Source organism: Neomonachus schauinslandi, chromosome 8, assembly GCF_002201575.2.
Source record: "Neomonachus schauinslandi chromosome 8, ASM220157v2, whole genome shotgun sequence".
Lineage (NCBI taxonomy): Eukaryota > Metazoa > Chordata > Mammalia > Carnivora > Phocidae > Neomonachus > Neomonachus schauinslandi.
In genome coordinates, this window is record NC_058410.1 from 98,091,823 (window position 1) to 98,150,415 (window position 58,593).

At 44.7% G+C, this 58,593-nt stretch overlaps 2 protein-coding genes and 1 pseudogene across 3 annotated transcripts in view; all 3 read left to right on the forward strand.

Annotated features, from left to right (window-relative positions):
- Nucleotides 1-253: 253 nt before the first annotated feature.
- Nucleotides 254-33,654, forward strand: CILK1 (ciliogenesis associated kinase 1). 2 transcript variants are annotated; one of them, XM_021692020.2, is made up of 13 exons: nucleotides 254-526; nucleotides 4,048-4,102; nucleotides 8,432-8,553; nucleotides 9,576-9,655; nucleotides 18,562-18,694; nucleotides 19,315-19,486; nucleotides 21,580-21,747; nucleotides 24,285-24,605; nucleotides 26,272-26,462; nucleotides 26,580-26,728; nucleotides 28,625-28,753; nucleotides 31,411-31,533; nucleotides 32,682-33,654. In XM_021692020.2, exons 1-13 carry the CDS (start codon nucleotides 426-428, stop codon nucleotides 32,834-32,836), a joined length of 1,899 nt encoding a protein of 632 aa, XP_021547695.1. In that variant the 5' UTR covers nucleotides 254-425; the 3' UTR covers nucleotides 32,837-33,654. The 2 variants fall into 2 exon arrangements, with proteins under 2 accessions (XP_021547695.1, XP_044773345.1); XM_044917410.1 differs by having other exon boundaries at nucleotides 304-526; nucleotides 24,285-24,626.
- An 869-nt stretch (nucleotides 33,655-34,523) lies between these two features.
- On the forward strand, nucleotides 34,524-38,790 carry LOC110582012 (annotated as a pseudogene).
- Nucleotides 38,791-47,543: 8,753 nt separating this feature from the next.
- The window catches only part of GSTA4 (glutathione S-transferase alpha 4), a 17,786-nt gene continuing 6,736 nt past the window's right edge, over nucleotides 47,544-58,593 (forward strand). The window contains exons 1-5 of the mRNA XM_021692142.1: nucleotides 47,544-47,598; nucleotides 48,558-48,662; nucleotides 55,659-55,710; nucleotides 57,323-57,455; nucleotides 58,293-58,434. Of these exons, the coding sequence (XP_021547817.1) occupies nucleotides 48,576-48,662; nucleotides 55,659-55,710; nucleotides 57,323-57,455; nucleotides 58,293-58,434 (414 nt within the window). The 5' untranslated portion in view covers nucleotides 47,544-47,598; nucleotides 48,558-48,575. The remainder of the gene's footprint in view (nucleotides 47,599-48,557; nucleotides 48,663-55,658; nucleotides 55,711-57,322; nucleotides 57,456-58,292; nucleotides 58,435-58,593) is intronic.

A 58,593-nucleotide genomic window follows, 5' to 3' on the forward strand; every position in this document is an offset into this window, starting at 1 on the left:
ATATTTTAGATTTTATAAGCCATATAGTCTGTCACAACTACTGAATTCTGCTCTTGTGTGTGAAAACATCTGTAGACAATATGCAAATGAGTGGCCATGACCGTGTTCCAATAAAACTTTATTTATAACAACAGGTGGCGGGTGGGAGGGGGGAGGTTGGTTTTCGTTTGCTGACCCCTGATTTAGACAATAAAAATACACAAACTTAAAATGCACATTAGCAGTTACCCTTGTCTGTCATTTTTCTCTACAGGCAGAAGACTGATCTTTGAAAATATGTATTTGGGAGATAGTCACGTTCTATTGAATACCTTGTGCTGGTGCTGCCATCGAAAAATCTGGTTACACTCCGGGGAGGCCTGCCGCCTCTGCAGGACTGCACCGCCTCGGCCCTGAGATGAGTGTCCGGCCTGAGCGGGCACACCATGAATAGATACACAACGATCAAGCAACTCGGGGATGGAACCTATGGTTCCGTCCTACTGGGACGAAGCATTGAATCTGGGGAACTGATTGCCATTAAAAAGTAAGGTTTATTCTTCACTCACATCAGTTCATCCTCAACAACACATTGTCAACATTGCTTTAACTCTACCCTCTGCATGTCTTGTCATTGAAAAATTTCTAAAGGGGGGTGGGTGGGAGGCATGGAGGAAAGACTTAGACAATGATTTCTGTGGGCTAGGTGACTGTTGGCTCTGGAATGTTCATGGCAGAGGTCTTAAACACATTTCTACTTTAGATTTGTTTATTGCACTAGTACCTTTTCAAGGTGTCTTATCCTATTGTGACATAGTAACGAGTAGGTTTAGAAACATTTTATTGGAAAGGAAACTGAAACTCTGAGAAGTTAAGTGACTTAATTTGGATCATTTACACATGTGGTGGTCTGGGGACCGCTATCTTCATCGCCCCACTCCACTTGCCCTTTGCAATCTGAGTCCACTATGTTAGTTATCTGTTGCTGCGTAACCATTTACCCCAAGAATTCGTGGTTTAAAACTACACACATTTATTATCTCTTATTATCTCTGTGAGTCAGGAGTCTGGGCATGGTTTAGGTGAATTCTTTACTTTAGGGTCTCTCATGAGGCTGCAGTCAAGGTGTTGGCCAGTGCTGGGGTCTTCACTCGAGGCTGGACTGGGAAAGGATCCACTTCCAGGCTTACTCACGTGATTGCGGGCAGCATTCCATACCTCCCTTGTGGTTGCACTGAGGGCCTCAGGTCCCTCCTGGCTGTTGGCTAGAAGCTGTCCTCAGTCCTTTGCCATGTGGGCCTCTCCAAAGAGCAGCTCACAACATGGCACCTTGCTTCAAGGTGTGGGGACCATGAAGGCCATGAGAGAGGCTTCTACCAAGGTGGAAGTCACATCTTTTTGCTTTTGTAAACTACTCCCAGAAGTGACCTCCTCTCACACTGCTGTATTCCATTGCTTAGAAGCAAGTCATTGAAGGAGAGGTATTATCCCAGGCTCTGAATACCAGGAGGTGGGAGTCTTCAGGGACCATTTTAGGGCCTGCCTGCTATACCCATCTATATCCAGTCACTTTCTCAACATCTCCATTTGGATGCCCTGTAGACACTTCAGACTCATTATATCCCAAACTGAGCTTTTATCCAACATTTTCCCTCTCTTGCCCCAAACCTGTTCTTCCTTCAGTGTTCCCTATCTTATGAATGACACTACCATCCCTTCAAAACCTGCACATCCTCCTGACCTCCCTCTGTATGCCCAGCATTGGCCACCTAGACCCATAGATTCCAACTACTGTATATTTATCTGATCCACCTACTTCTCTGGATTCTCCCTGCTAACCTCCCATTCAACCCATTATCATTTACCACCTCTACCACTAGAATAATCTCCTCTGTAGGGTTCCTGGCTTCCATTCTACCCCTCTCCATTCCAGTATGAAGGGATTACTTTAAACACATGAATCTAATTGTCTAAAATCATTTGCACCAAACACTGTGTCCCTGCTGCCCTATCTCATCACCTTGTCCCACCTGACTTCAGTGTGCTGTGGTGTATAGTTCTATGCCCACTATCAGCACCCCCCCCCAAAAAAAAGCACATGGGAGACTCTCAACCAGGGCACTCTCCACATGGGCCAATAGAAGGCCCCCAGCAGGACTGAGCCCCAGTTGCACACCTGGGTATCAGCTCAGTAACATACACTTTAATGGGTTTCCCATGTCTCTCTTCCCATTTTCCCTGCTCCTTGCCCTGGCTTCCTGGAATCACCTCCCAAATAAACTGCCTGCACCCGGGTCCTTGCCTCAGGCTCTGCTTTCAGAGGAACCCAAACTATAGCATTTTGTAATATCGTCCTATCAGTTTTAGGATCAAGCCTCCAATTATTAATGTGACCTACAACTTGCTGCATCACTTGGCCGCGCCCTGTTTTCTTCAGTCTGATCTCCTGCCACTACCCCCCTGCCGACGTCATTCCCGCCACTCTGGCCTTTCAGCTTCTTGAACTCACTAAATCCCTTTCTGCCCCTAGTCTTCACATTGATATTCCCTGCCTCCTACCTCCACGGGCTAAATTCTACTGATCCTTCAGGTCTTAATTGAACTATCACCTCATTCCAGAAGTGCTTCCTGATACCCCAGACTAAATTAGGTCACTTTGGGGTCTGCTCTCACCGTGTCCTGTGCCTTTCCTTCCCAGCACTCAGCACAGAAAGTGATGATGAATTGCCTGCCTTCCTGCTGCGATGTCAGGTCCACGAGGGATGCCCCTCTCACTGTTGTATCCCTAGTGCCTGACAAAGCCCCTGCCACACACAGGAGGGGCTAAAGAATATTTGGGGCATGAACTCCACCAGCAGACAGTGTGACATTGGCAACAGAGTGTGAGAGTGAGGTGGAGAGATGGAAGCTGGCCTTTTATTAGCCAGCAGGGAGACCTTGGGGGAAATCACATGACTTCTCTGTGTCTTCATTTCCTCCCTTGTCCCATCTATTAACCCGGGGCCACTGGAAGAGCCCAATGAGACCATGTGATTGCAGTGTGATGTAAGATAGAATCTTGAAACTTGGTCTCTGGTTAGCCCATAGGGTTGTCTTTCTCTCCCCTCAGGCTGTAGGCCAGTGTTGGCAAACTTCTTCTGTACAGAGCCACACAGTAAATATTTCAGGCTGTGCAGGCCACATGGTCCTGCCCCAACGCAGTTCTGCGACTGTGTAAAGGCAGCTATAGGCCATGTATAAATGAATGAGTGTGGTTGTATTCCAATAAAACTCTTTACAGGAACTGAAATTTGAGTTTCATAAAATTATTACACGTCATGAGATCTCACGCTTCTTTTGATGTGTTTTCCCCAACTATTTAAAAATACAAACGTCGTTCTTAGCTTATGGGCTGCGCAGAAAGAGATGGTGGGGTAGAGTTGGCCCGTGGGCCATAGTTTGCCAACCCCTGCACCAGAGGGTCTAGAACTGTGTTGTCCAACAGGGTGGCAAGTAACCGTAGGGCATTTAAATGTGAATTTTCTTAAAAATTGAGTTCCTATGTTATGCTAGCCATATTCCAAGTATTCACTACCCAGATTTGTGTAGTCTCATGGCTACCATACTGGACAGCACGGAGCGTTCCCATCAATACAGAAAATTCTGTTGGAGAGCTCTAGTCTAGATCAAATAAGCCTGAGGGATTAGCCTGCAGGACAAGGTTAGCCAATTAGAGATGGAGCAAGACAGCTGGAGAAGTCTCCTTGCACTGCCTTGCACCGTCTCTGTTGGGAAATTTTGTGATGTAGGATTGATCGCACTGCCAGATTTTAAAATGAATGTTTTGGATAGTATAATATTTGGTAGAAATTGAAACCAGCTTTCAGCACTGTTCATTAGATTCAGAATGAAACATATTTTTTTGTTTGTTTTGGGTTTGGGGTTTTTGGGTTTTTTAGTGTTTTGGGTTTTTTGTTTTTCCACCTCCCCCCCCCCCGCAACCCGCCCAGAATGAGAACGTTTTTAAACAAGAAAGTTTAGCCTGTTACTGGGACTAAGCATGCTATTTGTTTCTTTGTTCTCTTTTAGAATGAAAAGAAAGTTTTATTCCTGGGAGGAATGCATGAACCTTCGGGAGGTTAAGGTATTTATTAATACACCAGGGAAAAATTTATGTATGGTTGATTAAAATAGCTTTATACTTGCTTAGATTTATGGTTGATAGAGTTAGTCATTCTGTTTGAATTGTTCCACTGATGCTAACAAAAGGGGGCAAATGACAACATTATACAGCTAAGAGCTCAAAGTAGAAGATTGCTATTATATTAGTAAATAATACTTTTTTAAACTTTGGTATAGTACTATTAACTAAACCACAGATTTATTCCGATCTCACACATTTCCCACTAATGTCCTTTCCCTTCCCAAGTGTGATGAAATAGACATACATGAAATTTATCATATTACGAATTTGTAAGAGCACCGTTCAGTGGTATTAAGTGGTATTGTTGTATGGTCAGAACCTCATCCACCTCCAGAACTCTTCATCTTGCACACTTGAAACTCTGAACCCGTTAAACAACAACGCCCGTGACCCCTCTGCCCCCAGCCCTTGGCAAACACCCTTTTAATTTCTGTCTCTGTGAATTTGACTACTCCAGGTGCCTCAGATAAGTGGAATCATGCAGTATTTCTTTTTTGTGCCTGGCTTATTTCACTTGGCATCGTGTCTTCAAGGTTCATATCATAGCCTGCGTCAGAGTTTCCTTCTTTTTAAGGCGAAATCCTATTCGGTTTTAGGTAGATGCCACATTTTGTTGATCCATTCACCCGTTGACGGACACTTGGGCTGCTCCCACCTTTTGGCTTTTGTGAACCTTCCCATTTCTTTAAGCTCTTCCTTTCCACTGGCTCCTTCTCTTCCGTCTCTAAATAAATATATGTACCCTCCATCCTCCCTGATCAGCTGAGCAGGGAGCCTGACGTGGGGCTCGATCCCAGGACCCTGGGATCATGACCTGAGCCAAAGGCAGACGCTTAACCGATTGAGTCACCCAGGCGCCCCTCCAGTTCGTTTTCTCAGGCATTTTCTTGCCTGCGGTGTTGGGTACTGTCCTCTCCCAGGGCTGTGTGACTCTGCTTTGGCCTCGCTGTCCTACCTCTTTCTTGCCTTTCTTCAAGTGCTCTGTAGTTCACCCCTTAAATAGCGATAATTTCTCACATTCCATCCTTAGCAATTTTCTCCTTTGCTCTGAACCTCCTCCCGAGTAATTTCATTTACTTCCCTCACTTCAGTGGTCTCATCAAATCTTTTATCCTTTGTAAGCACTAGACCAGGGGTTGATGAATGGCCATGTCCTGTTTAAATGCAATTTTGTTGGAACACTCGCCCACTTGATTACATATTTTCTATTGGCAGATTTCACATTTTGATGGCAAAGTTGAGTAGTTGGGGCAGGGACCGTATGACCTAGAAAGCCTAAAATATTTATCCTCTGTCCCTTTAAGAAAAGTTTGCTGATGTCTGCTTCAGGCCCACATATCCAACTGCTTCGTGGATATCAGCACCTGAATTTTCTAGAATGTCTGCCTCCCCCAGTGCTCCTATTTTCTCCCTCCTCTGCTAATGATCATTTACCCATTCACCCAGAAACTGCAGCTCACTGCAGGTGGTCTGTGTGACCTCTCTTCCTCCACATCTCATGCACCCCATGTGCTGTCCCCAGAACGATCTCGGGGACATTCAGCCGATCACACACTACCTACCATTTCCTGATACACTATTATAAGCCAGACAGCATCTGCGTTGTCTTGCTTCATCCTCACAACTACCTCGTGAGGAAAGTGCTAGTGCCTTGGGTTTGCTGCTGAGAACAGGGTTCTCAGAGACTCAGTCACTTGCTCGAGGTAAATGCAAGTCTAAGCCACAAAGCTTGGTTTCAGACCCATGTTTGTCAGGCTTCGATAGCATATGCATCTGGCATCCAACCAGTGTATTCCCTTGCCCACTTCCCCTGTCAGAGTCTTCTGGATGAGCTTCCTTCAGAACCAGACTGGGGCGGTTCTCACCCCTCAGGCATAGACCACACCATTCCACTCCCACACCCATACCTAAGAAGGGCTTCTCTCCTGACACACCCTTTCCCTCCCACTGACTTGTCTAGGTGCTATTCTTCCTTCAAGTCACACTGTGGATGGTACACTCATTGACCATTGGGGTTTGCTGATTACTCCTTCTTGAAACATTTCTGACGTTCCTTGTCTCTGTCATTCTCTTGACCCTAATAAAATCTCCCTCATTCTGTTCTGTGGATTTTGTATTCGTGCCCTCTCTTCGTAATTAGGCCATTTGCCTCTTACAGGCAAGGACTGTGTCTCATGCCCCTGGGTACCCTTGAGGAGCAGTATGTTGTAGTTTTGTTAAATTGTTAAGAACCTTCATCCAAATGGGGATAAACAGTCTCCATTTGGACCGCTGACCTGGTTTTAATTTGCTATTTGTGCTTCTCGGCTCTAAGTGTCCTGCCTCTTCCTCTCCTTGTAAACCTTTCCTGAGCCTCAATAAGATGCCTTCTCTCTGTAAAATGAGTCACATGAAATCTCCCACACAAAATTCACCCCTTTTATATTAAACTAATATAGATTTTACTTGTCCATGAGGCTCACTCAGGAACAAGAACTGTGAGCCCTTAGACTTGAACCAGTAATTCATGCACAAAACAAATGTCAGGCCAAGTGTGGAAGGTACTCTGTTCCTTGCCTAAGATGTTCCTCTTGAAAAGCTTAAAAAACCTACTTCATTTTTCTTCTGACTGAATTTGCCGCGTTCATCCTGCAGCTCATCCACTGGACATGTCAGCCATTGCTGTGATGCATTTTAAGCGAATAGAAAAGAAGGCTGCAGAGGTGAAAACTTACGAGTTAAGCAATGTTTGTGTTTGTTACTCATGGAGAACCTGGAAACCAACCTAACTAAAACAACTGATCAGCCTGGTTGGGTCATTCTAGAAGGATCCGGCCTTAGGTTGAGGATTTCCTGCCAGAGAGGCTCCTTGGCAGGAGTTTTTCTTTCAGGAAAGAGGCTCCAGAAGAGTTTTATTTTGTTCTCATTCACTGGCCATATTTCCTCCCTCTTCCCAGCCACTTGAAGTAACTCGATCATATTACAGCATTCCCAAGCTCTGATTCCGTGGAGGCATTCTTACTGGGTGTCCTAGATTTGGATATTCGTGTTCACCTTTTTGTCTTCTGCCACCGTGTTTAGTTTATAAAAGGAGTGTTCTTTTTAAGGAAATTCAAAGATAAGGAGGGCTTGACAGTGTATTATTATCAGAGTCACTTCTCTGTGAGGAAAAGGCTTTTGGAATTAAAGGGCTCATCCCACTGGCCGGTGGCCCTTTGAGGCTCCCTTGCAGGAGACTGTTAATATAATTCTGACCATCTGCTGAGCATAGCCACAGTTTCTCTGGCTGTCGTATATGAACAGCATCGCTGCTTACAAATACAAAAGTGTACTCGCTCACTGTGAACAGAACTAATGATGCAAACAGAAAAAAGTTGACACGTGCCTCTGCTCACGGGGTTGTGGCAGGAACAGGAAAACTGCACGTGCGCAAGGATGAGGAATCAGGTCACGCCCCATTTTCTGAGCCACTCTGTTGTTTCTCATCACCCGCCTGACTTTTTTTGCCTTTGCTGTTCTTGGAAGCAGAGCTCTTTCTCCCATCTCACCTTGGGTCGGGGGTGGGGTGGGGGGGCCAGGAGGGCTTTGCAGTGAGATTTCTCCTCTTCATCCTTTCTCCTTTAAAACTCACATCAGTGGGGGGTCTTGGGGGGGGATGGGGATTAAAGAGGGCACTTGTTGGGCGGAGCACTGGGTGTTGTATGTGAGTGATGAATCACTAAATACCTAACTAACTTGAATTAAATATTAAAAAAAAAATAAAACTCCCATCGTAAGGACTGGTGTGGGCCTCGTGGATGCACATGAGTCCGACGGAAATTGAGAGCCTCGGGCTATCAGCCTCTGTCTATGTGAACAACTTCCTGTTCACATGGTCTACAGACTGTTAGCTGGTCATCTCGGCCCAGAGCAGCTACCTTTTCCAATACTAGAACAATCAAAGCTTCAGCTCCCCATCGGTTCCCTTCTGGCCGTTTTCATGGATTGAATCCCATCATCTGGAAGGAGTGCACCTAAAATAGCCCTGGCCCATTGGCTGGTGCAGCCCGCAGCCAGAAATACCATAATGGTCAAGTACTTACTTGCTAGTCAGCTAATTAAAATGGTTTTACTACGTTAAAGTGATTATTGACTTCAGCGAAATACCATGTATTGTCAATAAAATAGGGATTGTGGCACTTCTGTGGTTCTAGAATTAGATGTTTCTTCCGAAGTATATGTGCAGTTGCTTTTCTTTTCCAACAACAGGTTTTCTCTCATTTTTTTCTGTTTCTTCCCCTCGCCTTTCAGTCTTTAAAGAAGCTCAACCATGCCAATGTGGTAAAATTAAAAGAAGTTATCAGGGAAAATGATCATCTTTATTTTATCTTCGAGTACATGAAGGAAAATCTTTACCAGCTCATTAAAGAAAGGTACAGTTTGATCATCGTGACCTTAGAAGTAAATATCGCAAAGAGGATGTGTTTTCTTTTTTTGCTTTTGTCTTTCACAGTTAACGCTGCTTAGGCTGCCCTGTTGAAAGCTGCCCAGTAGATGAGGGGCCCAGGCCACATTCCTACTCTGGAGGCCTCACGAGGCCTTCATAGAAGCCACGTTCAGTGTAGCTGTTTTCCGGTTTTAATGGGTTATTCCCCCAGAGAAGCTCAGAGATTGAACAGATACTCCGCAGCTCTCCGTTCCCACAAGGACATATGGGCAGAGCGATTACAGGTCAAGGTGTAATGGCTTCGTTCTTTCTGAGACCTCCATGGAGAACTTGGAGGTTTCTTGCCCTCGCTTTCTTGTACAGTGCTCAGGGGCTTGTGTGCTGGGAAGAGGAAACTAATAACAAACTTACCTGCTATGGGAATTTTGAACTTTGAAAGTGAACCACGTGGAAGTTCTAGGGCATATTTTCTCAGTGGCAAGTGAGCGCTTCATTCCCAGCTTCTCTCTGAGTGAATTCAGTCAACAAATAGGGTCTTCGTTGTCACTGACAAAAGAGAAGGTGTATGGTTTGCCCTCCCGGGGGGAATACAGCACTATCCCCTACTATCCACTACATTTCATGAGGACTTCATCTGGAAGACCTCGGATTTTCCCCATTACAATTTTTTTAAGTTTTATATTCTGGAGAGAGAAGATCTTTATAGGATAGATCGGAGGGTTTGCAGGGGGGTGGTTACTATAAAATGTTTAATCTTTTCTTCTTTGTAACATAACTCAACATACCAATTGCCAATATACCAATACACCAGTGTTTACAAGGTAGCTGTCTTGTACGGACAAATGGTTGTTTTTCTTTGGTCTTTATTATCAAAGGATCTGGTCACATAAGTGTGTGAGCAAATGTTTTCTTACATTCTTACTGTATAACCAAAAGAACAGGAACAGAGTATTTGTTTTCATGTGTAAATCTAGATTTATAACCTTTGTCCTCCTCTGTCCCATCCAGAAATAAGTTGTTTCCTGAATCTGCTATAAGGAATATAATGTACCAGATATTACAAGGACTTGCATTTATTCACAAACACGGTAGGTGGTTTGGAGTCTTGCGCTTTTAACAGCAGTGAAATGTTGTCATCAGGTAGAAGGTACAGGAAGCATCAGGGTCTTTGGTGACTGCCTCCCAGAAGAGGTTGACAGGCTGGGAGGCTGACAGTGGGGTTTGGGATATGTTCTCTTTTGTCACTTGATTTCTGAATTTTTCTCATTATTTATCATGTCCGCGTGTTCTAATTCTTTAGGCTTTAACATTAAGCTCGTTGGTTATAGGTCTAAAAGTTATTCCTGCCCATTACCTGGTGTATTAATAAGATGCCTAAGATTAGAATTCAGAGACATTTCACGTATTATGTTTAATCTACTACTACTGCTTCACTGTGGCTTCTCATTTTCCTGATGTATTATATTTCAGTCCAAAAGCGTTCAAAAATGGCCTAACAAAATTTATTCAACACAGGAAAATAAAATCAGTTAAAAATTAACAAAGAAAGAGAAAGAAAGACAAAACAAGATATGGATATAGCTAGAGGGGGAAGTTAATCTGCAAAAGGCATGTCCGCAAGTTCTACTTAAGTAAAAAGGCTACAGATTTTTTTCTGAACTTCCTTTTTTTTTTTTTTAAGATTTTATTTATTTATTTGACAGAGAGAGACACAGCGAGAGAGGGAACACAAGCAGGGGAAGTGGGAGAGGGAGAAGCAGGCTTCCCGCCGAGCAGGGAGCCCGATGTGGGGCTCGATCCCAGAACCCTGGGATCATGACCTGAGCCGAAGGCAGACGCTTAACGACTGAGCCACCCAGGCGCCCCCTGAACTTGCTTTCTGACAATGCAAAATGTGAAACATGACCAACTGCATCCAACATGGTTCCCCCACCCCAATAAAAACAGTCCAGTTGCCCAAGAGAAGCAGAACTATTCTTGGAACTAAGACCAAAGAGGTTTCTCTTATGGATCCTTCTAGAGGGGACAGTATGTAACGTGACTTCACGGTAAACAGTAACAGATTGCACAGGGCAGTTTCATGTCATGTCCCTCATTTTAGGCCAATTATATCACTTGATCAGAGAAAACAGTCTTACTGGGGCCCAGTATGATTCACTGTAGGGATGGTCTCAGTAGTCCAAGGAGAGATTTAGAGTATCTAGAGGAATGGATGGCCACATACCCTTCGGGAAATCCTCCAATACTGTTGTCCTTAGCTGAGTTTTGAAAGGTGTTGAGTAGCAATGACCGAGGCTGTATTTTCCAGCAAACACCTGGGACGTTACGAAGTCTCTGCTACTAACTAGACGCAGACCCACCTTCTTGTGAACCTAGAGCCATGGGATGGACGTGTCCACCAGTGGAGCCAAGAGTCCCGTAGGGGGTCATTTGAAGTCACTTTAACTTTAAAGACAGATGGACGAAGCAGTTGATCTTGCACAGGCAGAAAGCCATTCACCCCCCAGCCTAAAGATGTTGTTGCCCTGCAAATATTGCACCAACAGATGAGTTTCATTACCCAATAAGGAACCTGGGCAGAAGCCCCTTGATAATACGGTCGGTGCAGATTTGACACAAATCGGCAGTGAGTAGAAAAGACACTGCGCCTCAGCCAGTGGCACGGTTCATCCTGGGATCTTTCCAGTCTGCTCTTTAATCTCTGGGTAGCCCTTCGGTTAGAGGCTAAATGAAGCACAGATAGACAGAGGCTATCTGTGCAAATCCATGTCGGCCTCAGGCACATGCTGAATAATCAGTGGGTAATGTGCAAGACTGAGTCCACTTGTGAACCAATTCCAGTAAAAAGTTTTCAGTAAAAAGTCAGCCCAATTCTGTTGGCATCGATAGAGCCTTCAGTCACCAGGATTCACAAGGGATGGAATTTGCAAAACATGAAAAACTGGTATGGTGTCTTAGGGACAAATAGGGGGAGAAGGGTAACTTACTAGATTTAAGAGCATAGCAAAAGGAAGTGATGAGAAATCAAAGAGATTCTCAAAAGAGAAAGATTGACCAGAATGTTTTCACACAGGGACAGTCACATAATGTCTCAGTTACTCGGGCTATTTGCTCAGTCCTGGAAACTGAGTAGTGGACCTAAAAGAAAGTGAATATTCATTGGCTTTCTCTTCTTTTCCTTTGGTTGCATTTCATGAGACTCAGGTATCTGTTGCCAGAAAGGACTTGTAGTCTTTTTACCTGGGTCTCTACCTAATCCCATCAAATGAACACACACACTCACCCATGTGCCTCATGCATGTGCATATGCATCTACACATACACAAGCCCACATACCTGCATGTACACTGCTCCCCCAACACCTGCACACACCCACACCCACAAATGCACGTGTATGCGCACACACACAGTGCATATTTGTATCCAGTAATGTAGCATCCAGATACTGTTGTGACACCACAGCTCTTGGAAACTCTGCACTGTCAGTTTCCCTCACACCCCTTGGATGCTCAGATCCAAGGGAAGACGGTGCAAGCAAGGGAAGGCTCAGGTCATGGGGGAAGTCAGACCGCCTCTGTTTTTACAACCCCAGGGCCATTGCTATTACCAAAGATTCCTGTGGACGCTTTTCCCCAGCTGTTAAGGTGCCCAGTTCTAGTTTGAGCTTCATAACATTTCATCTGTCGCCCGACTTATTTCCTTGCCACTTTCTCGGTGAGCAAGGACAGATGGTATCTGTTCCTTCCAAAGAAGAAGAAACTGACGTTCAGAGAGGTTGAAAGACCTGCCAGAGCCCCCACTGCAGCAAAGTAGGGTGGAGATTAGCTCGGGGCTCTGTGCCTATTTGCCATGCTTTACTAGAAAAACCTGTGTTTTTTCAAAGAGAACCAGAGAATCAGAGGTGAACCAAATAGTGGTAATAATTGTAGGGGGGAGGGATATTAATTTTACAGGCCCCATCTCATTGTCATTGCTAAGTGATTTTCGGAAACTATGACGGTTGGTTTTTATATGGTGATTGACTTGCCTTTGTTGAAGTGCACATGTAACTCCATACTATCCCTTTCCTCCGGTAATAGAAAAAAAAAAATCATCTCAAGCACTTCACAGAGTTGTCTTGTTAGCTTGTTCTCACTGTGAGAAGGTGCATTCTGTCCCCGGGGAGTAGACTCCTTCGAGAGGGGAGAACAGCACTGCAGGGGTAGTTGCTATGGTCATAGTTCATGTCACTGAGTACTTTCCCTGCTCAGGGAATGAAAACGTGACTCCACCTGGTGCTGAGTGAGCAATGCCAAAGCATATGTACTTTGCTGGAATTAAATAATTAATGCAAACCGTGTTTCGTCCTTGACCTGCCCTTAGAAATGTCCAGCTCACACTTACTCACTGTTACCCAATCAGAAATGCCTTAGGTGGCTTGGAGGACAATGTTTTGCCCCAAGAAGTGGTTCTCTGCTTCTGTGTTTCACCACTGTCTTGCAGTGCATGCCTGACCTTGAGTCAGCCCTTGGCCTTTCTATGCATTGCTGTCCTGGTGGTCTTCTTGATCATAAAAACACTGCAGGTTTAAATTCAGTAATATCTGTGGAACTAACAACTTCCATAGCAGGAAGGTGTGCTACGTAAATTCCTCGTGTTTCGGTATTCCCTGGTTATTTCCATATATTCATATCAGGTTCATCATTAACAGAATGTGGCAGAGGGGAGGAAGCCTTCTTTGTGGCTTGATGTTTTCCTCGCCCAAGGGTTATTAATGAAAAGTAAGCACCGCACAGTTTCTGCCAGGATGAAAGAGAAAATCCCTCAGTGGGGTACCCTGAAATTTAATTGAAGGTCTGTTCCGGTCTTCTGGAAGCCAAACAGTTTGAACAGAAAGATTCTTATCTTGACCGCACTTTGCTGTTGCGTGATGTCTGAATGACCCGTCTGTATAGGTTCCCATTGTGAATCAGAAGCCGAGAGGAAGAAGTGGGCTCACTGTTACAAGCTCAGCGCACACATCAGCAGAACACGTACCTAGCTAAGAACTGGATCAAAGCTTAGTACCACCTCCTCACAGGTGAAGCGCATGACTAGCTTCATTGCCTTAATTCTCACATGCAAAAAATGGAGCTGTGTATGCCTGCCCCCTTACTGAGGGTAAGAGGATTCATACTACTACTAATGACAAGATCTCGCAAGGGGCCAGGGTGCCAAGCAGGGCTCTCAAACCTTTACAAAATTAACACATTGCATCCTGCAAAACAAGCCCTCAGGGTTTTCTTCCCATTTTCCAGGTTAGGAAAGTGAGGCACAGAGAGGTTAAGTGATTTTCCAGACAGGGAACAGAAGTGAAATTTGAAAGTGGGCCACCTGATTGGTCTGCACACCTAACCACTACACTGCATTGCCTCTCGTGTGGAAGTTACAATATTTTGTTAAAACAGAGATGAAAAATACATGTACATGACATGAGGGTCTTATAGTTTTAATTACCAAGGACTAGAACTCATGGGTGTAAGACTAATAGTAGCTAATGTGGTAATGAAAAGAACAGAGGGCTAGATCTTCTACAGACATATTCATGAATGCTTCCTAGTTATAAAGGCTTATACTCAAATACAGTATAACAAACAGCATATGTCACCTGACAAATAGTTTTCATTAGTCATTTGTAAGGGTCTGTTTGCAATCAAGTTTTTTCCTAGCCATTGTTCCTGATTGTTTTGGGCCTGAAATATGATCTATAGAATTTGAAGCTGCTTACACAGACACATGGGGGACCAGAATCCTCATTCTCCTCATTTTATGAGTGCATCTGTTCTGGTAGGATTAAAGAGGAACTAGCAGCGAGGGAAAGGATAGAGCTTGACTAATGTGAGGAGGTGGTCAGTGCCCATGGGAGCATAACCTATGGTGGAAGCAAGGTGCAAAGTCCGGGGTGTAAGAATGATTCTTGTATCAAGGTATAAGTCAGTGTGATGGGATGAACTGAGCAAGGATAAGGTGCAAGTTCGTCGAGGTGGGTGTTACAGATGGTGGCAGAGGGAGCTCGCCATGGCTTGGACGCTGGAGGACAAATGACTCACGATAAGGGAAAGGCCACATGAGTTTGGAAATCATTATTGAGCCCAAGTAGAGGAGAAAAGGTGTCTAAGAGGAGAAACAGCGTCAATGTGTGCTTGAGAGGACTAGAACCACAAATCAAGATTTAACTGTGCGGATTGAGAGGGACAGAGTCAAGCCCAAAAGTACAATGGCTCTAGCACATTTCTGGTAGGATTGTGAATAATTAACTACCCCGCACCATCACCAACCAATGACTCACTTTTCCCATCTGTTCAGTGGGAAAATGGTGTTTGCCATTTCTTTTTTTCACTGGTGTGTTTTTAATGTCCTGAGTTTTTCGCAAGAGAGCCCATGGTCCCACAATTCGTGGCTTTTGAGGGTCACAGGAGTTTTCCTGCATGCACTGACAAAAGGTCACTCTCTGGTAACTGCTTCTGTCTTTGCACATTCATAAGCCAATTCCAAGATGGGCGCGTACAACCAGGCCTTCTGGGAGCTGGAGGGTGCTCTGAAGAACGGAGGGTCCAAACATGATGACTCAGTTATACTGAGTCTTAGAAACCACCCACTCTGGTGTGCATTGATCATCTTTATTTAATTCATCTGATAATAAGCCATCCAAACTTGTCCACATCAGAAAAGTCTTTTATTTTTTTTAAAGATTTTATTTATTTATTTGAGAGAGAGAGCACAAGCAGGGGGAGTGGCAGGCAGAGGGAGAAGCAGGTTCCCTGCTGAGCAAGGAGCCCGATGGGGGACTCGATCCCAGGACCCTGGGATCATGACCTGAGCCGAAGGCAGACACTTAACCGACTGAGCCACCCAGGTGCCCCAGAAAATTCTTTTGTTTTAAAGGCCATCCTTGACTAATATTGAGTTACCATTTGAATTTGCTGACAGCCTCAAGTTTGGTGCTTACTATAATTTAGGTTTAATTTATTATTAATTTGGTTAGGATACTTAAGGAAGTGGTAAGAAGAAGACCATAGGGTATATATTGGTATGATGGCAGACTAAAGAATGAAGCAATGGAATATAGACATATATATTTTTTTTTTCTTTCCATATACATTTCCATACAAACGAGATACAAAGGCATACGCACACACACATTCATATGATGTACCAATAGCAAACTCTCTGTACCCGTCTCTGGTCTAACCCAGGCAGGACTCCTTTGATCTTCTCAATGCCTTGGATTATGGAAAACAGAAGCAGCCTTTGGTGGGAAGGAAGTACTTCTTCTTCTCACTTGCGGCCCCCTTGAATATGTATGATCCCTTCTGTACCTTCAGCCCCTTCTTTTTTTAAAATTATTTTTTTATTTTTATTTTTTTTAAGATGTGTTTATTTATCTTAAAGAGAGCACGAGTGGGAGGGGCATAGGGAGAGGGAGAGTCTAAAGCAGACTCCACACTCAGCACAGAGCCCAACACAGGCCTCGATCTGACAACCCTGAGATCCCAATCCGAGCCGAAACCAAGAGTCGGACACCCAACAGACTGCGCCTTCGGCCCCTTCTATGTGCTCTGTAATTATATTTATTTTGTGCATCTTAGCCAGCCATTTGCCTGCAGACCCATCATTATGCCATAAAACTATCCATTTGGAGTGTGACCTAGTACCAAGCTCTGGCGGTGAACAGAAGGGAGTGTCTTTTCTTTTAAAACACTGTTGCTTTCCATGATACATGACATCCACTGCATGTTCAGGTACAGCCACATCACCGTCACCTGCCCCTTCCTCTAGAGCAGAGAGGGTTTGGGGGATTTAGTCCTTCTGGAACTCCCCCCGTGCTGAGGACTTCCTGCCCTGAGCCCTCAGTGTCTCCCCCACTACTTCAGGGTCACTGCTCTTCTCACTTCTCAGTTGCTGTCTGGTGAGCCTTCCTGCCTCCTGGTCTTGTCTCGGTTGCCCCTGCCTACTTGGCCAAAGTAAATTTGTCGCCATTGAGCTCTTTCATGTTCCCTACAAACCTATTCAAGTCCTTTGTTCAGTCAGTAAGACTATGTTATGAGACCACCATGCTCCTGCCATGGTGCTAGGCATTTAGAAAAAGTAGAATTGTGGCTTCTACCCTTAAAATGCTCCATCTAATCGTAGAGAGATGGTCAATATACCTGAAAACGGCAGAGCTCTGCTCAAGTTCAGAGGGAAGAGCCTATCATGTCTACCAGGGAAAGAACTGTGTCCATTTGGGTTGCTTCTGAATCCACGGAGCCTCGCCCAGTGCCTGGCCTGGAGTGGGCCCTCAGTGAACATTTACTGATAGGGTGAATGAGGGAAGAAGGCTAGGATGATTAAAATGGCTTCCTGGAGGAGGGGAAACTCGACGTAGGTCTTGAAGGATGACAAAAATTGGGATTGACATAGATAAAAAGGAACAAGGGTGCAACATTGTTAATGGGAATAGATACAATGAACCTGTAGGAAATGAGGAATTTTACCTGACTGGAACATACTTTATATATCCTGGTGATATTAGAAAATAAGTCTATCTCTTTAGGTAGACTGAAAGGAGTTCGAGCTTTTAAATAACTTTAAAGGAGCCATGGAAGGCTGTGTGTGTGTGTGCGTGTGCGTGTGTGTGTGTGTGTGACAGTGACAAGGGAAAGACAGTGTTTAAATTATCGGGAAGTGTGGAAATCCAGAGAAGCTGATTGAAGAAGGCCTGACAGCAAGGGGCAGTGGAGGGATAGGTGAGGAGAACAAAGATTTGGGAAGGAGGAGTGAAAGGGGGCAGGAAGGATCAGATAGGAGATATCTGGGTGAGAAATAGAACATAATTCCATGACTGTTTGGGAAGGATCCAATATAACTACAAGGAACCGGGATATCTTATCAAAGGTTTGGGAAGGAGAGATGATTTGGGAGAGGAGAAGAGTGGTTTGGGACAGGTTGATGGGAGGAGACAGTGATATCCATCTGCTACCCCATTGGAGACGCGGGTCCAGAGAAGGGTGGGAAAGGCGTGTCAGGGATGTAGATCTGAGCATCTTCAGCATAGAGGTTGTCAAGGAATAGTGTAGCTCTCCTGTAATGGCTATTCATTCCCCCCATGATGTGCTGGTTGGGATCCAACTGTCACAACATTGATAAAGACAACATATAACAAATAACACCGTCAGCGGCATTCAGAGTTGTATTTCCAATTTCGGTGTTCCATTGCGATTTAGAGTCATGCAGAATGATGTCTGTATCAGTGATGCTCTCTACAAGTGGAAGGTTTTAGGTTTTCAGAGGCAGTTATCACTGATCAGTGGGTGTCTGAGCGCACCTGGAAAGTTCGCGTGTTGAACATCCTGCACCGCCCCCCCCCCCGCCCCCCCAGAGCTCTGCTGTAGCTGAGACAGGCTTCCCATTTGGTGAGTTGTCTTGCCTTCCACAATGCGTGCTGCAGGTATACCTCTACTTCTTCATTAGGTGAAGTAATAAGCATTTAACATATAAAATATTTGTTGCAACAACCAGAATCTCAGATACGAGTAGGTCATATTCTTAAATCCCTTGTTCCTTAAACAAAAATTATAATTGTGTTTTTCTTGTGATAAAGACTCTCAACTCATAAGACTTTTGTCTTTTGAAATGGTTTTAATCTCAGACTCTTTCTAGCTACCTTGGGCAGTGTAGGCATTATATATATATATATAATTTCCCCCCCCTTGGGTGACAGTTTCTTTTTGCAAAGTTATCTCAGCCCATAACTGAGTTTTGATATTTTAAAGGCTGTTTGCTATCTTGGAAAAAAATTACGAAGATCAGTTTCTGAATTGTTTTACATTTTGAATTCATCAGTGGGAAATGAAAGAAGTCCTGGGCAGAGAGCCTTCAGTGTCATTCCAGGCTACTTTTCAAGTTATAGATATTTATGGAAAGAGAAATATAGCTGCAAAGAGTAATGCAGAAGCAAATATGAACTGGAATTCCTTCTCCACGCTCTCTACAGGCTTCTTCCACCGGGACTTAAAGCCTGAGAACCTCCTCTGCATGGGCCCGGAACTTGTGAAAATTGCAGACTTCGGGTTGGCCCGAGAAATCCGATCAAGACCCCCATACACAGACTATGTATCTACGAGATGGTAAATCCTCTTTCCTTAAAATTATTTAATTGCACTTCTTTTAAAATATACCATCATACTGAGGATAACATTAATGTCACATATAAGTAACTTTTCACTAAAGGTTTAAAAGCTTGGGCTGTAAATTCTTTTAAAAGGAGGCCCGTGGTGCTTTTCCATGATATAAATAATATTTTATATTCAGCCCTAACTGAAGACCGTTTCCTAAAAGAGTTGTGTAGAAGATTCTCCAAAGACCTGTCTAAAAAAACCAGCTAACGACTATGCCAAAACTTTCAGACCCGCAGCATTTAAGCAGTTGGCCATGACCAAGAAGTAGCCTGCAGACAAGTTTTATGTTCTCTCTTTCTCCTGTTCTCTCTTCTTTTTCCTCACTCTCGCTCTGTGTTTCTCAACGATGCTGTACAGCAGAGTCCTGCAGAGAAATGCTCAATAGAAAATACCGTGAAATAGAGAAGCACTACTTTATGACGGCGTGCCAAGCCATCCTGAGTCCACCTATCACACGGAACTAGATAGAAATTAGAAATACAGGTCTCTCCCTGAGAATTGATGATAGTATTTCATTTAACTTCTGACCTGTAGCAGCACTAACCCGCAGTTCATCTCTGCCCCTCCAGGTACCGGGCTCCAGAAGTGCTCCTGAGGTCTACCAACTACAGCTCCCCCATTGACATCTGGGCAGTGGGCTGCATCATGGCCGAAGTGTACACCCTCAGGCCACTCTTCCCCGGGGCTAGTGAAATTGACACCATCTTCAAAATTTGCCAGCTGCTGGGGACACCCAAAAAGGTAATGATCCGGAACAAAAGCCTGTGGGCTGAAGCCAGCAGCTTCCCTTCCCTCCCCCACCACCCTACTCCCCCCAAACCCCCCCCTCCTCTCCTGCACCCCGTGAGCCTTGCCCCTTTGGATCACCTGCCGGACCTGCAGTCTTTATCTCGACCTCAGTGGTCCTTCCCTGCCCTTTTCGCAGTCGTGGCTGCCTCTGGCCCTCCTGCTCTTAATCTTAAGTACACGTGTTATAGCTCCCTCTGCTCTTCTCTCGGCCACCTCACCTCCCTTGCCGGGCTTCGCTATCCTCATGGCTACGACTCCTGCATCCATTCGGAAGTCTCCTAAGTGAAATCCCTCCTTGGAACTGCAGTCACATACCTAGACTACCTGTGAGATTTCCTCCCGACACCCTCACCGTCACCGTCACCGTGGACTCAACATCTGACACAGATTGTGTTTGGCTGACCCCAGCTAGCCTCCTTGCCCCGTTACCCGTTCCTGGCCGTGCTCTCACCAGAATCCCAGCGCCCCAGCCTTGAGGCTGGGTTTCAGTGTCACCCTCTCTCTCCCGTACCCTCCTTCCCCGGCCACAAATCCTGTTGAACTTGGCTGCACGGCTCTGGCCCGGGAGCCCCGCTGGCAGCGCAGGCCAGCGGTGAGCCTCCGGCTGTGTCGGGGCGTCTTCCCAGTCCGCCTGCCCTCAAGTCCTGCCCCCAGCTTATCTTTCGCTCTGCAACCAGATCCCCCCAGCCAAACAGCAGCCCTGGTACGGCCCTCCCTGCTGAAAATACCCGTTGAGGCCCCACGCCCCAGCCTTCTTCACTCTCGCAACGAATCTCTCATGTGGTCCCTGCACCCTGCCGGCGCGGCCCTGGTGGCGCCCCGCGTCCCTGCTCTGCACATGCGCGCTTTGCACCCCTGCGTGAATGTCCCACGTGACCGAAGTCCACCCTTTTTCCAAGGCCCCTCAGTAATTTACCTCCTCTCTGCTGCTCTGCTCTCATCTCCATTTCAGCTGTGTTCTGCGTTACTAATATCTTTATCCCTATACATCTCTGTGCCCTGGACCATAGGCTTGTGTTTATTGGTATTAATTTTCCAGGTCCTAGCACCATTGCTCGTACAGACTAGACCCTCAAAACATTTTAGGTCATTTGAGTAAATCATGAGTGCCACCTTTTCAAGATTTCCAGAGTCTTTTGCTGGAATCTTTACCTCCTCTGGATACCTGTACCTCTCTTGTGACCCTCATCACTTTTTTTCCTCTGTATTATTGTGTTTTTAAATAAATGTCTTATTTTCTCTTTTTGGACAGTAACATCCGTAAGGGCAGGATCTATACTGGATTATTTTCGGATACCCAACAACACTAAACATATAGTAAGCACTCAATAACCATCTAACTGAATAAATGACATTAGCGATACGTAATGCCACTTGACCTTAAAAAAAGATAAAAGCAATTATACCAGAATGTGTTTTGTAAAATAGTAGTGTTGGAACTAGAAGGGGCCTTAAAGATTATTCGCTCATCTTTTTCTGTATTACCTCCAGAATTTAGTGGGAATGATGCATGGAACAGTGGAGAGCTTGAGACTGAGTGGAACAGCTTTCTTTACTGCAGGACTTCTCCACATGGTTATTTGGAATGATCAAGATGGGGCTATTGTCCTGCACCTGGGTGGCTCAGTCGTTAAGCGTCTGCCTTCGGCTCAGGTTATGATCCCAGGGTCCTGGGATCGAGCCCCGCATTGGGCTCCCTGCTCCACGGGAAGCCTACTTCTCCCTCTCCCGCTCCCCCTGCTTGTGTTCCCTCTCTTGCTGTGTCTCTCTCTGTCAAATAAATAAATAAATCTTTAAAACAAAAAAAAAGGAGTTATAAAACCAGTTGGTGGCAAATTCAGTGTGTTTCCCACTGTTCCTCTGACTTCATGTTCTTTGTAGTTCCTCCATTAGCATCCTCTGTGTTTCATCGCACACGGTGCCGCACTTGTGAGTATGAACACGGTAATGACATGATTGCTTTTCCGTTAGGTGTACATGGGCCACAATAGAAACTATCACAACAAGTCGGCTAAGCAAGATCTTCTTTGTCTTCCTTCTTTCAGACCGACTGGCCTGAAGGCTACCAACTCTCTAGTGCGATGAACTTCCGCTGGCCGCAGTGTGTACCCAATAACTTAAAGACCCTGATTCCCAATGCGAGCAGCGAAGCCATTCAGCTCCTGAGAGACATGCTCCAGTGGGATCCCAAGAAACGGCCAACAGCTAGTCAGGTTGTCTTCCATTTCCTTCTGTTCGATGCATTTCTTAGGAAGTTCATATCTGACTCTGAATAATTCCTATAAATTTCATAGGAAGTATTTCATTTGGTATGATGGGTGAAAAATAGTATGAAATGCCACTAATGGTAATATTATATATAAAAACATAAAATAGTTTGAAACTTACTGTATATAGTTAAAGATTTAAACAATACAGTTTCTTTGAAAATTGGCATACAGTTTCCCATCGCCACATAGGAGGAAATGAAAATAAGCAGATATATCTACCCATCTTTGGAGAGTGTTTTCAAAGATATTCTCTAAGTTAAGATTACGTAGCAGTTTGCTTGTAAGGCAATACTGGTTGCCAAAAGGGAATTTGAAAATATCTTGTGAAATCCAACTCCCTTGTTTCATAGCTGACACAGAGAGCGACAGACGAGATAGAGCTAGGATGATAAGTATCGTTAATACTTTATAGCACTTAATAGTTTGTAGATGCTTTAGTATGTTTTTACGTGATTTGAACCCTATGAAGATTCTGTGAAATCAGTGGTACTATTTTCACTCTGTAAGTGAGAAAACTGAATTCGGAAAGCTAAAGCGATTTCCCCTAATCATTCATCCAGCAACTAGTACAGACAGTGCAACCAGCTGCAGTTCGATGACACAGATGGTGGGTCTCCTGCTTCATACCTCCTGTTTTCTCAACCTGCCTTCCCCCAGGTCACTTTGACCTGGATGATAAAATGCACCCAAAGAGACGTGGTAGAGCTATGGCCTCAGCCACTCCCATGCCTCTTGCCAGCCTCCCTCTGCATTAGCATGTCTGGCTCCTTCTCTGCGGCCCCCGTTGGCGGTTACATGGCTCAGAATGACACAGGTGACCAGTTCTAATCAGAGACATGATTTGGCTAAACAAAAGTGACGGGGATGTTTGAAGATAGGGCTGATGTGATGTTAGAATTTGCGAGAACCAGAGAGACAGTAGTTGGGGGTTAAGGAATTATGGAAAAGCAGCTCCAAAGGCTCAGAGAAGAAAGAGCTATAATTTGGTACCATGAGACTCTGGGTGGCCGGGGTTGGAAAGCTCTCAGAAGTGCACTCCGGGGGAATGAAATTCACAAATATCCTGAAGGCAGGAGAGAAGCTTTCTGACGAACCCAGTTTTTTAAAGGTTGTACCCAAGAGATGAAAAGAAAAAAATCTGTAGCAAGGAACCAAGAGAACAATGTGTACTTTTAAGAATAGCATCAGAAAAGCTAAAAACAGCCCCAGATCAGTTTGCAAAAATGCCTGGAACTACAGAGACTTTTCAAGTTAGATGCCAGGGTCCAAAACCGCTACCAGACTCTCCATGGTATCGCCCTCTGTGTCTACACTTACATATAATTATTACAGATGTTTATAACCCAGAGTTATTAAGAAAGGTTATGTTCTGTTTGGTGATTTCCATTCAAAAAGACTAGGGAATACAGGGAATATTTCAGAAAGAATTGTGAACCCAGCCCTTTAAGATTTATCCCCTGACTATCCGGAAAACTGGATTGTTCAGAACAACCAACAAGGTTTGTTAGTTGGTGTTGATAGCCAGGGTTTAACTTTATCACGTATTACATTCTCGGCATTCCTGAGGTAAAATACTGGCTCATTTTACACTTGATTCTTCAGAGTCTTCCAAGATTATTGTGTTTGGCTCTCAGATTTTTTTTTTCTCAGTTTTATATTATTTTTTTTTCTTTTTACGGGCTGAGGAAATTGGCTCAGAAAGGTGAAATATATTACATTTAAGACATATAGCAGGGGCACCTGGGTGGCTCAGTCAGTTAAGTGTCCAACTCTTGATTTCAGCTCAGGTCGTGATCTCAGGGTTGTGAGCTCAAGCCCCACATTGGCTCACGCTCAGCAGGGAGTCTGCTTGAGATTCCCTCTCTCTCCCTCTCCCTCTGCCCACCCCCCTCTCTCTCCCTCTCTAAAAAAAAAAAAAAAAAATATATAGCAAGTAAATTACAAAGCCAGCATCTGACTGGGTATTGTGTAAGACTGATGAATCACAGACCTGTACCTCCGAAACCAATAATACATTATATGTTAATTAATTAAATTTAAACAAACAAACAAACTATATACCAAAAATTAGGATTTGCCAGCACAGACCAGTATTTCTATGGCTCCATGATACAATGCATATGGAAATTATTTAAATATCCTTTAAATCTTTTAATGAGGTCTACTTATATTAAATGGAAGTTTCAAAGAAAAAAAAAAAAGAAAAAAGCCAGCATCTGTTGAGCCAGATACTTTTCAGAAGTAGCAAAGGTAATAGTACTATTACTGGCTGCTTTATCCAAATAATTTTAAATGTATACATTTTACATTGTAGATAAGGAAGCTCATACAGAGTATCACACATTCAATGCTGTTTTCTAGTTGGTTTAGGCTAAGAAGCCACAGTAAACTGGTCCCATGAAATGTAGCTCAGTGAGCCTGATGGTATTAACCTTCCTGGATAGACTTTTCTCCTAAAGCAGCCCTATGTATTATTCCAGGCTCTTCGATATCCTTACTTCCAGATTGGGCATCCACTGGGCAGCACCACACAGAGCCTTCAAGATTCAGGAAAAGCACAGAAGGATGTCCTGGAAAAGGCTGGCCCACCTCCTCACATCAAGCCGGTCCCCCCCACCCAGCCCCCAGCCAAGCCACACCCGCGGATTTCTTCGAGACCACATCAAGCCAGCCAGCCCCCTCAGCATCTCATGTACCCCTTCAAAGCAGAGGCTTCCAGGACAGATCACCCGAACCATCTCCCGGAGGACAAGCCAAGCCCGTTGCTCTTCCCATCCCTCCATACCAAGAATCCTCCGTCGGTAAGCAGTGAAGATTTGCTAGCGAGACTTGTCTGGCCTGTTCCTCTTCTGACCCCGCTGGTTGTGTGCAAGATTTTCTTTTTTCAGCATATAAAGTCTAATTACAGTGACCGTTAATTACAGTAAATGTATCTTTGCAATATCGTGGAATAGTGAAAAGCGCTTTGGCCCTGGAGTTGAAGGTCTAAATTCAGGTTCTGGCGGTGTCTGTTCATATCAGTGCTGGTGGCAGGCACCTGCAGTGTGGTGGTTGAGAGCCGCCCGGAGCGCTCACGGGGCCAGGCTCTCCAGCCTCAGCTCTGCCACTTCCTGGCTTCATGCCCCTGGGCAAGTTCCCCGGCCTCCCTGCTCCTCCTTCCTCGTCTCTAAGATCGGGGTAATAATTGCATCTACCTGATAGCAGTTCTTTTGGGGGACTAAATGAGTTAATACTTGAAAGAATTTAAAATGGTAGCTGACACTTCGTCAGAACTTGATAAATGTTAGTCATTGTTATTATTAATCCCTGTGGATTAATGAGTTTCCTCATCTGTAAAAGGAAGATCCTAGTGCCTGGCTTGCCCCCGGACCAGGCTGCGCATGACAATAGAAGGTCCCGCTAATCGTGAAGATGTTTTGAAAGATCACAAAGTGCCATAATAAAATTTATAGATTGTTATTCCTATGAATGCTGTTAATGCTAGGCTGTTAATTGAGCCCAGATCTTTCTCCTTCTCTTGGACTGGTGCTCAAGAAAAAAGAATGAGCGTTAGATTCAATAATAACCTGAAAAGGGCATCTAGTTACCAGTAGCTTTGTAATGCTGTCTGAGAGTCTGATTTTTCTGACAGCTTTATGCAAAGGCAGTATTTTTTCTGTCAACTCGTATTCATTCACTGAGTCCCAGCTCCCAACCAACACTGAGATACCGCATGAGGTTACCAGAGTGGTATCTTTAGACTGTTCGCTCTACCCCAGCCCACAACTTTGGAAGCAATGTGTATTTGGAAATTTCCTACTGTAGCTAATTCTGTAATTAAATAGTATCCAGATCTACTCAGAAGGCAAAGAAGGCATACTTGCAGTGTTTTCGGTGAATGGCAGGGTGACTGATACCTGAGCTGTATTCTCCTGCATCTCTGTTTATGACAGAATAGAGCATGTCAGTGCTTTCAGGGATGAGGCCCAGATGACAGCCTAGCTATCCTCCCCATGTGTGAGAAGCACCTTAAACTTCTTTTTAGGGGCACCTGGGTGATGCAGTCAGTGGTTAAGTGCCGGACTCTTGATTTGGGCTCAGGTCATGATCTTGTGGTCGTGAGACTGAGCACTGCATGTTTGCGCTCAGCGTGGAGTCCGCTAATGCTCTCTGTCCCTCTCCCTCTGTCCCTTCCCTCTCTCTCTCTCACTCTCTCTCTCAAAAATAAATCTATTTTTTTAAAGATTTCTTTTTAAAAATCCTTATCTTGTACACCTGAGTGTCCCCATAGGATGCCAGTGGGTGTGATGTGTGCAGGAGAGGTGAGAGACAGAGGCCCGGGAACGTACTTCCCATGGTTGCATGTTGAGAATGATATGTCCCCGGATCCTCCTTTTCATCACTGAGGAAATTTGGAATGGGGATTACTCGTGGGTGAGCTCCATTAATACCAAGTATGACTTTATCCCCCATTCCTTGGATGCACAGAAAATGCTAGCTGGCCTGGAACACAAAAATGGGGAGATCAAGCCCAAGAGTCGGAGAAGGTGGGGGCTTGTGTCCCGGTCGACAAAGGATTCCGATGACTGGGCTGACTTGGATGACTTGGATTTCAGCCCGTCCCTCACCAGGATTGACCTGAAAAACAAGAATAGACAGAGTGAGGAGACTCTTTGCAGGCAAGTGTGCACCTGGGCTCTGTACACAGATCGAGTCTGGGGTTTGTGAAATGATCTGTACCTCTCTCATGATGCTTTCCGTCTCATGCTGATCTAAGCCATGTTCCCTTGCTTCAGATTTGAGAGTGTTCTGGACCTGAAGCCCTCTGAGCCCATCAGTACAGGCAGCAGCGCCCCCACCCAGACCTCCTATCAGAGGCGAGACACACCAACCCTGAGGTCTGCGGCCAAGCAACACTACTTGAAGCACTCGCGATACTTGCCTGGTAATAGAAATGCTTGCCTTTACTTTCATCCTCAGAAACCATTTCCCCGGAATCACGTATTCACAGAGATTCTGTTTTGAAAGGCAAGTGCCCAGGGCCTTCTAGAACTTCAGAACTGGCAGGAACATTACAAAAATATCTGCTGAAGCCCAGGCCTCACATTTTATATATATATATAGTTGCGTAAGAAAAAATGTTGTAGTGGAAACTGGGTCTGGCCGCCCAGGAGGGAGGAACTGATGGTGAGAGCCAGGGGGGCACTCCTGAGGCCCCTGCACCAGACCAGGGTTAGGAACAATGACCAGTCCTATGTACTCTCAGGAGACCGGGGTAGGTGCTCAGTCACACCACCTGGCAGTATTACAGGGGGTAAGTGTACATGCTCTAGTTTGATGGGTGCACAAGCCTCTCTCCAGATTCTCCCGATTCCAAGCTTACAGCACCAGCCAACCATTCATTCACAGATTCATTCAATCAGTACATACGTACTGAGCATCGAATGTGTGTGAGGCACTGGGGAAATCATGGTGAGCACAGTGGCCAAGTGGGACCACCGTCTATGCGGTGACTTTGTACCACAGCCCTGTAGACAATACTCTCGCCCCCGTGCAGCTTATATTCTAGTGGTGGGAGCCAGACCCTAAACAAATAGACAACCAATAGTTCCGGCGGTGATTGGAGGCAGGGAGGAAGCACCGCTGTAGACAGAATGCTCAGGAAGGGCCTGTCTGAGCACGTGACTCCTGGCTGGGCCCCCACAGAATGGGGAGGGACAAATGGGCAGAACAAAGCAGGCAGGGGAAGCAGCAAGTGGGGAGCCTGGGAGGCAGGAAAGGGCTTGGCTTGTGAGGGGAAGGGCAGAGGGGCCGGCGTGGCCCGAGCGTGGTAAGAGGTGATATACATAGCACGAGGCATCTTTGGGAGTCTTGTAAGACATTTGAGATTTATTTCACAAGCAGCAGGAAGCTGTTGAAGGGTTTTAATTGGAGAGCTTGCTGGGTTCATGCCCATCTTCGTGCTGAGTGGATGAGGGCAGGCTATAGCTCTCGTGCAGGTGAGGGGAGTGGTGGCTCAGGCTGGGGCTGCAGGACCCACGGGACATGAGGTGGGAACAAGGCCCCGCTGGTGGATTGACTCCTCGCCCTTAGTTGACCTCCCAGGATGACCTGGAAGAAGAGAGAGCAGGTAACAGGGTACAACAGTGGTCCAGGTGTCAGGGGCAGAGACCCCCAACTCCAGGGGCCACAGGCCAAAGGGAGCCAACTGGGAGGGAATTAGTTATTTCTTTTTGGCTCTAGGAGAGGAAGGAGGATAAAAGATGAATTCAGTCTTTTCAGTTCTGAAAAATAGCTGCAGTGCTTGACATAAATGGGCAAGTGGGCGGTCTAGTGGGTGGTTTGGCTTGAGGTTGAGATGATTGATTAAGGTCAAGGCAGCCTTGGGCGTGAGGGAGTCCGTGAGGGTCACCAGCACTTGATGGTGCTCATGGTCCAGGTCAGGTATGAAGAGGGGTCTGGGGGTGGGGGGCAGAGAGGAACTTGGGAAGGTGACGGACAGGCAGTGGCCCATGCAGGGGTACCTGTGGGAATGACCAGAAGCACTGACGCCCAGGATAGCACCAGAGGGGCCAAGAGAGAAGACGTGAGACAGATCTGTTGGGAGAAGTTTAGGAGACCTCTCTCCGGCTGCCCATCCTCTGGGCGTACTAAACCCCAGGTCGCCATCTTTCCTCCTTTCCTCTGCGTTCTATCGGACAACCTCATGGTCAGTTTTTGCTCTGACGATTGAACCATAGGAAGTTTAGACAAAGTGAATTCTGGGATGAGTTTGCCACTGAAATCTGGTGCAAGACGAAATAATGTATTTTGCATTTGAAAATCATTTCTTCCCTGTTAGGAATAAATATGAGAAACGGCATACTTCCAAATCCAGGCAAGGATTTTATTCCATCTAATCTGTGGTCTAGTTCTGGTTTGTCTGGAAAATCTTCAGGAACAGTATCAGTAATCAGCAAAATAAATTCCGGTGAGTAGTGATTATTAACTCCTAAATGACAAGAGGCAAATTCTCTGGATGCGGCAGGGTGGGTCCGGAGAGACAAGCTAATGGAAATGAGAGGGTTTTCTGGGGTGGAAACCCAGGGCCTATTTTTCAAGGCCGTGCTCCTGTCTCTTTCTTGGCAGCAGGCTCTGGGGACCCAGCCAGCTGCCACGGGGTCTGCCCTCAGCGTAGCTGGGGAGTCAGGCACCTCTGGCTTCCGAGGCCCTGTGCTGCTGGCCATCCAACTTAGCTCCATCCGCCTTGCTCCATCTCGTCCCCTCCCTCTGATGACCCAGCCTTAGCCCAGAGCATCGAAAAACCTCTTCTGGTTGGAAGGTGGACAGCTCAGAGGGCCATCCCCACTTTTTTTTTTTTCTCATCCCCACCTTTTTTTAAAATGAGAAATGAGTTTCATAAGCCTTCCAGACGGGCTAACCCCATTCCCAGCAGGCCCCTTTCCCGCCTCATTTTCCCTCACACAGGCAGCCCCTGCCATGCATTGCTTCTCTTTCCACACTGCCAGGGAAAAACATCTGGGCGTCCCTTCTCCCTGCTTTATCCATTACACGTTCATTTATTTTGAGAAATACAAAAAAGAAGGAAATGAGGTATCAACAGCCATGTACCCACCACCACCAGCTCAAGGAGTCAAACTTTGCAAATACTCATGAAGCCCACCGTCTAGGCCTTCCTACCTTTTCCCTCCTTCCCCCTCTCCTTCCTCCAACCCCCACCTGATTTGAGTGTTTATTATTTCTATGCATTTTTAAAAGATTCATGAGCCACATAGTATGTTCTTACATGTTCAAAAATTAATACAAACATAATTCTGGATCTCCACTCCTTTTAGTAATTATATTATGATATAGCAATTACACATACATGTAAGACATATCATAGTATATATTATAAAACATATATAACATATATCACTGTATCACCCCATAATTTATTACTTTTACTGGACCATAATGTATTTATCCTTCTCTTCTTGATGAGCGTGTAAGTTGGGAACCATCTTTGCTGTGAGAAGGAGTGTGGAAATGAACCTCGGTGTACCCTCTTGCCGCGCACCTGCGTGAAGGTTTCTCTGGGGATAATGTAAACAGGTTAAAGGGTGTGCTCATCTTTGACTTTACAGATGTTGCCAAATTGCTCTCCGGCAGGGTCTGGGAGTGGTGCTGCATCCTTGATGGCACTTGGTACTGTCGAGATTGCAAACTGTGTGCTGGTCTGATGGGTGTGAGACGGCATCTTGTTGTGGCTTCAACTTGCATGTCCTGTGTACTAATGAGGTGGAGCATCTTCTCGTGTGTTCACGGACTATACGTTTTTCCCCTTTTGTGACTTAACCTGTTCAAATTCTCTTCCCATTTTTTTTTCGTATCTCTTCACCAAAAATGCAGAATGTGCTCTAGCACAACACAGCCCCTTACCCAGGCATTGCCACTCTGCCACACATTCTCTCTTTTCCCCCCGGATATAACTTCCATTTGTATAACGGCCTGTAATAACATTGTTCCTCATTCTTTGTGTACCTGAAGTCTTAATGAGGCTTATCGATCTCTGTTCATCCATCCAATATGTATTGATTACTGCTACATATAAGGCATCCCATTAACCTCCTGGAATAGTAAGATGAGTCGCATACAGTTCCAGCCCTTAAAACACTCTCACTATGAAAATGTCATAAAAAATGAATATATTTAATATAAATCATTACTTTTTCTGATTACAGGCCAGAGTATTTAGCGTAGAATTACTTGTCATAACTAAATAATTTTTTTAAAGATTTGATTTATTTATTTGACAGAGAGACACAGCAAGAGAGGGAACACAAGCAGGGCGGAGCGGGAGAGGGAGAAGCAGGCTTCCTGCAGAGCAGGGAGCCCGATGCGGGACTCGATCCCAGGATCCTGGGATCATGACCTGAGCCGAAGGCAGACGCTTAACCGACTGAGCCACCCAAGTGCCCCCATAGCTAAATAATTAAGATCACCTGTGTGCTGCTCAGTAAGAGAACGGTTTGGTGAATTATGGTTTAGCCAGATTCTAGAATTTGTATATACTGACATGGAAGGATAACTATTCTGTTACAGCGTGGAAAAAGCAAATTTTGGAACAGGCTAAACCCGTTATTCCAAAAAAGAAAGAAAAATGCATATGTCCCTTTTCTTTTCTTTTAAAGATTTTCTATTTATTTATTTGACAGAGAGAGACACAGCGAGAGAGGGAACACAAGCAGGGGGAGTGGGAGAGGGAGAAGCAGGCTTCCCGCGGAGCAGGGAGCCTGATGCGGGGCTCAATCCCAGAACCCTGGGATCATGACCTGAGCCAAAGGCAGGCGCTTAACGACTGAGCCACCCAGGCGCCCCGCACATGTCCTTTTTCTTGAACGAACCAAGCATCCAGGCTCCGTTCAGGCGCAGGCTATAGGAGTGGCCCTGTCTTTGCTGCCCCCCTTCCCCATCTTTCCGACAGTGTGGTGTGGAGGAATGCTCTGCTCGCAGTTCACTGTTTTTATCGTATTTCCCCCTAAAAGTAAATGCCCAATTCTTTATTGTTCCGCACCTGTGTAACCCTGTTGGTGTTATGTGCACGTGGGGTCTTTGTAGTAACGAGCTTTTGCTTTTGTGAATCAGTTGGTTCCAGTTCAACAAGTTCTAGTGGACTGACTGGAAACTATATCCCATCCTTTCTGAAAAAAGAAGTTGGTTCTGCTGTGCAGAGGGTACACTTGGCACCTATTCCAGACCCTTCTCCTGGTGAGTTCTGTTTTGGGCTATTCATGAAGCAGCTCATCAAACGGTTCTCGAATAATGGCTTTGTGCCAGGCATGTTGTAGGCCGAGGACCCACCAGCGAAGGAGACCGACAAGACTCCCTGTCCCACGAACTTACACCCCACACACAATAAGTAAACCGAAGCAGATGCTCACCAGTGCTGAGGAGAAAAATGAAGTAGGCGGGATATAAGGAAGGTGGAAGTTGGAGTGTGCGTTTTTAAAGAGGGTGGCCAAACCATAAGAGACTCTTAATCTCAGGAAACAAACCGAGGGTTGCTGGAGTGGTGCGGGGTGAGAGGGATGGGGTGGCTGGGTGATGGACATTGGGGAGGGTATGTGCTATGGTGAGCGCTGTGAATTGTGTAAGACTGATCAATCACAGACCGGTACCCCTGAAACAAATAATACATTATATGTTAAAAAATAATAATAATAATTAAAAATAAAATAAAGAGCGTGGCCAAAGAAGACCGCACCGCAAAGGAACTGTTGAGTGAAGGTGTGAAGGAGGTGAGCGGGTAGCCCTGCGGTGTGGGTGAGACTGCCCCCAGCACGGGGTTCCTAGTGCATGGGCCTGGAAGCAGGAGAGAGGGGTAACCGAAGGTGGGGTGGTATGAGGCCCTGCAGGCCACCGTAAGCTTGCTGTCACTGACTGCATGGGACATGGGAGCCAGCGGAGGGTCTGGAGAAGAGGCGAGAGGCCATCTGACTTGCATCTTGCAGCCTCACTGACATGCAGGTTGTCATTCGGCTGGGGGCCGGGAACAAGGTTGGAAGCAGGGAAACCAACTGGCTGCCAGAATTATCCAGGCAGGGAGTGATGGGCCAGGCTGCTGAGAGCTGAGCTGGGCCGGGTTCTGAGTGTATCTGGAAGGGAGAGCCAGTGGCATTTGCTGACCCATGACACGTGGGCTGTGAAAAAAGAGGGGTCAGGAATGACACCACTATTCTTGGCCGGACAACACTAGAATAGAGTTGTCCTTCAGCGAGAGAGGGAAGACTGTGAGTCGCCCACCAGTGCTTCTCTTGAGCTCCCATTTTCTGATATTTTTGTCCCCAAGCTGCATTTATTTCCTTTGTTTGCGGGAGTCCCATATCAGTCCGACCCACCTCCCTCTTTAATTGCAGGCTATTCTTCCCTGAAGGCTGTGAGACCTCATCCCGGGCGACCTTTCTTCCACACCCAGCCTAGAAGCACTCCCGGGCTGATGCCCCGACCTCCAGCTGCCCAGCCAGTGCATGGCCGGACCGACTGGGTTTCTAAGTACGCGTCTCGGCGATGACCAGCATGAAGCTTCTGGGCGCAGGGGAAAGCAAGACACGGTCCCTCGGCCAACTGGTGTTCTGCCGGCAAGAAACCGGCAGATGGTGTGAAAGCAAACACTTTATAGTTACTCTTCTGAACTAAGACATTTCAATATTCTTTTTAAGATTTTTTTTAAATATTGATTTGAATGCAATACCCTTTTTTTGTACAAAATTATTTTATTCTAAAACTGGGTCCCATTATTTTCTTAAACAGCGCATTTTGTATATATGGATTATGTTTTAGCATTTTATACAGTCAACTTTGTAATGAACTTTTTAAGAATTAATTGATTTTCCTTTGGGGTTCCAGATAATATTTTATACAGATTTTTAAAAATGTAATAATATTGATGCAGTATTGCAGCAGGGGTGCAATTGAAGGCTACCCGATAGAGGGTTATTTACTCAACGCGGGCAGATATTTGTGAAGCGGTTAAATTTTAAATGTGGCACATTTAAATGGTACTTCAGGCTTTCTTGGACCAACCTCAGCGCTAGATAAATGATCTTCTGCTTTTCTTGATATCAGGTTATTGGTTTGATTTTGTGACACCACTGTGCTGTTCTAAAAATACTATTATGCAGTGAATTTCCCAGCTGAAAGAACTCTAAATAGTTTTTGAAATTTTTACAACAACCCTTTTTGGTGGTTGGAGATATGCAAGGTGGTTGGAGATATGAACCAGGTTTTATTATGCTGGACCATCACATTCTATTTTCTCCCGTTTTTTTTATGTTTCCTCCATTTTTGAAATCCAGTTGTATAAGTACCCCCAAAAGGGAAGCCTTTGAAGCCAACAGGTCTTTAACATAAAGGTCAACACAGTCCGTTAAACTTGTATCCCTATCAAGATGCACGACCAAAAAGCTAAGTTTCAAAGCAGCAGAAGATTTTGTTATTATAATAACTGATCAACTTTTGCATTCAGCTCAGTTCTCCAGGCCTGGCTAGGAACAGACGACAAAGAACCTTCTGTCCTAGCCACATTCTCAGGGCACTTTGGGGAGCAGGAAAGATTTATGGGAGAGGTTCCCCTGACCTGGGAAGTCCCGGCTACCACGAGGGTCATGTCGGTAGCGTGCCACATTTGAACTCTTAACCCTTGTGTAGTTTCTTCACACAGTGGGAACTCTATTTGTTGGACAGAGGCTGTTCCATTGAGAGGAATGTTTACAGCAATTTTGAAAATGACAAAGCTAGTTTGGAGACAGAAAAAGACAAAAGGTCCGCTCTTCGTCCATCTCTGTAGGGTACGTCTGCCTCCAGCAGTGGTTACCTGAAAGGCAGGAGGGAAGGTCTCCGCCAGGGAACACGATACGAACTCAACAGTGTGTTGACTCACATTCTCCCAGGCCCCAAGCTACTCTCATTTGGTTCCAGGTTCCAGGATCTAGCAGGTTGAGCCATATGAAATTGTCTGTCATTTCTGTAGGGTAAAATGATAGATTAAAGTGAATATTGGCACTTTGGTATGATTCAACCCAATATGTGGGTAAATTATTGCTTTGATGTATTGGTAGTAAGTTGCAGCCTGAACAAATTGCCATGGCTCCCAAGGGGCCCTAATCTAAATCAGGGAGTAATTTCTGCTTTGGAGAATCTGGCACAACAATGTACTTGACCAAGCACTATGATCCCTAGGGGCATGAGAAAAGCACATAATGGATGTGGATTTGATAGGTAATATTTTCTGTTAACAAACTGGCAGCAAAGCTTCAGAAAACAAATATGTATATGTAAGCACAACTTGAAGCTGAGTTCACTTCTGTATTATATTCTCAACTCATTATCTAAAGCAACAGAAAATGTGTTTTCAGAGATGAGTCCTTTACTGCAATTAATATTTATTTTCCCTTTCTGTATTATATATAAAAAGTAAGTTAATCTGTAACCTTACCCAGCTTGCTGGAAAGCTGGTTTTAAATTGTAAATACCTCTTAGAGAAGCGAATGGATTGTGAATACCATATTCTTGGCACTCTAGCTTATGTTAAGGTCATGACATTTTTTAGATTGAAAAAACCTAGTCAGCTGGTTATTACACATTATAAAATTGTTTTTGTAATACTTTTGTGGGCCCAAATTCAGAAAATATTTCCGTTTTCGTCCTCTTACTTTTTCCTTTATTTATGAGTAAACAACTTCTCTTAGAAAGCCAAACATGCTTATCCATGTGAAAGTCGAGAAGCTGATGTGCAGTTGAGAAAACCGGAAGACTGAAAAAACAATGTAAATTCTAAAGAACCAGCAAAATCCTAGAAAGTTCTCTTTTTTTTTTTTTTTTGCCCCCCGTAACGGGTAAAGGACGAATGTGTATACATGCTGTTTACTATAGAAGGGAATCGTGACCATTTTTTGTTAAGTGAAAATCAAATGTTACCTGGAGTGTATATCTTTTAGTTAGTAGAGAATTATACGATGTACCATAAGACACCAAGAGGAATGAAAGAGTTTCACTGTACCTTATCCATGACTATACCTCATTTCCGGTCAGAAGGCTTTTTGGGACGTCAGGAAATGGTACAGGGATGGCTCTCATTGCACACCCAAAGGTCCAGTGATAGTGGTTCGCCAGGGGGTACATGTGTGAACTGCAAGGCAAGCTGCATGGGCAGAAGAGCTACTCTTGGTGTGATTGTTCATCTTACAATAAAATTCCATTAATTACTAAGCACTCACCCAGCTCGTGTATGATAGGGTTTAAGTAGGAAGAAAATGGATTTTCAAACAGTTTTTTTTAGACACCTCTCTTATAGATAGCCTAAAGGACTGTATACATATAACTAATTGACATTGTGTCATCTTCTGACGTTATCAAAAATCGAATACAATCAAGGTAACGCCTAAGTACAAATACCAGTACTACTGGGGCTCATGGGCACCATCTTTTCTCATGAAGTAGTGTTTCCCTGCCATCGAGCCATCGTTTTGTGCCATTTAGGAGAAAAGGAACACAGGCTGTATGTTCCAGCTCAGTGTATGACCAAAAGCAATACGTTTATAAGAAAATGTTTGACATGCTAATTATTTTATATCATTTAAAGCATACTATAGCAACTCGTTTGTTCAATATATGTGCTTAATTTTTAGAATTATTTTTACAAGTTCCAACCAAAGTACTGTATTTTATATAACTTATTGTGAGGACCCTCTCATGGAAACTATTAAGAAGACAAACTGGAGGCAAGCATCACATCAATCTGTATTATCAGTTTCTTAGAGACACTGTGCTAATGTGAATTTGAAATGACCCAAACAGTCTTCTGATCTCAGATGTCTTAGTACTGATAGCAGTTTAGTCACCAGATTTGAATCCAAGGAAATAGCTGAGAATATATTTATTTAAAAAGCAAATATTCATAATGATGAGAATAGAGGAGGACAGAAAACCACTGACACAAGCCCCTTCTGAAATAAAACACTGTGTTTTGAATAGTTTGTCCGAAGGTGTTTAAAAACATTAACTTTATGTAAGGAAAATTCTGCTCCAAATAAAGTTAACAGTTAAAGAAAGAAAAATGATTTGAGTGTTCCCTTTTTATTTTCAGTGTTCTTCCATCAAAAGATAACAGTGGGGCTCCTGGCTGGCTCAGTTGGTAGAGGATGCGACTCCTGATCTCAGGGTTGTGAGTTCAAGCCCTGTGTTGGATGTAGAGATTACTTAAAAATAAAATCTTTAAACAACAAGATAACATTCGTATTTCCTAATATGGGAATTTGGTATTTTATAACTTCTTAATGCTTAGTTCATACAGTGTTACTGCCATGAAATTAGAAGCATGAGCTTAGAGCAGCAATGTAAAGAGTTATCCTGCAATCTGGAGACTTATTTTTATTTTATTTTATTTTATTTTATTTTATTTTTGAGGCTTTTTTAAAATTTAGCATTTAGCAAGTTAGGTGACTAGGAATATTTAAAAAAAAGAAAAAAGTAGGTGGAGACGATTTCTTGTTGCCGATTTCATCTTGCTTCATAATTAATACCTATCTTGTATGTTTTCAGCTCTTCACAGCATACTCATATGCACAATATAAACCTTCAAACGAAACTCAACACGTCATGAATTACATACAGGATTCCACAGGAAAGTCACTTCCCAAACATTCTTTGGATCCTCGAAAGAATTTTTTAGGAACACAATTTACCCAAGGGGTACTGCTGAATCCCTAAGTGTGCCCTCCCATCAGAACACAGCTGCCCTGACTATGAACTCGACAGCATTTGTCTAACTTCCTGGAATCATCTGCCCACCCTGCCCCTTCAGAGACCCTACAGATCTGAGCTCCCGCCATCCTTCCTGCTAATAAAATCTGCTGTTGGGGCGCCTGGGTGGCTCAGTCGTTAAGCGTCTGCCTTCGGCTCGGGTCATGGTCCCAGGGTGCTGGAATCGAGCCCCGCATCGGGCTCCCTGCTCTGCGGGAGGCCTGCTTCTCCCTCTCCCACTCCCCCTGCTCATGTTCCCTCTCTCGCTGTGTCTCTCTGTCAAATAAAAAATTAAAATAAAATAAAATCTGCTGTTGGGGTCTCCCATGTAGAAGCAGATTCCTGGCTCTTCTCCTGGGTGGGCAGCAGGTTCCGAGGTGGCCTGGGCACCAGCATGAGTGTGGTTGGAGGCTCCAGCGGGGCTATGGAGGGCACCACAGCTGTCCCCAAACGAGAGCCTGATGAGCCCTCTTAAGCTGGAGGTGCACCCCAACACCCAGGCGGTGGGCACTCAGGAGAAGATCATCAAAACCCTCCCCAACAGGTTTGCCTCTTTTATGGACAAGGTGCAGAAGCTGGAGCAGCAGAACAAGACTGGAGACCAAGTGGAGCGTCCTGCAGCAGCAGGAAATGGTTCAGAGTGACATGGACAACACGCGGAGTGCTTCATCGGCAACCTTGGGCCGCTGCTGGACACAGTAGCCCGGGGAGAAGCTGAAGCTGGAGGTGGAGCGTGGTGACATGCAGGGGCTGGCGGAGGACTACAGGAATTAGCAAGAGGAAGAGATCAGAGAGCGTGCAGAGATGGAGAATGCATCTGCTCTCAGCAGGAAGGCTCTGGATGAAGTTTACATGAATAAGGCAGAGCTGGAGTCCCGCCTGGAGGGTTCGGCCTGAGAGATGGGCTTCCTCAGGCCGCTGATCTCCGACACCTCTGCGGTCCCCTCGGTGGACGACAGGAGCTCCCTGGACAGGACGGCATCACCGCCAAGGTCAAGGCCCAGCCAGCACCAGGGGATCGCCAGCGGCAGCTGCAGCTACAGCCAGGCCGACACTGAGAACGTGTACCTGATCCAGTACAAGGGGCTGCAGACACTGGCTGGGAATCACACTGATGCCCCCCAAAGCGCGAAGACGGAGATTTCCGAGATGAACCGCAGTATCAGCCGACTCCAGACTGAGATCGAGGGCCTCCAAGGCCAGAGGGCTTCCCTGGAGGCCACCAGAGCTGATGCTGAGCGGCGCGGGGGAGGGGACCATTAAAGACGCCAACGCCCCGCAGCGAGCTGAGCAGGAGCTGGTGCAGCAGCTGCCCGAGAACAGAGGGCTCAGGGACGTCAGGCTGGCCCTGGTCGGCGAGATCGCCACCCGCCCACGCTGCTGGAGGACGGCGAGAGCCGGCTGGAGTGTGGGATGCAGAAGGTGAATGTTCATACCAAGCCCACCAGCAGCTACTCAGGTGGGCCGAGCTTGCCTCCAGGGGCTTCAGGGGCCTTGGCCTCCGCTACCGACTGAGCTCCTTCTAGTCCAGCTTTGGCTCTGGTGGGGGCTCCAGCTCCTTCGGCAGTGCCAATTCCTCCAAGGCCATGCTTGGTGAAGAAGGTCAAGACCCGTCATGAGAGGCTGGTGTCCGAGTCATCGGATGTCCTGTCCAAGCAAGCGGCCTCTGTGGTCCCTCCCAGTCTCCCCCATCCTGTGCCTGCCATAGAGCCTTTGGGGGAATGAGCTGTGCAGGGGAGTACTGGGAACAGGAGACCCACCTAAGACTCAGCCCCAGTTCTCAGCCTACCCCTGGGGGGAGTCTACCGCCCTGGGTACCCCCTCTTGCCCATGCTTCCAACTAAAAGCCCATTAAAGTGTCTTTTCTAAAAAAAGAAGCCTCAGGGCACTGGCTAGCTCAAGTCAGCAGAGAGTTTGACTCTTGACTTCTGAGTTGTAAGTTGGAGTCCCAGGTTGAGTGTAGAGATTACTTAAAGATAAAATAAAAATAAAATAAAATGCTTCACTTGGTTCAAGTCAGTATGACGTGGGAAACAAAGGCAGAAGAAAAATTATTAAACTTCCTTACTACCTAGAGCCCACTGACAAGTCCTTGAAACAGGCAGAGTGACATTCCTCTAGGGACTCAACTGCCTCAATGTTAATACTTTGTTAAGGGCAAAAGGCAATCCTAGCCTGAACACACCCCCCCCCCACACACACACAGCAGGATGCTGTAAATCTACTTTAATGTATAAAAATTCCTTTGGAAACTTCCTTTATCTCTAAACCCCCCAAGATACATGTTGGCAATCATCCCCCAAGCATATGGTCCACCGATACACATCTGAAGGGTCTCATGACTGGAGGTTTTATTAGACGGTAATAAATGACCTTTTCCCAACAATAGCTAGCCCCCTCAAGGTCCTAGAAACCTTGCTTCCAAAATTCCTTAGAGACTTATGCTATCCCTAACCCCCTCCCAACTTGAAAATATATAATGGGCCACTCCTCATGACCCCAGTGTAGCTCTTCCAGCCCACGGGTCCTGTTCTCGTGCTTTAATAAAATCACCTTTTCGCACCAAAGACATCCATCTCAAGAATTCTTTCTTGGCCATCGGCTTCAAACCCTAACATCTTTCCTACATCAAGTACAGCATGCAACTCTTGATCTCAGGGTTGCAAATTGGAGCCCCACGTTGGGTGTAGAGATTACTTAAAATCTAAACAAACAAATAAATAAATAAACCAAGCCTCAGTTGGTTCGACCAAAAACAAATCGACAAAAATAAAACCCTGATGTTGGGGAGTGACATCACCAAGATGGCAGCATAGGTTGTTCCTGACCTCATGACCTCCCACCAGAACAACCAGCAACTATTCAAAAACAAGACACCACTGAGAATCCTAGAAAATGCAGTGGAGGCTGAAGCGCCCCCTGCCCCAAGGAGACCAAGAGCTTCTGCTTTAGAAGGGTAGGAAGTGATTACATGTTGACTGCATTGCCCCTCCCCCAAAGCCTAGTGCCACACAGACAGGTCTCCCCTGAGCCTCTCCTTCCTCCAGTGGGAAAAGAGAATCCCAGGGGGACAACTGGCCTCCCCCCACCATCGTGGGCCATTTTGGAGGAGCCCCTCCCTGATCTCACATCGGGAGAATCTGCAGCTACTGGGAATCTGTGATGGAAAAGGGGGGAGAAACTTGCAACAACCAGCACACAGATCTCAGAAGACCGAATTCATACTTGCAGTGCCCAAGTAGGAATCCCAACCAGCAGTTTTGCTCATCTGCAGAACCAAGGCGGGAGTGCACTCTGACCAGGGAACTTGGTGGGGTGCAAATCCACCTGAGTCAGATCCTCAAACACAGAGTTTTATGGGCCCTAGAACTCAGTTTGTCCATGCCCGGGCAAGCAGCTGAATCACAACCCTATCTGCTGTGGAGTGTCTCCCAGCCCCATCTGACCAGAAGGGCTGGTGACAACCCCTGGAAGCTGTGTGGCCCAGCAGCACTCAAGCTAAGAGGTGGCTGAGCAGAGCTGACCACCCGCAGAGCAAAGCCAGTATGCGGTGCCGAATGTTTCCATGCTGTGCACAGGCAGGGGAACTGATTCACAGCCAAGGCTGAAGGTAGCTTCTGGCTTCTCCCAACCTGAGAGCCTGTTTGGGAAATTGAGAGTAGCCTGGAGCAGCCCATCCCCTTCCCACCAGGCAAGGGAGCTGAGACAGGGCCCTACTTGCTGTAGAGAGTGTCTTCTGGCCCCATCTGATCAGAAGGGCTGGCAAAAACGCCTGGAAGCCATGTAACCCAGCGGGACTCAAGCCTAGAAGCAGGCAGAGTCTACAGTTTGCAGAGCAAAGCCAGTGGCCCTGTTTGGACAGGGAACTGGGGTGTGGGTGAGCTTGAATTAAGAAAATAAATGAAGAGCTGTACCAGCTTTAGAGCTGCTTCTCCTGCTGCATCCAGGCAGGGAATCTAATTCATAGCCCTGCTCATCGCTGGATACAGACTTCAGCTTATCTAGCCAGGGAACCTAACCAGAGCACACGGGAAGCTGTGTAGCCCGTTCAGTGACATTGGAGCAGAGCACAGCCATGGCTTTCCCATCTGCAGAGCAAAAACAGTGGCTTCACCTGACCACAAAATTCAGTGCACACTCTGGCCTGATTTGGGTCCCCAGACAACGAGCTATATTATATAAGACTTGGGTTCTGTCCTGCTACTCTGCTAAGGCAAGGAAGTTAATTCATAGCCCCATCCATTACTGAAGATAGTCCCCAGTCCTGACCATCTAGCAAGCCTCACCAGGTACTATGGGGCCCTCCAACAGCCTCACTTGTATAGAGAACCATGCCAGCAATCCCGTCCAGCTGTTCTCATCCAGTGACACACTCTCCCATCCCCATCCTCAGAGCTTGAACAGTTGCCTCACCCAAAAATAGACCATAATAGTAGGCCTCTTCTATTCAAAGACATTACCAGCAGACACACCCAAAAACCCCAACTGAGCTGACTGGTGAAGAACTGTCTTTCCCAAAGTAAATCTGTAAAGTCTGAAAGAGGAGCCCCATTACTCAAATACACAGATTCCAATGTAAAGAATCAAGGATCACAAAAAATCAAGTAAATATGACACCACCAAAGGAAACTAATAAAGCTTTAAGAACTTACCCTAAAGAAATGGAAATCTATGAACTGTCAGATGAAGAATTCAGAATAATCCTCTTAAGAAAAAGCTTAGTGAACTGCAAGAAAACAGACAACTAAATGAAATTAGGAAAACAACGAAAAAAATGACAAGTTTAACAAGGAAATAGCAACCATCAAAAAAAAAAAAAAAAAAAAAAACACCAGAAACCCACCCAAAACCCCATCAAACCCTAGAAATTCTAGGGTTGAAAAATACAGTAAGTGAACTGAAGAATTCAACAGAGAGTTTCAAAAGGAGACTCAACCATGCCGAAGAATCAGCAACCTGAATGAGACACTGGAAATTACCCCATCAGAGGAGAAAAAGAAAAAAGAATGAAAAAGAGTGAAGAAAGCCTATGGGAATTATGGAACACAATGAATTATGGGACACAATATGAAACAATATTCATATCATAAGAATTCCAGAAAGAGAAGAGAAAGAGAAATGGACAGAAAGTATATTAAAGCAACGATGGCTGGAAACTTCTCAGACCTGGGGAGGGAAATGGACATCCAGATCCATGAATGGGGCCCAAAAGACTCCAAATAGGTTGAACCCAAATAGGGCTACACTGTGACATGCTATTATATTATAATTAAATTATATTATGCTTTATTATAATTAAATTGTCAAAAGTCAAAGAAAGAATTTTAAGAGCAGCAAGAGAAAAGAGAGAAGTTACTTATGAGGGAACCCCCATAAGACTGTTGGTGGATTTCTCAACAGATATTTTTCGAGCCAGGAGAGAATAAGATGACATATCCATAATATTGAAAGAAAATAACTGTCAGCCCAAAATTCTGTACCCAGTGAAGCTGTTCTTCAGAAATGAAGGAGGGATAAAGACTTTCCGGAACAAACTAAAGCTGAGGGATTCATTACCCCCAGACCTGCCTTACGAAAAATGCTAAGAGGATTTCTTTGAGTGAAAGTAAAAAACACTAACATCATGAAAACATGAAAAGATAGTGTAAATCTCACTGATAATGATAAATATATAGTTATAGTTAGATTCTGCAACACAATCCTAGTGGTGCATAATTCACTTAAATCTCTAGTTTAAAAGTTAAAAATTAAAAACAAATGTAGTCAGGGGCGCCTGGGTGGCTCAGTTGGTTAAGCGACTGCCTTCGGCTCAGGTCATGATCCTGGAGTCCCTGAATCGAGTCCCGCATCGGCCTCCCTGCTCGGCAGGGAGTCTGCTTCTCCCTCTGACCCTCCCGACCCTCACCCCTCTCATGTGCTCTCTCTCTCAGTCTCTCTCTCTCAAATAAATAAATAAAAAATCTTAAAAAAAAAATGTAGTCAAAATAACCATAACTACAATAATCTGGTATTAGTCACAGAATATTAAAAAAAAAACAAACACATGTAAATTGTAACAACAATAACCTAAAATGTGAGGGGGAAGAAAAGTGTAAGTTTAAGGATTCTATTGGTTAAAAAAAAAAAGAATTCTATTGGTTAAGTTGTTATCAGTTTAAGATAGGGTGTTATCAGTTTAAGGTGTGCAAGTTATCAGTTTATGTAAGCCTCATGGTAATCACGGGGGAAATCCTGCTGTATTTCACAAAAGAACATGATAGAGAAGTCAAAGCATACTGATACCAAAGAGATCAAAGCACAAAAACAGAGAGCAGAATAAGAAACAAGGAAATATGGGTCTATGAAACAACTGGAAAACAGTGAACAAAATGACAGTAGTTAAGTCCTTACCTATCAATAGTTACTTTAACGTGGAGGGGATAGATTCTCTAGTTAAAAGAGACATAGAATGACTCAGTGGGTAAACAAACAAATGAACAACAAAACACACCCAAGATCTAACAATATGCTGCCTACAATAGACCCATTTTAGCCTTAAAGAAGCACGTAGGCTGAGAGTGAAGGGATGAGAAAAGATATTCCAAGCAAATGGTAACAACAACAACAGTAACAATGACAAAAAGCAGGGGTAGCTACACTTATAGCAGACAGAATGGACTTTGAACTACGAATGGTAAAAAGAGAAAGGAGGTCATTTTGTAGTGATAAAGGGGTCAATACGTTAAGAAGATACGACAAATGCAAATATTTATGCACCCAACATCGGAGCACCTAAATATGTAAGGCAAAAGAGAGGTAAAAAGAGGAATAAACAGTAATACAGTAATAGTTGGGGACTTTAATACGCCACTCTCAACAATGAGTAGCTCATCCAGACAGAAAATCAATAAGGAAACAGTGGATATGAGCAATACTATAGACCAAAGGGACCTAACAGTCATATATGGACCGTTCTATCCAACGGCAGCAGAACACATTCTTCTTAGGTGTACATGGCACATCCAAGATAGGCCATATGTTAGGTCACCAAACAAGTCTTAGCAAATTGAAGAAGACTGAAATCATACCAAGTATCTTCTCTGACCACAATGGCATGAAACTAGAAATCAGTAACAAGGGGAAAACTGGAAAATTCAAGAACACATGGAAATTAAACAGTGCTCTCCTAAACAACTAATGGATCAAAGAAGAAATTAAAGGAGAAATGATAAAGTTTCTTGAGACAAATGAAAATAGAAACACAGCATACTAGAACTTGTGGGATGCGGTAAAAGCAATTCTAAGAGGGGAGTTCATAGGAATTAACACCTATATTAAGAGACGAGAAAGATCCCAAAGGAACAACCTAACTCTATGCCATCAGGAACTAGAAAAGATCAAACTGAAGTTAGCAGAAGAAAGGAAATGATAAAGAGTAGGGCAGAAACAAATGAAATAAAGAACAGAAAAACAATAGAAAAGGTTAACCAAACTAGGCGTTGATTCTTTGAAAAGATGAACAAAATTGACAAACTACATTGCTGTTAGAATAGGGTCTCTGACACCATTCATTTTTAGATAAGGCTGAATGTAAGCCAATTGCTTCCCTCTTCCTGGAGTGTTTACATATAAACCTTCTCTAAAACTGAGAGTTGAAGTTCGGTTATTTCCAAGCTCAGTGATTTTTGTTAAGGCAATTTTACCTGCTCCTGAGTGGGTGGGCAAAGGCTGAGGACTTCCCCGGGCACTGAAAACAAATCAAGTAGGTAGAATCTATCTACTATCTACTACCATACTATCCACTATGATTAAGACTATCCCAGATTGAGAGTGACCCCAAGGGTCTCCAAGAATAGAACAATGTGATCAAACTTAGCTCCCCAAAATTGACAAACTACTTGCTGTTAGAATACGGTCTCTGATACCAGTCATTTATAGCCAAGGCTGAAAGTAAGCCAATTGCTTCCCTCTTTCCTTACAAGGAATAAAATGACCTAGGTGTACCTGTTATAAAATGGCACAGAACTTTATTTCTCCACAAGCCTATGTAATCATAGAGTCTTATGATACTGCTTTAGTTTCTCATTCAGGTAAACAAGACTGCTAGGGATAATATTACCCCTATTGTATTAATTAGGTTGGACTTATGAAGTTGACATTTTTGTAGGTTGGAGAAATACAGTAAAATATCAGCAATTTGATATGGTTCAACTCATTAGAAATAAGGAAATGGAAATAAATATTTGGTTCATAAACAAAAATGAGTAATACTTGTCCTATCTAGTTTGCTTAAAGTGGATTCTTGCAGAAAGATGGGTTAGAAAAAATAAAGAATAATCACTTTCAGCAGGTTTGGAAAATATGACTGCCTACCCACATTAAACTGAGTATTGTCTGTGTTAAGTAAGAATTAGAAAGGTGAAATTGAACATATACTGTTAGTCTTATTTGTAAGTGACTTCTCCGATTCTTGTGGTGCCCCGCTGTTCTTGACTTGCTTCTCTTACTTTATATACTTTTCTGGATAAGCTCATCCTTTTGCTGCCAGTTGGATCCATCTCAGTCATGTTTTCTGAGTCCTCACTGGCATTTATTTAACTGTCTAGTGGACATTTCCAGATGAATGGCTTGTAGGAATGAAAGAAATCAACTCATTATTGTCCCCAAACCTTGTCCTCCTCCACCCAACCAATGTTCATTCATGTAATCATTTTTCCAACACATATTCTCTGAATACCTACTCTGGGCTAAGCATTATTCTAGGAGCAGGGTATACAAAATCATATTTTTAAAAGATATGAAAATTCCTAACTTCATGGTATTTGCATTCTATTAAATCTACCAACAGATAACAAAATACGTAAATAAAATACCTGATATGTTTGATGACAATAAATGTTATGAAAAATACAGAAGGAGGGTGGAAAAGGAAATGTGTGTGTTTGCGGGGAGACTTTTTCTCTTCCTTTCCTCTGCTCCCTGTGATATGATTAGTAAATCTGTTACCTTCCACCTCCTTAATATCTTACCTTTTCATAACCATCATCTTCAAATTCATGGTGCTACTTTAATACACACGGGTATTTAATAGGTCTCTCTCTCCCCTTCCCACCGTCCCAATTCATTCTCCACACTCCTGCCACAGGAATCTACTGAAATTAAACTCTCTTGTTCTTTGCTGCCATTGTTCAGCGCTGCAGGTTTCTCAAGGCAGGTACTCTCAAGAGCCCCTCATGGAGGAAACAGTAATCAACATCTATAGTTTGAGAAATAGCAGAAGCTGCCTCTAATAACAAGAAATAGTTTCTCAGTCCTTTTGAAGGCATATGTTTTAAACTTTGAGATCCATGTGAATTCTGCCTTCTACTCTGTAATATAGCCTTGATGGCTTTACTTTATTTTTTAAAGTTTTAACTTATTTACCAGCCAAATTACTTTTTTAGCCCCACTGATACCTCCACCCCAATGCCCCCCTTCCTCCCCTCCAGGAAGGTGCTCTGTTTAGTCTGTGAATTAGAGTGGTTGTCTTTAAAGTGTATGAAATGAAGGGAAAGCTCAAGATGATCATGGGGTCAAGAAAGAAACGGGAAAAAAATATGTATATGATCTATATACAGAATGAGACAATTTAAGTTCTGTTTAATAATATATGGGTTCTGTTTAATAGTATGTTATAGAAGTACTTTGTCCTCTTGTAGGTACTTTGCCTGCTTTAAGAGGCTTTAAAATTAGTTATAGCTGTTATGAATTAGTTATAGCTGTGTGTGAATTTGCAAAGTGTTGTGGTGTTGTTTGTACTTGCTATTTGTCAAAGATTTTTAAAAAATATTTAAGATTTTATTGGCAAAAGAAAGGCAGACTGCCACGTGCAGCGCCTCATTTGGATGTGTCTGGAGTCTTGGAAGCTTGACTACCCTACGTTCTCCTACAAATGGACCTTGAGAGCTTGTTTGGAGGTTCTAGCAGGGGAGCGCAGCTACTCGTATACCCTTGACCGAAGAACGGTCCTCCTCTATCGGGGAAGGTCGTCCTCTTCGACCGAGCGCGCAGCTTCGGGAGGGACGCACATGGAGCGGTGAGGGAGGAAGGGGACACCCGCCTAGCCAGCCAGATCAGCCGAATCAACCCTGGCGATCAATGGGGTGACAGATGTCGCAGCCAGATCGCCCTCACATCCGAGAAACACTGCTGCGCACAAGCTATATAAACCCTAAAAAGAACTTTTCTTTTCGCATAGGTCGAGTTGCCTTAACCATACCGGATCTCTACCAGGTCTCTTTTAACTAAAGTTGTAATCTAACCAACCCTAGAATGGCCATTTCTTTCGCACAAGACTAAAATTTTTGTTGAAATTGCCTTGAATTTGGGCTATTTTCATAGTATCCAGAATGCCTTGCACATGGGTGGGGCATGCTAAACATTGCCGTCTCTATTGGTGAAACTTCGCGGAGCCTCGCCCACCGGAGCGCCTTCTGGCGGCCAGCTGGCCCCGCCTCGCTGCAGACAGCTCGCCGAGCGCTTTGTACGGCTCCGGGAGCTCCGAGCGGACTCCAGGTCTGTCTCTCTCCTGCCGCCCCCACCCGCCCTCTCTCCTCGCCGCGTTTCTCCTTCCCTCCACTCCTCGGCCCCAAGCCTCTTACTCCATCGTCAGTCGCAACTCTCCCCAGCCCCCATTCAGCCCTTCTCGTCTCCCTCCCTCCGGTCCTTTTGGCGCCTCCGCCCCCATCTGGGCAGACGTAGGCTCCTTTGCTGGGCTGGGGTCATTCTTGGCTCCGTGTGCGTATTTTTATTAACCCACTCTGCGGAGTCTGAATCCACCGGTTTCAGTGCGAGACTAGCTCGGATCCTCCCAAAGCCCCGGTGTAGCGGGGGCTGAGCGGGAACCCGGGTAGCCCAGGAGTCTAGTCTCGGGTGGCCGAGTCCGTGGCCTGGGCGCATTCCGAAGGTGGGAGGCTCAACTCCCAGTTGGGGTGGGGGACGCGCGGGGCCCAGGGGGAAGCTGCCGCAGGCAGGACGACGGACCACATTTTGCAGACAATAGTGTTGCTCGGCCCGTCCGCCTCCCAGTTGCTGTGATAACCGATAGTGATGCATGTGAGAGCATGAATTCTTGCAAGGGTTCCAAAGGGTGCATAATTCCCCAGGGCCCTCCGCGTCTTGCCTCTCCAGGCCGAATTTGGAAAATTTAAAATTTTCAAGGTCAAAGTATATGACAGCTTCCCGATTCAGAATAAGAACTCATAAGTAGAAACGGTGTGAAAACCAAGGTGGTTGTTTCTTTTAATATTTGGAAATGGTGTTAGGTTTTTATTGAGTGAGGGAAAACGCAGTCATAAAAAAAAAAAGCAAACAAACAAACAAAAAACAAAACCGATTTCCTGTGCCAAAATCCTGAATATTCATTTAGGCCGTGAGCACAGAATTGAAGACACGAAATAAGACTGCTCGTCTACGAGGAGCTGCGCATTTGGTTTGTGTGTGTGTGTGTGGTGTTTTTTTTTTTTTTTTTCCAGAAAGCCTGAAAGGCCATCATGGCAGCGAAGCCCAAACTCCACTATCCTAACGGAAGAGGCCGGATGGAATCCGTAAGATGGGTTTTAGCTGCCGCTGGAGTCGAGGTACCCTATATGCTGTTTCTTCACAGATTTGTCGTACAACTTTGAGACGTTTGAGGAAAACATCAATGGCGGAGTCCTGTTCTAGCTTTCTCCCCCCTAACACAGACAGGCTTGGTTGAGTCAGAAGATGCCTTCTTTGCCAGGGTTTTTTTCTTTATAAATGAAATGTGGTTGATGGAATTCTATTTTACTTTAGACTTTTTACTTAATCATTAGCTTCTGATCTGCCTCCAGTAAGTATTTATTAATAAGGAGAAAAGGCATGAACCTGAAATTTGCCAGGGCCGACTTTTGTGAATTAACACAATCTGTAGGTAAATTTCCACTTCACTTCAACGGCTTCTAACCTGGAGCCTTCTTGTCTGTCTAGTATAGTGTAGGCTTTGATCACAGTGTTTTTATCTTTCTTTTTGTTCTCTTAGCTTCTTATTTATGGAAATGTTGAGTTGATACAGAGACTGAGAAAACATGGCCATGCATTTCCCCTCACCCAGTTTCAACAGTCATTTGCTTTAAAATGCTGCTCTTGTCTCATCCATCTCCTCCATTTCTTTTGTGGGAATATTTTAAAGCAATAATCCAAGCATCATATCCTTTCATCTGTGATGAGTATTTCAGTTTTTATTTCTAAAAGATGAGGATTTTAAAACATAACCACAGTGCCACAATTGCATCCGACAAAATGAACAATTCCTTATTAATATCTGAACAGCCTGATTGTCTCAAACAGGTCTTTTTATAGTAAGTTTATTCCAGTCTGGATCTAAATCACGCCCACACATTGCATTTGGTTATGTTTCTTTCAGTGTTTTTAAAATCTGTAACAGTTTCCTCTGCATAATATAAATTAACTTTATATTTGGGAATAATTTTAAATTTATAGCGAAGTTGTAAAGACAGTTCATATAAAGACCACTCAGTCTCCCCTAATGATATCATCTTACGTAATCATGTCAAAACTAAGAAATTAACATTGGTGCACAACTAAACTGCAGACTATTCAAATTTAATGAGTTTTGCCAATCAGGTCCTTTACTGTTGTTGGATCCAACCTTATACTTAGTCACTGTGTTTCCTTAAGTCTCTCTCAATCTGTCACAGTTCCTCAGGCTTTCTTTTATTTCATGATGTTGACAGTTTTGAAAACTGTTGATCAGAATTTTTGTAGAACTCCCTAGTTTGGGTTTGTTTGATGTTGATTGGACTAGGGTTTGGGGTTTGGGGGAAGACCAGCACAGAGGTCAAGTGCCCTTCTCCTTGCATCATACTAGGGGTGATATTAACATGAGTTATCCCTGGTGCTGTTAACTTTGGTCACTTGGCTAAGGTGGTGTCTGCCAGGTTTCTTCCTTGTAAAGGGATTATTTTCCTCTTTATTATTTCAAAACTAGTCATTAAGCTCAGCCCGCACTCAAAAGGGTGGGAAGTAAACCACACCTGCTGGAGGGGGAGGTATCTGCATTTAGAATTCTTACATAAGAGAGATTTGGGGGTTTTTTCCTCCTCCATTTATCTATTCAAGCATTTCTTTCTATCAGTATGGACGTAAGTTTATAGTATTTATTTTATGCTTTGTGTTATAATCCAATAATAATGTTTTCTTGCCCAGATTGTCCCACTTTGGTCATTGGCTCCTGCATCACACCTGTGTACATGGCTCCACACTCCCTTTTCTTTTCTTTCCCTTCAGCTCTCTCTTACTTTCTGACACTTCAAGATGCTCCAGACTCATCTTGTATTTTCCTTGCCCTCGCCCTAGAATCTGGTATTTCTCCAAGGAATCATGGTCCCTTTTACCACCAAATGGTTTTAGCAACCAAGAGCTGAGTGCTAAGTGTCTGTATTTGTTTTTAGTGCCATTTATTTGTAGAAGAAACTGCCCTGTAGAATTTCCCCCATTACAGATTTGGCTGCTTTACCCTCATTTTAACATATTCTTCTATTCCTATATTTCCTGTGAACTGCTAGTTGGACCGAGAGCTGTGATCAAATCCAGGCTCATTTTTTTCTATCTCTAAACTTTTTTTTTGCCTGCCAGACTCCATCATAGGGATACTGTGAACATGTTTTTATTATACGACATCAAGGGATGCATGATGTCTGACTGTCTCCTTTTCAGCAATGCTGGGCTTGATCAGCATGTTCTGGTGATGTCAGCCTGATCCATGCATTACAAAATTTCCTCCGTTACCTCCTCAACTAGCCATTTTAGCATCTATTTGTCATCACCATCGTTAGGGATTATAAAATGTTGATTTTTCTGTTTCTGTCATTGCATCTGAATTTATTAACTGTGTTTCTCTTACAAAGAGTAATTTTTAACTTAACTATTTAATTCTCTTGAAGTACAGTTCGTATGGGAACGGTCAGGTAAATGCTTGATATAGTCTCTTTATCAATTTTTAGACTACTCGGTCGTTACCCTAGCAACCTCCAAAGATGGCACATGAGGGTTGTTGGGTTTGAGGCTTTGTGTTTTGTTTGGTTGGTTTTGGTTTTGATTTCTTTGCATATCATTCTAACTCACTGTACAGTGTTTTAAAATTAGCTAAATCAGTTGATACCATTTTTATATACAAATTCTGATTTCTGACTTCTCTTGATATATTTGAAGATCTGATGATACTAGGCCCTCATTTTCAGAGGGCTGTAATTGCTAAATCTGAGTAAGGAAGGACTGCCACTATAGATGGACCTTTCTAGCTCATTACACTCCCCATCATTCCTTGTTGTCTCAGGATAGATTTTTCTAATTGTGTTAAGAGGAGAGTGAAAAAAAAATTTTTGTTTAAGACTTTTTATTTATTTATTTGACAGAGAGAGACAGCGAGAGAGGGAACACAAGCAGGGGGAGTGGGAGAGGGAGAAGCAGGCTTCCCACTGAGCGGGGAGCCCAATGCGGGGCTCGATCCCAGGACCCCGGGATCATGACCTGAGCCGAAGGCAGACACTTAACGACTGAGCCACCCAGGCGCCCCTTGAGTGAAAAAATTCTTGGTCCTGTGACCTGAACCTGCTTGGCTTATTCATGTCACCTGTCTTTTGTCTGTGTGCTTCTGAGTTTGCAGATGTGGCTTGTTTAATAGGTTTGCAGTGGGTGTCTTACTTGTGCATTTAATACAATCCTTTGTCAAATCCTTTCTTTCCAACCTTCATTCTCCCCTATTCCTCCTGCTCCCCTGTGTATGAGTCAAGATTCTTGGTGACAGCAGTAGAAAAACCAACCCTAACCCTAAGTAAGTTAAACAAAAAAAGAACATGGGTCACATAACCCACCTCCCCTAGACCAGTCCCAGTAGACACACAGGTGAGGCAGACTGTTGGCCCAGCGGGTCCCAAGCCCACCCTTCCGACCTGTGTGGAGGGACCTAGATTAGCCTCCCTTACTTGGGGCCGGCCACATGGTTTATAGGAGCCATTCCCCAAAGGCAGTATTGGTGAGGGGGCCTCCACTTCTCTTTTCCAAAGCACATGTTTAGTTAAGCACAGAAACAGTTGTGGAGGATGGGCTGGCAGCCCACTGGGCAAGTCCATGATTCCCAATGTCACAGTGCTGGGTTGAGCCTGATGTGTAAAGCACACACATGTGAGTCACTCGGTAACCAAAACCTGCTGAAAGGCAGCTTGCCTGATTCAGAGAGTCAGCATCCTCGCTCTCAGTCACTTGGTTTGGGTCCGTAGGCATTGCTGTTGCTGTCTGCCAAGTGTTGCTTCGTTGCTGCTTGGGGCTTTATTTGCCTGAAGACCCCCCAGAAGCCTGGTCCGATCCCCTGTGTTAAGAGGGAGAGTAACACATGTAGAAGAAGACTCCAGTCCCACAAACTCCTAACTCAGGGTTTCTGGGCAATTCCCATAAACTTCACAGAGTGCTGAAGAGGGAGTGGTGTGGTGAGCAAGAGGGCAGGTCTCCAGCGTATCCCACTGGGAACAGTGCCCTGGTTAGGGAGCAAAGGTCGATGCACTGTGTCTGTCCTTGCAGCCTTGCACAATACCAAGCTCCCTCCAAGCTCTGCCTTGTGATTTTTTTCTTTCCTCTCCCACCTTCTCATCTGCAGTTCCCGTGCCAGGTGCTTCTTACTGACCACATTTTGTAAAGCTGGACACAAGAGTGTCCCTGGTGAGAGATCACACACATCTTGCATAATGTTCCCAGGAAGTCAAAAGCCAGAATCAGAACCCTTTAGAAAGATTTGCTTTTAAAAATGTACATTTCTAGTCTCTCTCAACTACTGAATGTGAATCTCTGAAGAGTGGGCCTGGATTCACACACACACACACACACACACACACACACCTTACTATTTGCTCTAAATGATCATGGTTGTAAAAGTTTGTGAGCCGTAGTATGGAGGGAGCACCACCTGCACTACATCTGTTTGTTTGGACAAATGCCCTGAACGAAATTTTCTTTCTTTCTTTCTTTCTTTTCTTTCTTTTTTTAAGATTTTATTTATTTATTTGAGAGAGAAAGGGAGAGGGAGAGGGAGAAGCAGACTCCTCGCTGAGCCAGGAGCCCGATGAAGGGCTTGATCCCAGGACCCTGGGATCATGACCTGAACCGAAGGCAGACGCTTAACCAACTGAGCTCCCCAGGTGCCCTGCCCTGAACATTCTTGCCCTGAGGTTGCTGCTCAGCAGGCACCAGATGGAGTTCCTGCCAGACCCCTCTTGCTCCATGAGGATCCTGGCAAGTAGCAGAAGCCGTACCTACACCCCATTATTTTGATTCAACCCCCAAGTCAGGTAGTGGAGCCAGAAGAGGGGAGGATTGCTGATTTCTGTGCTGGTCAGCTCTGCCCCTCCCTCAGACGATTTGGGGAAGCAGCACAGCGACAGACAATGGTGGGGAGTCATCTGGGGACTTGGTGAGAGGAGGTCTCCCCTTCTTGACATGAATCACGTTAGTGCATTAGAACACATATTTTTTAATGTGCAAGAAGAGGAACATACTTCCACTGTTTCTCCCCCACCCCAACTTTTTAATTTGAAAACTTTCAAACCTACAGAAAAGCTAGGATAATGGACACCTTTCAACTAAATTCACTAATTGTTAACATTTTGCTACATTTGCTTTCTCTCCTCCTCTCTCTACTTTTTTTTTTTTTTGGTCAACCATTTGAAAGGAAGTTGCAGACATCAACACGTATTTTCCTCCTATGAAAGAAAAAGTAATTGTTCTAATAACTGTAGTATCATTGTCACAACTAATAAATTGATACTAATTTTGCAATAGCAATATATGATCCATATTTAAAAGTTCCATACTGTCCCCCAAATGTCTATATACCTGTTACCTATTTAGCAGTTATAACTGCCCACCCCCCCCCCCCTGCCCCCAATATCCAGGATCTAATCAGGATTCAGGTGTTTGGTTATTTTGTCTCTTTAGTCTGTTTTCATCTAGAATAGTACCTGCTTTTTATTCCTTTTTCCCTCCCATGCCCTTCCTTGACTTAACTGAAAAGAAATGTGGAAAGGAGAAACTGACTCTTTTGCATGAACTTGGAAACCAAATTCCATAAAGAAGAATCATCAGAGGAGGGCTACCTGGCTAAAGTCAAATCTCTTTTAAATAAAGATTTGTCCTTGGACAATGGGCCTCAAGTTTTCAGTTGGGAAGTGAATGGAGGTCTAGAAAAGGAGAGCCAGATAAGTGGTGAAGAGCGTAGAGTGGGAATGGCAGAGGCAAATCCCTCAAACCTGTTCTCAAACCTTGCACACCCGGAAGAAGCTTAAACACAAACAAAACAAATTGTTTTTTAAAGATTTTATTTATTTATTTGAGAGAGAGCACGAGAAGAGGGGAGACTCAGAGGGAGAGGCAGAGGAAGAGGGAGAAGCAGACTCCCCGCTGAGCAGGGAGCCCGATGTGGGACTCAATCCCAGGACCCTGAGATCATGACCCGAGCCGAAGGCAGGCGCTTAACCGACTGAGCCACCCAGGTGCTCCCAAAACAAGTTTTCTGTAGGTTTGAGAGAGTCCCGGCCATCTCTGTTGCAGAGTGCCCCACATTCTGGCTATGCCTGATATTCACCTTGCAGTTGGATCTGGGTTACAGTGTTACTGTGCCCTTCTTATTGGTCATAGCAGGAAGCACACGACGTCTCCATGTCCCCCAGTGGGGAGCTAAGTTTGATCACTTGGTTAGATAGATGGTGAGATTTCCAGACCTTTTCACCACAAAGCTATATTTTTCCTTTGTCATAGTTAACTTGTGGGCTGAGACTTCAAGGTTGTTTGAATATTCTGTGCCTTATAACTCAGTGATTTCAGCATCCATTTTGATCCTTATCAGAATCAGTTATGGGTTACAAATTGGTAATATCCTAATTTTATCATTAGTTAGCACTAATTCTTCTGTAAAAAAGAGCTTTTTCTTCTACCTTTTTGAGTATCATCACTTAAGGACACAGGGATTTTTTTTTTGTTGGTGTGTGTGATGATCCCTAAGTGACATTACTCTTCTGATGCTTGAATTGTCCCAAATTTGGCTAGGGACTCGCCTCAAGTAGGGTCCTCCATGCCTTTGCCTTGGCCATATCTCATTGGTCTTTGAGCTCTTCTTTGCTTTCGAATCTACTAGCATCAACCTTTTCTCCCAGGAGCCCTGGTTTCTTTTTAAACTTTTTTCTTTTTTTAATTTTATTTATTTATTTATTTGAGAGAGAGAGAGAATGCACGTGCTAGAGAGAGCACAAGCAGGGGGAGGGGCAGAGGGAGAAGCAGGCTTCCTGCTGAGCAGGGAGCCTGATACGGGGCTCCATCCCAGGACCCTGAGATCATGACCTGAGCCGAAGGCAGACGCTTAACCAACTGAGCCACCCAGGTGCCCCAGCCCTGGTTTCTTATAGTGGGAAACCAAGATGTGGGTGCTAAGTGTTGTTCTTTCTCTCTGCTTCTGAGACAGTTTGACTTGGTATTTTCAGTCCTGATCCTATAATGACTTATGCCTTCTTTGTGGGGGGGGGGGGGTATCTTTTTTTCTTTTAATTTAGTTTGATGAAGACTTCTTAGAAACAAAAGAACAGTTACAGAAGTTGCAGGATGGTGAGTATAGAAATGAAATAACTGTTGGTAATATTGATTGTTTCCCCAGGTCTTGTTTTTTAAAGATTTATTTTTATTTTTAGAGAGCGTGTGTGTGCGTGCAAGTGAGATACAGCACGCTTTGTGAGATACAGCAAAGCAGAAGGGAGGGGCAGAGGGAGAGAGAATCTCAAGCAGACTCCCCTCTAAGGACAGAGCCCAATGTGGGGCTTTACCTCACGACCCTGAGATCAGGATCTGAGCCAAAATCCAGAGTCGGATGCCCAACCAACTGAGCCCTCCAGGCGCCCCAAGAATGATTTTGTTTAAGAATTGGTCTTTATGTGGAAGGGCAAAGATGCTGACACTGAACATTCAGGACAGTATCCTAAAACCCAGGGGGAGAAATGACTGAAATTGCAAGGAAATCACTTTTAGTCAGTAATTTCCTGAGAGCTAAAGGGAGTGAACCCTCAGGTGAACAGCCCTTCTCCATCCCTTTCTCCTCCTCCTGCCCGACTCTGACTTCTCCCTCCCCTCTTTTGTCCTCTCCTTCATCCCTTCCCTCTTCTTCATCTTCCCCACCTCGCTCCTTCCAAATTGTCTGAGGCACCCACCGGTGTCTGCTTGAAGTATGCAGACAGAGGTCCCCATTTACACTGGGGTGAACACCAGACAGAAATGAATTCAGTGAAAGGCCCCCCTTTAACTCCTGGTCAGCTCCTCTCCCTCCATTCCCAGGCTCCCTTACCCAGCGACTCTGTAAGTAGCCTCCCTCCCAGCCATCAGCAGCGTCTCTCGGCCCAACTGAAGGCTCCCCAGAGAGGGACCAGCTGCAGTGTCAGCCTTCATGCATGACACTGGCCTGACGTCACTAGGCTTGTGCGGAGTACTCATCTCCCCCAGGCCCTCAGGTAACCCCCATCCTTGAGTCCCTTGAGGGCTGGGCGAGCCTATATTTGCGTCTCTGCATGTATAAACAACAAACCTCAATACTTCTCTTCGTTGAAGAAAGCAATGGGTTGCTTTTCGATCACTGACCTTGAACTTGGTCGTACGTGGTCTGTGGCTGTGGAAGAGCCAGTGCGTACACGAGTGTCAGTTGGTGACTTGGGTTTTATGCTCAGATTTTCTAAAGCAGTGCAATCTGTAGAACATTCTACAGTGGTGGAAACCTTCTGTTCTCAGCCCGATGTCGTAGCTGCTAGCCACGTGTGCCTACTCAGCACTTGAAATGTGTCGAGCGTGCTTAAAGAATGGAATTCTACATTTTTCAGAATTTTGATTAAATTTAGGTTTCACTAGATACATGCAGCAGCTACTGATTGCTGTGTTGGCTAGGGCAGCCCTGCAGAAATATCTTCACTGCATTCTCTCCCGCCCCTTGCCATGGTGGGTAGGTATTTCCCCCTGGGGTGAAAATGAAAAAGGAAGGTTTAGAACAGTGCTGGTTTTCAGGCTTCTTCGATGGTTCAGTCTGCTCCCCTGAATGAAGTTGAGGGTATCTGTCATCAGGGAGCATCGCAGTGTTCCCAAGGCTCTGACCCCACGGTCCCTTTTCATTCAGTTGGGCATGTTTAGGGGCGCGGGGACAGGGAAGAGATCAGTTCTAACTCTGGGCCTTCATTCTCAGGAAATCACCTGCTGTTCCAACAAGTGCCAATGGTTGAAATTGACGGAATGAAGTTGGTGCAGACCCGAAGCATCCTCCACTACATAGCGGATAAGCACCACCTCTTTGGCAAGGACCTCAAGGAGAGAACCCTGTACTGTGGCCCTTTCAAGTGTTCTCGCTTGTCACTCACTGATACCTTAGCTGATTAGCAGTCTCCACAGCACGCCCCGTCTCCTTTGTGTCTCGTATCCTTAGTGTAAACAGGGAATAATCCGTACAGAGTCTTGGTAAAAGGATAGAGAATAATTGAGTTCAGATGCTGGATCTTCTCTCTGGGGCGTGATTGTTTCAGGTTTCAGCATCTTTAAATGCTTTGATACTGCTTTTTACCTTTCTCGCAAATTTATTATCATGAAGTATGAAGAACAGGAAGCTGCTACACCAGTCAAGGTCAGGGATACTGTGCCTTGATTATAAATTCACTTATATTTTTGAACTCAAAGCCTGGTCCTTGTGCCTCCTAAAATGCATGATATAGGGCGAGGTGCTGGGTTCCACAATCCCACTGAGGGTCCTGTACAGTATATGGATAGCACATACCTGATAGTGTCATCGGAGTCAATGAAATATTGGGTGTAGAGCTTTTCAGCACCATGGCCCTTGTACACACCAAGCATTCCATAAATGATCTCCGCTATTTTTATAAATGTGAAATCCACCCACACCAAGCGTGGGTACTGGAGTAAGGGTAGAGGATTAGGGGCCCGGGAGAGGGGGATGTCATGACTCTTGTGCTTTCTGGTTTGTGACGGATTTTTCTGAATTAAAATTAGAATTGACTTTGCATCTTTGCTCTTGGAGACAGGTATAGATAAATGCTTCTGGGCACTTCGGTAGCCAGAGCCTTAAGAGAAGAGCACTCTGAATTCTTAGTTGTGGAAGCCGATGAGTTCGGGGAAACTGAGGAAACTTCTTTTTTTGTTTTAAGGATTGACATGTACGTGGAGGGGACGCTAGATCTGCTGGAACTGATTATCATGCATCCTTTTCTAAAACCAGATGATCAACAAAAGGAAGTGGTTAACATGGCCCAGAAGGCTATAATTAGATACTTTCCTGTGTTTGAAAAGGTAGGTGGCAGAGAAGCCCATGAGCATAGCCTAACCAGACTACAAGGGAGCTGCCCCTAATGCCCCTCTCTGCTCAGGGCAATGTAACACCAAGCGCCATTGGACTAACCTTGCTGGATTCCTGAGAGCTGATGGTAGCTGTCAGCACAAAGCCAGGAT

Coding starts and splice junctions, on each gene's coding strand:
- CILK1 (XM_044917410.1), top strand. CDS start 426: ATGAATAGATACACAACGATCAAGCAACTCGGGGATGGAACCTATGGT. Junction 8,554..9,575: donor TACCAGCTCATTAAAGAAAG/GTACAGTTTGAT, acceptor TGTCCCATCCAG/AAATAAGTTGTTTCCTGAAT. Junction 18,695..19,314: donor GACTATGTATCTACGAGATG/GTAAATCCTCTT, acceptor CTGCCCCTCCAG/GTACCGGGCTCCAGAAGTGC.